At 46.6% G+C, this 72089-nt stretch overlaps 1 protein-coding gene across 1 annotated transcript; it reads right to left on the bottom strand.

Moving 5' to 3' along the window:
* Positions 1 to 1236: 1236 nt before the first annotated feature.
* Positions 1237 to 28483, bottom strand: NAT8L (N-acetyltransferase 8 like; the record flags this gene model as incomplete). The annotated part of the gene is made up of 3 exons (XM_082051175.1): positions 1237 to 3014; positions 26604 to 26768; positions 28150 to 28483. The coding sequence occupies 3 exons, from the start codon at positions 28481 to 28483 to the stop codon at positions 2647 to 2649; spliced, it is 867 nt and encodes a 288-aa protein (XP_081907301.1). The 3' UTR covers positions 1237 to 2646.
* Between the last annotated feature and the right edge of the window lie 43606 nt (positions 28484 to 72089).

Genomic DNA, 72089 nt, shown 5'->3' on the forward strand with positions numbered 1-72089 from the left:
GGCAGAAGCATTAAGGGAAGAAATTTGCTCAGCAGCTACCGGCCAAGTGGCAACGACTCAATCCTTATCGGTGCATCTCCGGCAGCTGGCGTGCCTGGGGAAGAATGCAGACAGCACCCCGAAAGCTGCGCCTTCCCAAAGCACTCCCTTCCCAGGCAACTCAACAGGTATTACGATCAGATACTGCAATATCATTAGTTAAGGTTTACAAGTTTTTTTTTTTAAAGAAAATACTGGTAACCTGATGGTACTTCTGCATCTGTGGGATCTGGTGGGATTTATACCAGGTTTGGCTTTTCTGACAGGATGTGGAGTTTTATTACAAAGGCACAGGTATCAAATAAAACCAGCGACATTCTTTTAATTAAATATCCCAATAAAAAAATTAACACTCAATTTAGGCTTTATGTATTCCTCCCTTATTAAGAGACTAGTTTTGCTTTTTTTTCCCTTCTGGAAAGATTTTAGTGCAGTGATTATATAGCAACAGAAAAATAAACTAAAAAAAGGCACAAACTGTTCTGTGTTTTTTTTTCTTTCAACTTTTGCTAACACTTTATATTTGTCTATTTTACTTCGGTTAATAAATCACTGAATGCAGCAAGAAAATATTCTGCCAATTTCTGTACACTATACAAAAACCCCTACCAACAATACATTATTTCAGCTTCAGGAGAAATGTACAGCATAGAAAGAACTTTTAAAAATATAGTGCCCCATACAGAAGTTTTGTTAATTAAACTCACGGTCTCTTGCTACAGTGCCCTTCATTCACCATCCTAATTTTCCCCCCTTATTGCTGAGACACACACCAGGACTCTGCCCCTCCGGCTCCTCCATCCATGGCATCAGCCCCAGCAGGGCCGGATGGGGTGAGCCCCCTCCCCGCTGCCCTCACCCTCATTTGGGCTGCAAAGGGCAGCTCTGGGTGCGAGCGGGATGCAGGCAGCATCCCACGCGTGGGCCCGTGACACCTCACCCCACGGCTCCTCCCTGCTGGGGCTCTCCCGCTGATGCTGCCCTTGTGTTTGCAAGTGCCAGCGTGGTTAACACAGGCTCTACCCTTTCATCAAGTGCATCGTGACAGGTGTTCGTTTCCCCTCCCACCCCCCACACATAACACCTCGTAAAATAGTAACTGTTTCCCCCCAGGAACTAAATTAAAGGGGTTTTCCCTTTAAATGTATTAACAGAGCTGAACCCCTCCACCCACCCCAAATTAAGTGCAGCCAGAAATGTTTTCTGTATACTTCTGATACGACGTTTTAAAAATGAAAACCTACCGATCTTCTTTTTTCCCCAAGACATAATTCATGCAAAGTTGCTATTTGTTTAAATAAGTTATAAAAGTTGATATCTCAGGCTAGAAGAAGCTGTAGTCTTGGTTATTCTTTAGTTGGCAGGCACTGTACATACATACCGGGTACAGACACATGCCGAATCTGCTTTGCATTGCTTTTTGCATTGTACAATTCACAAATCTGACATCATTAAAGCAGTTAACTACCTTTGATGGAAGGCTGCAGTGAGGCCATCTACATTTATTGAACAAGCAGCTAGTTAAGATAATAAGTATGCTCCCCCCCACCATGGTGCTCCCCAAAATGCGATTATCTGTCACATGTTGCTTCGCTGAAGTGGTTAGATTTGGTGTGCACATTAATGTGCAAATGTGTTGCCATAGGAACTGCAGCCTCCATTACGCCTCAATGACACCATTCAGCAAAAGCCAAAACTAAAAATAATAACAACAACAACAAAAAACCCCTTAAAAAGAAAACAAACAAACAAACAAAACCCCAAAAGGCAGCGAAGAGAAAGTCCAACGCACATGCGGAGCCTGGCCCAGGACTGCAGGTTACGCGTGGCTACGGAACAGCGCGGGAGACATTTAGGTTTGATCTGAACTTCACACTATGGTACAATGGGGCTCAGAGTTCAGTCGGTCCGAGTTTGTGCTGGCTTAGGAAGGAGGGGGGGATGGAGCGGAGTCGTGGTTACCGGTTGCACCCGGGGTCTCTCAGACATTTGGCAGAATGAGGCACATCCAAAAAAAAAGTGCAACACCAGTGCCGTGGTGGCAGGGCGATGTGCTGGAGTGCGTGCACGCGCTTTCCTCTTCATGCATTGTAGCAAGCGGGTTGGGGTGGGGGGTTTTTTGCACCCCCCCACCTTTTTTTTTGAAAACTATTAACCAGTAAATAACGGTTAGACGAATGCATATTCTACTTACTGGTGCATGAAATACTGAAAACTGCATTCAAGTAATATTTCTGCACTATCATGAATGCATCACTATGTTATCTTACATTTGGAAAAGGAGAAGACTATGTACACCAGAGCAGTGGGACTACTTCGCAGTTAAGAGTTTTCTGTGCTTTACGGAGGTACCTGGGAAGGAGAGGCCGCCGCTCCGCTCCGCTCCGCCAGGTCGCAGGACGCCCGCCACCGCCTGCAGCATGCGAGGAAGGAGCGCTGCTCGGCACGACGGCCAGCTGCACAGAGCAAACCAAGAGATGACGTGAGGGGACAAACACTCAACCCAAAATCGGCAATTCAACGGTGACGAGAAAGAGAAGGGCAATTTATTATTTTTGAAGGGGTAGGAGGGAAAAAAAAAAATAATTTGGTTGGTTGGGTTATTTTTTATTCTTCCCGCAGCTGCAGGCGGTAGCGGTGATAGCGGAGCTGGAAAAACATTCTCTCCAGTAAGGAGCGCGTCATCCCTGGCAGGGCGTAATGTTCGACGACACCCACGTGCTTGAACCCCAAGGACTCGTAGAGCCTGTGGGCTGCCATCTTCACGGCCGTGGTTCCCAGCACGACGGACGAGTAGTTGTTGAGCATGGCAAACTCCAGCACTTTGCGGCCCAGGGCCTTGGCGATCCCTTTGCCGCGGTAGTTGGAGTCGACGGACATGCGGCGCAGCTCCACCGTGTTGTCCTCCTCGTTGCCCCGTGCCGCCACGATCCCCACCACGTTGCCATCCAGGACGGCGACCCAGAAGCAGGAGCCTGCGGGAGATAAAGCAGCCCCTGTAGCTACTGGCCACCTCGGATGGGAAAAAACAGGCAAGGCACTCGCTTGTGAACATGCTGATGAGAGCTGGGCTCGAGGTCAGAAATCTAAGGACCAAACTTTCCTTTGCTACTATGAAGGGAATGTTGTTTTCCAGAGGAAAACGCACAGGAAAGTCTCTACGAACCAAAATGTGAGATTGCTAGGGACCAAGCGCTACAAAGCACACGCGGGCTGCTGTGACAGACAGGGAACAATCCTCAGCTCACAGTGGCACATGATGGGCAACTCCTGACCCGCACAGTCGTGTTCTCCTGTCCTACCACTGGTTTCACAGCAGCGAGTCCCAGATCCCTCCCAGCACAGCACAACCCATCCTTCCCTGCTTGTTGCATCCCACCCCGGGACCCAGCAGTGGTGCAAACGGCCCCCTGTCCACTTTGCTGCCAAACTCCTCCTCCATCAGGAGCTGCACTTTGCAGAGGCTCTTGTCTCCAGGTGAGCGGCTCGCCTGTGGTGCGGGCAGGGCATGACTGGGCTTATCAGCTGAGAGCTATGGAGAAGCACATTGTGGTCCCCAAAGCATCTCTGGTGTGATTCGGGAGGGCAGGATCCAACCCAGATGCCAGTGAGGGGAGGGAAGGCTGAGCCCCTTTCCCTGGTGCTGTGGCAAGAGGCAGGGAGCCAGATGAGAGGACTGTAGTGGGACACCCCATGCCCGGGCACAGGGGGGTGGTGGAGCCTCCTCATATCCAGGAAACTTGTGTTTGCCAAGGGCCAGACACCCAGCCATGGTCCCAGCCTCTTGTTGGGACTCAAAAGAATGTTGCTTTCCTGGTGCGATGCAAGAGCAGCCCTGATGGCTCAGGTCTCCCAGCAGCTCCTCCTGCCACCCCCTTTTCCACCCATGAGGACCTGATGTGAAAAAGCTAAATAAACCACTGCCTGGCTTATTCCCGACCACCCACATTTGGATGTGTAAGTGCATCTTCCTCCTGCGGACTTCAGGGCCTCAGTGTGGGCTTTGCCTATGACAGTTTCAAATAGAAAATCCAAACTGGGCAGCAAGATGAGAAACTAGGACCACCAAAGCCAGCAAAACACAAACAGGGAAAAACATCATATGCATTTCCCCAGGAAAAGCATCTCCTCTGCACAGCCAAGACCAGGCTCACCCACCAGTTTGGGGTGCTCATGGCCAGGCTCCCCTGCTGCTCCTCCTTTGCTTGCGTGTACCTGGTGAGAGCACCTTGTGGGCTGCAGAGTGCTCAAGCAACTCGGACCAAAACCATGTAGAGCTTCAGAGAGCAAAACCAGTCCTATCCTTAACTGCACCCTGTCACCAGGCAGCTGCCAACGCTGCTCCAGGAATGAGGATGAGGCTCAATGAACAGGCTGCCCTTCTTGGGGACAGCACTGCCCCTCTGTGATGGGGTTAAAGGCTTGGTGGGGCAAGTGCTGCCTCCAAGGGGTGAAAGTAAAAGCCATCTAATCAAAGTCCAGCAGACTGACAGGCACACAGCCAGGCTTGGGATGAACCCCCAGGGTCCCTAGTGCACTGACCGCAGCCTCAGTGATGAAGTTCAAATAAAACTGGACCTTGCTGGAGAGAGGTACCGATACCATCCCATGGCTTGTACTGGCCAACAGACATTCAAGCCAACGCAATTAGAAACTGCTTTAACTCCCAAGTATTACAGCATCACTTGGCCTTGCTGGCAAGGGCACTTAAAACAACAAAACCCAAAACAACAAACCCAAACAAAAACACAACACAAAACCAACCAACCAAAAGACAAACACCCCCCCAACAAACAAACAAACAAACAAAAAAAACCCCACAACCAAAGAAACAAAAATGAAATTCAAGTAATGAATTACTCAGGTCTTAACCAAAGATCTTCACAGAAAATCCTGGTGAAGGAAAAGCATCTTTAACTGAGCTGAAAAGAATCGTGTTGTCAGCACAGGGCATCTGTGACCTTAGCTTGGGTATTTCTAAATTAACACCCAAGAAAGCCACTATTCAATTACAGCAGCTAACAAGGGGCACTGACAGGTCTCTCGCCAAGAAGGAACACGTAGACTTTCAGTGCTGAGGAGCAATGTGGCTTCAGCCGGAGGAAGAGGATCCCAGCACAGGACAAACCCCTGGCACAACAGAATCTGCTGCAGGCAATGGCCTTCTCCTTCTCCAGGGCTAAGCAGAGGAAACTTGACTTGAGTGGCAGCTCCATGTGTAGCATCAACCCCACCAACGGCCCTGACTCAAACACACGACACCCATCTGTAAGGACCAGTGTTAAACAGCCTGGGTGGGTGCTCAGGGGTGCACAGCACTGCTCCCCTTGCAAAATGCAGGGTGGGGGAGAGCACAAATGGATAAGGTGACTCTGAGGGTCCTTCACTACTGGAGGAGAGCAAAGCACAGGGTGGCAGGAAGGTACCTCCCCGGCTGCTGGCCGCAGGACTGCTCGGCGAAGCCATCAGAAAGAGATGGTCGAGGTCTTCCCCACAGTACAGCCCAGCTAGGGGGGAAAGTCAGCTGCAAACAAAGCATGAGGAGCCAGCCCAGGTTCAATCCAGCACATCGGGCTCGTCCCCACCTTCAGAGCGATGTGCAACTCCAGGAACACTCACTTTTGCTCTCCCTGCAAGCAAGTCATCACGCTGTCGCTATCTAGGTCAACAGCTAATTTTTGAAACACTGGGACCCATCTTGACCCATTTATCATGAGCAGTTAAAATGTCTTTCCTCCACTGCTGCGTTGACAGTGCGGCTTGTTCCCTTGCATTTGCCTGGATCTTAAAATGTAATTTATTCAGACACGACCCCAGACGAAGACCTACAAGTGCTGAAACTCAGCAGCTGCTTTCCATCTGAATACAAATCACAGGGCTGTGCGAGCTCACCGCTCTGTTCCACAGCCTTGATTTAAACCCCTCGTTATGTAGCGGTTCTGCCCAATGCACCCCCAGCCCATCCATCACACCTCCAGTCACAAGGTACGCACACTCCAAAATCAAGTGGTGGTCCTCACCCCTACATGCACAGCCACCAGTGTCACCTCCTATGGCATAGCCCAAGGAAGGGGTCCAGAACTCCCCATACTCAGGGAGCAGAGGCGAGATGCTCCCCTAGGGACGTGCAGTGTTGGCCCCATCACCCGCCTTGTCCTGACACAGCCCCACAAAGTGCCACAAAGCAGCCAGTGACCAGTGTCTGCCAAGCTGCAGCTGGTGGCACAGCCACCATGTCCCCGTCCTCCAACCTGGGGCACAGAAACTCCAGCTGAACCTATCAATCAGATATCATCAAGATTTCTCTCAGCCTGAGGTTGTGTGATTGCTTCCCTCATGGCTTCCCACTTTTATTCCCAATTTTCCCTTCTTAGCAAGCACCTCTATTCTGTCCCTGCCAAGCCAGAGAGGCTGCTGAAGCTCAACAAGCAATACTTCCCACCTTCGTAAAACAGCACATTTCCAGTATTTTTAAGTCTTCTGCCTATTTAAAACCCAAATCAGGACATGTCCACCACAGCAGAGCTCAGAAGGCCCTTCACACCCCCAACCACCCTCCAGGACAGGGGCTGTACCCTCACACACATCCATCCCAGTGGGGACCAGCCTGGTAGCAAGCAGCGTGACAGCAAACCCGCACTCCTTGTTAGTTTTTACTTACAACTTCAAAGCTTAATTGTAATGATTTTGAGTTCAATGTGAAAAGAAATAGTATCTGGCACATCTCCCAGGGTGTGTTGTGCACACAAAGCTTATAATTAGCAGCAGACTGGACACATCTGCTCAAGCAACACAAGTTGTATTCTGCTCTCGTTTACACCAGCACCATCAGTCCCCAAGACTTTTACCCGCTGCCCATCTCATGTCTGAGCCTGCTCTGAGGATCACCAGGGGCCAGATTCTTCAGCCTGCTAAAGACACCTCAAGTTTCCAAAGATGACACAAGCCCAGGAGCAGCTTCCACATGTGGGGTTGTCAAATCCCTCCTCTAGAGAGCTGCACCCCATTCGGATGGGCATTTGCTACCAAAAGCTCTTTTGGGTGCCACCACTTGCTGCTGGCCTCAGGCTCAGATATTTTCTCCTTGGGGTAAGTCTTCCAGTTTCAGAGCAGGAAACCTGAAGGTCTTTGGCTTGCTTTTACCTGAACTCCCCATGTTTTCAACAATCTCAGCCATCTGCTCCTCCTCAGTGAATCTGTGCTTCCAGCAGCACTTACTCTGGAGCAGGATGGAAGCACCCTGAGAAAATCACCCCACGCTGCCATCCCGCAGGGCTGGGGGAGTCTCTTACCCATCTTTTCTGGGCCAAAGGGACTGAGTCAGAGTCTGTCTTGTTTTTGTACTTTTTCACACCTAGGATGAAATAAAATTAGCTTCATCTCACCTGTCAGTAACGAACAACAGCCTCATTGCTCACAGTGCTATTAATAGCAAGAGCTGACGTTTTACTCTCACACACCACTATCTGAAAATAATCACTGCTGCAAAGATAAATAAACCCTGATGGCTACAACTCTCCCTGCCCTTCAGATACTCACCTCTGTCAGCATTTCTGCCTTCGCTCTCATCTGCCTCCATCTCCTGGGGTTCCCCTGTCACTCATCACTATGGACATCCAAAGCCTTTCCAGCTCACCCTGCCCTAAGCTCCACTCTTGGTTTTTGACCCTGCAAGAAAAGTCACTCCAAGGTCTGTTCTTCATGGACAACTTGCATTTAACTCCAGCTGCCCTGTGAGCATCACTCGGGAGTACTGGAGGTGCTTACTGGGGGCATCAGATGTTTGCAGCTAAACACCAGCCTCTTTGCAGCACTGCCCCTTGCCTCCCAGTCCACCCCCACCACTCCGGGCTGCCAATGGGCAAAGGCGTGGAGAAGCAGCCATGGAAAGCCCACCACCACCCTGCTGTGCTCCCTCTGCTCGCCAGCCTGCTGCCTCACCACACACAGTCCGGACTCCAGGAACTCACAGGCAAAAGCCATAACAAAGGAAGAAATTTTTTTGTGATGAGATGGTGAAACACGGGAACAGGCTGCCCAGAGAAGCTGTGGATGCCCCATCCCTGGAAGTGTTCAAGGCCAAGTTGAATGGCGCTCTGAGCAACCTGGGCTACTGAAAGGTGTCCCTTTGGCTCATGGCAGGGGAGTTGGACTAGATGATCTTTAAGGTCCCTTCCAACCCAAACCATTCTATCATTAAAAACAAAAACTTGGGATGCACACATCTGTGGAAAAAAGCACAAAATGGTTGTGATGTGTGTAGCAAGGAAGATTACTTTGGGTTGTTCATGCTTTACAGGTCTGGTGAATTTACAATGGTTCCTCCAGCATCTTGACAGCAGTCAGCCTGGGAGCCCAGGTCAGCAGGGGACAGGTTTCAAGACACGAAATTTGAGCTCCAGAGGGTAACGCCTTTCCCTGGAAAGACCCACCCAAGGTATCTCCATGCCTTATCAAGCCACAAGGATCCTGCTGCACTTAAGACCATGAGCCACAGGATAAAACTGGATTGGATGTGCATGTACTGGTGCAAGTTGTTCATGAGGAAGGTCACTTTGCTTGTGAGCAGGAACGTTGAGGAGAGATATGGTGGGATTAAAAAGATATACAGGATGCACTGTAAGATAAAGCAAAGCCAGGGGTCCATATCTCTTGCCTCATTGAAGTTATCTGAAATACATGACATGGCAAAAGGCCAGCGGTTATACATTATCTTTCTGTCCTCCTCTGTGTGTTTGTCTGTCTCTCAGCAACATCTTTCCATACTCTGGACAACCAACTAGACCAACTTATCAGCAACTAACTCAAACCACAGAGCTGTTTGTGAACCCAGACTTCACCACTGCCAAGCCTCCTGCTCCTATAGGACCATCACTTCAGATATATTTTGCTTACTGGACACAGAGAGCGCCATGGTAGTAATGAAATTACTAAAAGCAACAGCAACGAACTGGTGGGGAGAATAACCCAGCAGGGTTGGATGCGGTTCCTCAGCTGAAGGCACCCAGGGCCTGAAAGCACAGGCGATGGCACTGTCTGTCTGCTCAAAATTTAAGATGATTCTCAGCTTCTGAGGACCAAGAGAGAGCGTTTGAATCTGCCCACCCAAGCTCTACACACCCCAGGCCCCGAGGGCTTCCCCGGAGTGGTGGCATCACACTGCCTGCTCATCCTCCACCCAGAGCACCCCCTGCTCCTGCCCAAGGACGTGCCATGGGATCCCTGCAAGGCTCCTCTCCCGCTCTCCTCCGCCGCCGTGAGCTGCACAGCTCTCCCCCACGCAGCCGACGAGGATGGTGGGTGAAAATAAATTCTTTTATTTTTGCTGCAAAGTCTTCTACACTCTTCGCTGAATAAAAGGCCAGTGGGTGGATGGGTAGAAAGATTGGAGCCAAAAGTACTAGCAGAGCGTACTGCTAGAAGAGAGGGGGAAAATGAGACATCAGCCTTCTCCATCAGCACGAGTCTTATGTGATTGAATATAGCAGGTTCCCACCGCTTAAGTCCCTTAGCGCTTGAGGACTGCCACCCCAAAAAATAGAATTTAAGAGCACACATTGCTCTAACAAAGCAAAGCTCTGTCCACCACCTCTTAAAATCCATTGTTTTACGGTAAATTCTAGTATTTCTACAGGAGCAAGCAAAGCTCTGCTGCCCTAAAACATTCTGAGCTCACACTCAGGTTGCATCAGTCAGATGAGAGGACCAAGGGAGCTGCTCAACAGCCACCGCTGCTGGGAACCTGCCAGGCAAACGCCAGCTCCTCTGTGTGCTCGCAGCAGAGCCAGGAAAGCATCCAAGGACTGGCCACCGTGAGAAAAGGAAGCTGACATCATGGGAAACTCTGGACAGGCCCCCAAAAATTAAAAATTGGGACAATGCATCCCTGTCAGAGATGTGATGTGCAAGTGTGAGCTCTGGGAGGGGAGGGAGGCTGCCCACAGGCTCATGCGTGTCTTCAGGGCTTTGCTGGCAGAAGCAGCATCTTGCAAAAGGGCAAACCACCTTCTCTATCCTAGATTTTCCCCTCAGGCTACTAGGAAGGAGCAAAAGGAAAACAAGCAAAAAGAAGCAAACAAAAAAACCACAACATACACCAAAAAGCACAACAAACACACCTACCTAGAGAAAAAAAAAAATCATCCCTGTTCTTTCCATAGGACAGAACTCGCAATTGCCTGTGTCCCTCACTCTCAATACACGTACATAAAAGCTTGCCAAAAGTGACTGGCTCACTAATCTCAGAGGTCTGAATGCCCCCAAAACTCCTCCCTGCAACCACTGAGGTACCACGGCACAGCCCGGTGCAGCACCACTGCACGGAAATACCAGGACAGAGGAAATCCAACATGCTGTCACATCACGAAGCTTTAAATATTTGCCCTTGGAGTCACTTGTTCAGCCTCCCAGTGCCATCTTTCGGTGTGGTTTTGGCCAGAGCAGCAACCCTTTCAGCCAGGCAGAGATGGTCTGAGCAAGGTGGTACAGAGCAAACCGGGGGGTGTCCTGCACTGGCCACAATGCTGTGCGATTATTACTTATTTATAGACGACAAAGTAAAAAGCCCCCAAGTTCAGTGTCTCGCCTCTCCTGTCAGTGCTATTTATATACGTTGCTTTAAGCGAGTATGTGGCAGCAAGTGGACAGAGTCTCCAGCCCCAAGCTGGTTATGCCACGACCGTGTGTTGCTGATGCCATTTAAATCCCTGCCCTTTTATTCTGTCTGGGACATGCAGAGGAACACAGCACTTGAGGCGATCCTCCCTCCTCCTTCCCCTCCATCCCTGGTGAAACGCAGGGCACACCAGCCAAGTTACATCAACGTCAAGGGAGAAAGGAAGCTTTTCTGGGAGAGCACGGCTGCCGTGATGTGAATGCTGCTGGCGGAAGGAGTTTGGGGCACAGACATGGCACATCGGCTGCTGCCCGGTCACAGACACAGGCAGTTGGGGTGCGGGGACTGACCGAGGGCAGGCAAGCTGCTGGAGACTGCAGCTGCTCAGCTAGCTGGGTAAGGGAGGGATTTGTTTCTATATTTCTATGATTATGAGGCACATTATTGCCCCATATATCCACCTTCCCCGTGTCTTGAGTTTCTCTCCCTTCCACCTTTCTACTTGAAATCTTTAAAATTGAGTCCATCTTTCTGAAACACTCTGTAGTTCCCCCTGAGCTTCAAGCAGGGCTGCATAACAGTTTCAACAACTTCTGCTAATAACTCTACACTTGACTTCAGTTGAAAGGCATTCCTGGAGGGCTCTGACAAAATAATGGCATTTCAGAGTGGTTTATGGCCATGGAAACCACGTGAGATTTGAGAGGCCCTGACTCTGACACCTGTGAGCATCCCTCTACATCAGACGAGGCCCAGGCATAGGGGAGCAAAAAATGTCAGGGACACAGGAGAATTATTCATGCATGAAATTAGAAATGCTGTGGGGCCCCTTCCTTCCCATAAATTACTCCACATAACCTACCACCACAGGATTCATTGCCCCATTATAAATAATCCCCTGCTGGAAGAGCACAGGGCAGTGCATCTCTATGCCGAGGGTGTGTGACATCCCTTGATTCATGGGGCATCTGGGCAGCCGGCAATGAGATCACCTACACAGCATGAAAAGAGATGGACGATTTGGTCCCGAGCCACCAGCTCAGCCAGTTCTCCATCTACGTTTTTTTCCATCCTTGCTACCTTTCAGCTTTGTTGCTGTTGCTACTGAAGGCTGAAGCTACTTGGAGCCATCTCGGGCAAAGCCTCCAGAGCTGCAATCAGCAGGGGATCAGTGGGGTGACAGTGACATCCAGGACATCCAGCATCTGACCTGCAACACAGCCACAGCATGGTTGCTACCAGAAACACCACGATCACAGTCATCGACAGCAACAGGTCTCAAACCATCCCAGGAGATGGGAATTTGGAGGTGGCCTCTGCAGCTGATGAACCTGAACTTAAAATGAGACATGGGGGGTGCTGGGGTTTTGTACTGCAGGCAAGAGCTGGCCTAAACATCTGTGCAAACCCAAAAGCGTATTTGGATTCAGACTGGAATATGCCATAATGTGCTACCGCTGATAAACTTGGAGCAGAACAAGCTGCACAGGTGCTGGTCCCACTGGGAGGTTTTGCCACAGCACAGCTTTTACCTTCACCTGGTGATGGAAAGGGTGGGGGGGTTGCAGTTTAGAATAATAGGATGAGAACTGACTTTCATCAGTGTCTGCTCCGTGCTTCCTGATGGAGTTTGTACATACCCAAGAGCACTCAGCTACTTTATCAAAGGTATTCCATTTTGGGGTGTCAAAGCCCCTGGGAAACTACTAAGATGTTAACAGCTAGTTTACCTTAACTCGAATATTTTGACTGTAGAAGAGAAAAACACATTCTGCAGCAAACAGACTTCAGAAAGTAGCCAGGTTGGGTCCTAGCCAGCGTCTCCTGCTGTCACTGCTGGGGATGTAACCCAGCAGGCATTTCTGACCTTCTTAAGACCTTCGCTTTATACCTCACCCTGTTCCTCCAAAACACCTGTGTGACAGCTCCTGCCCATGCACCTTACTCCTCTAAAGCTTCAGGAGGACCCAGCCTGAAAGTCTGGGTCAATGCAAGGTATCATTGGCCATATGCCACATCAGCATTTCATGGGTTAATTTTTAAAATAGGCTGCAGACATAGAATAACAGTATGGTTTGGGTTGGAAGGGACCTTAAAGATCATCCAGTTCCAACTCCCCTGCCATGGGCAGGGACACTTTCCACTAGCCCAGGTTGGTCAAAGCCCCATCCAGCCTGGTCTTTAACACTTCCAGGGATGGGACATCCACAGCTTCTCTGGGCAGCCTGTTCCAGCGCCTCACCACCCTCATAGTCTTGTGGGGCCCAGAGTGTCACCACACACGACAGCACCAGGGGAACTCAGCAAAGCCCAGGGAAGTACTCGGCAAATCTCAGGAACAGGCATTTGATGAGAATGCCAGAAATCCAGACAGGGTAAAGACAGCCCTTCCAGCACATTTCAGAGGGTGCTATATTAAGAAGTGCAACAGCAGGACTTTAAAATCTTATATCTGGCTCTATTTGCTGGCTACAATGCACCTTCAAAATATAAAAGTAAAATGTAATAAAGCCAATGCATCACACTTTTTCAAGAAAAAGCTGCAGAAGCAGTTACAGAGGATTAGAAGTACCCTAGTTATCAGGGCATGTTTAGCCTGGTCCATCACTCTGCTCTCCACTGTTGAAAAGGACACACTACAGAGAAAGGAGAGACAAAACCACCGATGTAGTGATTGGGGTCTACCTGCTGGGTCATCAAAAGAAAGCACAGTTTGAGAAAACAGGCATTGTCTGTGGGTTTTTTTTGCACAGGGGCAATTGTTATCAATAAGCAAAGAATTAAATAGCTTAAAGGAGCGGATAAAGACTGGAATATGTGATTCTGGCCCAGCATTGTCCTCAGAGCAAACTGGATGGGAGTCCCAGCTCAGCAGAGCTGGCTCAGCAGAACAGACTCATCTGCACAAACGGACAAAGCCAGAAAAATGTACTTAACTGCTTTCAGAGTAGATGTTCCCTATGCAACCAAAATCCGCACTAAGCCCATCAACTGCGGAGTCAGACCTTAAGTAAATCAGCACTTCAGAATTTAGACTGGTTTTTAGTTAGAAGCTTAAAGAAAAAAGAAATCAAGCCCTTTTGCCAGTTTTGGCAGGCTGGATCTACAGATGAAATGCGCAAAATACTGACATGATGATTAGCTTCTTTTTAGTTAAATTAGTTTACAAGATAAAATGTCTTGCTGGTTGTGTTTTAAGCCAGCTCCTTAAAGGACATTGTTAAGGGCTGGTCTCCATCTTCCACATCAATCTTTCACTACACACAATTTTTCACTATATGGTTTTATTGCTTACAGAAAGGTACTGAACTTATATGACAGCACTTTCCACTTCCAAATACTGAAAAAAATGGGAAATCTACAGTTATTGGAGGTTCTAGAATTCACTATTTGCTGGCTGACTTTTACTTCATATGCATTACTGTAAAAAGGCACTGAGCAATAATCATCAAATGACTTTGTTTTAGCTTAGCAATTGGCCTAGCCATAAATCATACAGGGAAAATGGATAGAACCAATCTTATTTTCACCATCCACCATCACTCATCTGGTCTAAATTTAGCCAAGACTCCCTCTAGTTCAGTAGAAGTGCCTATATCTACACTGGTATTGCACAAAATGCTTTACAGCAAAGAGAGAAACTAATGTTACATTTACTTAAGGTTAAATAATAATTGCAATTCTGAGCTCTACAAGGACTTGCAATGAGTTTTACGCTGCTCCAACCGAGGTCAATCACCTTTCAGGTGAGTCATGCTCCGGGAGAGCCCCTCTTCTGCAAATGACCACAGCAAAAGCCTGCACAGCTCACTGCAAACAACTGCTTTTAGCCAGAAATAAAGTGGGCAAGACAATTCCAATGCACTGCGGCTCCCCAAGTGCTGCGGCAGATGCTGACTGGTTCTGCAAACATACCCAAATGTACGTCTGTAGGGCAGAGAAGTGATAGAAAAGGGCAACAGCACAACATTAAATTGTAAGTCAAGTAAAGGATGAATACATGTGGCCAAAAAGTGCTGTACAGCATGTTGCAGTGATTCTGAACATGGTTTTTCTTCTCCCCCTTAGCACACTCCTGCTGCCCTCAGAAGCCTCTGAATTAGGAGCTCGCTACCACAGCAGCCGATGAGCAATAGCGACGAGCAGCAGTTCACTATATTCACGTGCAGAAACACTGACCAGAGAGGTCTCGGACTCCAGGGCAGCTCCCCCGCTTTCCTGCCAGGGCCGTACCAGGAACTGATGGGCAGGGACTGCGTTTCACCAAGTGCTGCACAACAAAGAGAAACTCCCACTATACTCTCCTAAAACTAACGATAAATACCACTCTGCGGCACTCAACACCTTTCTTTCTGCAGATGACTTGAGTTTGACAAGAATCCTACCTTGTTGCTAACACAATGAATCAAACCTCCCCGACCTCTAACTTATCATTGTATTAATAATCCACAGGAGTGAAACAGCAAGTCATAAGGAGTTATGTTTTATCTGACACCACAGCGAAGAATTCATTACTCAATGCAGAGGAAAATACTGGAAAAAAAAGAAATGGTTCAGGACACAGATCTGGCACAAGCTACAGGCTGAAGTCAGTCAGTAGATGGCTTGATATCCTTGAGCCTATTGCAAGCAATAAACATTTCTTATTTCTAGCACAGCAGCTTGAAATTGTGCCGCACACTCACCCTTCCCAGAGCTCAGGAATCCAACAAGGACACCAGTTATACTCAGCTGGGGCCAATTCACCCCATCATATCAGAGAACATGAATTGTCACCATCTGCCATGCTGCAGTGAGCCTCCCAAATCCATTGCAATGGACTGGAAGAGCTCAAGAAGAGAGGACCAATGCTTCTGTTTGTAGCAAACGCAACTCCTGACACATACTAAAAAAAAAAAGAATAAATAACTAGCAACCACTCTGGAAGCAAACCTTCCAAGTGTGCCCTATGTATCTTTGACACTATCATGCTTCAAACACTGGAGGTCTTCCTCCAGCAATGACTCTTGATGACTCAATGACCCAACCAGCCCATCTTCTGCTAGTAGAGCAGGGAAAGAGGCACTCATCCCACCACCCTGAGGCACTTCACCATGCTGCCATGGGGCTGAACCTGACCCACCGACAGCAGCAGGCTGGTGTTTGCACCTTTCCACACTCCCAACCCAACCCCCAGCCGACTGACATGGTGGGTGGTGACTCCATTTGTCAGGTAGAAATGGCAGACGGGGTTACCGCTGCATTCCCACCCTGCTGTGCTTGTAAAGTCTGGCTGCAGGAGATGCTGAGCCTCCCTGATAAAGCCCTTTACAAAGCCTCAGTATTGTCTCCTTCCACCCACCATGCTGTAGATGCCACCAAGACCTCCCAAGCAGTACAAGCCTCCATCACCACACATCACTCCAGTTTTTAACCCTCAGCAAACCAGTGGCAATGCTCCATGTAAAGACACAGCACTGACACAGTACAGAAGCACATCTCAGTGTTGCTACAAACGATGTGTTTCTATATCTCTCTCTTCTCATACATTGAGGCTAATGTGTCTTGAGCGTAACTCTACCGAACTCCACTGCTCCAGACTGAAACCAGCACATTTACTTAATATGGCAGTGTAAGAAAATTTTACAGCCATAAATACATGAACATCTGTCAGGCTGGGCACAGACGATGGACATGTTGTGGATGGTGCATTAATAGAAAATGAAAATTACATGTGTAAATCTCTAAAATTAAAAAAGAAAAACAAAACGCAAAACCCAACAAACCTTTGCCACGTGTTCAGACTACTACGCCAGACCAGTCAGGCCACAAAGCCCCTACAAAAGCCTAATCCAGTTTTTCCCACACCTCCTGCGATGCCCACGTACCAACATCTTGCATCCTACACCCACATGAGTGGGGCTCCTTCTGGCCACAGCCTCGATAACAGTTACAAGAGTCAGGGATTTGCAAGAGATTTGCAAAATAAATCAATGGAGTGAGCAGGTAACAGGCCACGTCTCCCACCGTCCAGGAGCGAGTTACACGGCGTACCATCAGGCAGGGGCACACTCATTCACCGAGTACCCACAGAAAGAGGATTGATTTATAAACGTGAACAGCACCTACAGCAGCCAGGAGGCATGCAAACCCACACAAACCTGTGTGGAAATGCAGTACTTTGAGGATCAAGTGGATTTTCCCAAGTACACAGGCAACACTAAATAACACTGAACCCTCCACCTGATGCTAAGAAACAGCAGAACTAATATAACTAAGAACAGGTTCACAGCTGCACCAACTCCTCCTTCCAATGCACCAGTTTTCCCTAGAACATCATAAATTCATCCTGCAGGCAGCTGATACACACGCAGCCAACTCAAGGTTTACTCCATCACCACATTTCCCATTTATGTCACAGGTCTCCTGTAAAGATCAAAAGAGGACCTGGACCACTATTGAAGGACGTCCCCAAGTATACTCCAAACTCCCAACCAGAGACAAGGGGTTTAAGCCCACGATTAAGTTAAAGCAAATGCACCACTGAATCTTTAAGCCAAACTCCCAGAGTTCAGACCCAGTGAAAGTGTTTTGTTTTTTTTTTTTCTTTAGAATTTCACCGAAATCCTCTTTAGCTGTTTGAGTTACCCGTGAAAAGCGTTCCCACTTCAAGAATCCTTGCAGATGCTTTGATGCTTTTCAGACTACTCAAGGCTCAAAAAAAGCCCCATAAAACCTGATGACGGCTTATTCCCAAATGAAAATTGCTGCCCGAGAGGCACGGCTTGATGTTATCCTCTGAACATTTGCAGGGTCTGAAATCACACTGGACTTATATTAGCCATTAAGTGAATCTAATTGACTTTACAGGCAGCAAGAGCTTGAAAAGGTGTTTTACAAATAGCCCTTTTAAACAGTTTGGATTTTAAAATTAAAAAAAAAAATCTCTCATTAGTACCCCTTTTGTACAGTAACTTCCCCCCAGCTCGCTTTCTCCCTTTTTTAACGAATTCCAGCACTAACGATGTAATTCGAATAACAAGGACTTAACCAAGACACTCACTGCTGTTAAACAGGCAGCAGCATGTATCTCCCATGCATTTATCCCTGTCTCTAACTAACCGTCATCTAAAACTGCTTACAAAGGGCAGGTGCTCCAAAACAGGCTATTTTCAAAAGCTTCTCTTTGCATTTCTACTATTTAACATTATTTTAAATTGAAAGACTACAGATTTAGGTCTTCCCTGGATTCTCACTAGAAGTGTTACATAGTGTTTCTGACTGTTCCAAGGAGGATGAACAGATTTGGCACCTCCAAAAAAAGAACAAAAATCCCTGATCTCAGCAAATTAAATGGGGATTTGTTGTTTTTTTTTTTTTTTTTTTTGCTGTACTCTGACTGCAACAATGATTTTATACATCCTATTAAAATGGGAAGAATGGGTTTTATAGGAAAAATCATAGTGGAAAAGACGATCAGTAGGCCACAACCAGATATATCTGGGAATGATGTGGGTCAGATGCTCAGAAGAAGGTGTAAGAAATTCTGTTGTTGGCAGCTTATTTGCCTTTAGGCAAAATGTTCTCTCCTCAGCACCACCGACACGTGGGTTTGTGCGCTGACGCACTCTGTTTGCAGCTTAGCAGACACAATATTCTTGTGCTGCTGACTTCTATTTATTTTCCATCTTTGTTATTCTGAGTATTCTACCAACAGAAATAAATACTTGCGCTCACCATGCAAAATATCTGAACAACAGATGAAGAAAGAGAAGCACTTGCAGAATGAAACTAAGCAAAGGGACATAAATTGAAAAGCATAATGGGCGGAGGGGGGAAAGATCAGAGAGGTGCAAAGTGGGATGCTGGGTGTGGGACCACTGTTCTTGGGAGACACCACACAATGAATGGAGCAAGAACCACACCAGGCAAAGCCACCAGAGAATTCGACACAGGGATGGACAAGAGGGTCAAGCAGAATTCAAAGGAGAGAAAAAAGCAAATATTGCAATTTGACACACGACTGGAAAAGCGCGGTACAGAACTGCTGTGTCAGTGGAAGGAAGAGGGGAAAAATGGAAAAAAATATAAAGTCAAGGAATCACTGTTGGTTCCCAAATGTGGATATTATCTGAAAGCTGTTGAAATGGGTGTTGCACGTGAGATGCGCTGAGGAGCCCCTTAGGGCTGGACAGCTGGTCCATCACCCCCCATTTCAATTAACAGCATTAGCGCAGAGACCAGGAGCCGCAACTGTAAAAGGCAAATAAACTTCTATCTCTGATGCCAGTTTCCGAGTCTGGATTCAAGCACACTGGCAAGAAAGAGTGGGAGCAGCCTGTATAGCAATTACCAGTGATGGAGGATAAATCTAGGCAAGTGGCTTACTTAAAAATGCAGTTTTGTCAGTTCAAAACAATTTACACATTTGTCCCAATTCCTCAGCTTCCTACAGGAGGAAAAAAAACATAAAACGAAAAAAAATACACTTTGAAGCTCCCCGTTTCACTGATGCAGAAAGCAACAACAAAGACCCGTACATCCCTCGGCTCCTCGCACAACCAGATGCCGGCAAAACACTCTGCAAAATCTCTTTGCTTTAGTCTGGGAGGGAGTAGCATCAAACACACCATTATTTGTAACTGATCCGCAGCGCTGCATTACCAAAATAAAAGCGCTTTTACATTAAAAACTGCTTTTTCAACATATTTACAGGACTTAAGATAGAAAGCAATACTGAGCAGTAATTTCTATAGTATTGGCGCCCCTGGTCACGCACACTGGGAGGAACCAACCTGATCACAGAGAATCCTCAATAATCATAAGAGGTTAAATATAATATAATAAGGTACTTGGGAATAAGATTTTTTTCAGTTCATGTTCCTGCATCCAAAATTCAGCGTCAAGAGGGGCTCAAAGCTTTGTACTTTTAGAACTCTTGCCATGATTTAGATACCCAACAGGGAACCTCAATTTTAGCTATTACAAAGATCTTAACCTGAAACAGACTTTTGGGTAGTTGATTTACATCTTCATCATTCCTAAAAAAGCAAGAGAAGGAAGAGGTGCCACTGAAAACCCTTTATAAGAGTGTTTACTTTGCATTTAAGTTTGTGGAGAAAATTCTGCAGTCCTTTTTAGGTATATTCACTAAGACAGTTGTCAGAAATCACACACAACCACACCAGAAAACATCCAAAATGACAGAAAACACAAAAAAAAAAACTCAGAAAAAAACCGAGAATGCCTGATGTTCCTGCACTCTTCGTGTTCATAAGTCCAGCATGGCTTGTATTTGATGGTCTTGAGAAGTAAACTGAGCCTAAAAAACAACTGATGTTCAATTTACACCACTTATTACTTCTTGTGTTGGAGATTAACAAACAGCACTTGTATGTACTGGGGTTTTTAAATACCTGCAGGCAGAGCTCGTGTTTGGAAGCAGGATATCCACCCAGTCATGGCTACAACAAATACCAGCGCATTAACTGACAGTCATGTCCATTAGGGATTACCTTTAGAGACAGTTTTTGGACACATAGAAGGAAAAAAAAACCAGGTTATATAGCACTGCAAAATTTACTAGAAAATCTATTTTAATCTAAAATTGACATGGGACCACACCAAAGCTCATGGATGTGAAGGGAAAACTATTTTTGTCCTACAGATGTGCACGCTGAGGAATGGGTTTGTGCATGTGTTCCTGCTCTAGGAATAAATAGGTGGGGGGAAGGCTGCAGTGGTTTGCCCATGAATGTGTTTGTCCCATTTGTGTGTGTGACACAGCCCTGAACACCCAAATCTACAGGCTCACCAGGCACCTGCAGCTCTCCCCACGAGCCAGCCCTTGGCTGTCAGCACCGCTTTGGACTCTGCACTACCCGATCCCCCTAAATGTGGGGAAAAAACCCTGAATAATACAGATTTTGTGAGGCAGTGCTAAGCACTTGCAGGATGGGAATGTCTCCAGATAAAAAAGTCAAAGGTCCTCTGCAGCAAAACGAGGCAGCCACGAGTGATGAAGTGCAAGATGCATCAGGAGAGGTGGGTTTTGGCAACCTAACTTTAAACACATTTTGCATGATTCAAATAATAAATGAATAAATATGAATGAATAAATATTCCAGTCCATTACTAATGCTGGACAAAGCATATGTACAACACTCGGGAACTTGAGTTATTTTTCCCATTGCTTCCCAACAAACTGGAGATAAGAAATGCCAAATCAGGCAGCAGTTGTACAAACCCAAAAGTGATGCTGGGAATTGCAAAGCAGCATCATCCCCAACCATCCCCCTTGCAGGAGGCCAGCCTTGAAATTATAGGGTGTTTCAAAAAGATGGATCCAAGTGAGAAGCATTTGGGATTAATTCAACCATTGTCTTGGTATTGTCTGTACAGCAGGTGGAAGGAACATAGAGCATTTACAAAAAGGTTACTAAAACTCTGTAACTCATTAAACCGCTCGTAAATTTTTGTGTAATTGTAACATGATGCCATCGTGAAACTGGGTCCATCTTTTTGAAACACCCTGTGCTTTCAGACATAATACTTCCCACTACTAAATATATTTAAGGTCTCTAATCCTAATCTTGCAGGATCTCTCTGATATGGAGATCAGCAGCACCCTCATTGAATTGCAGAGATGCCTGCACATGAAATGCTCCCGGGAGTACCAGACCTGACCTCAGTTCCCAGCAGCGGTGGGGAGAGGAGATGGGAAATGCCGAAATGGAGATAAGGACACAGTCTCTCCCCAGGGCGTTCCAGCTTCCAGCCCCACACCGGGCTCCCCAAGGCCCTGTGGGGTGCATGAGGAGAGTCATACGTGGAAATCCCGACACACCACAGCTACCTCGGGGGTTTGGCAGATACGTGAGGTCAGGGCGCTGCATCAGCCAGCGAGAAATGCAGAAGATAGGGATGCTTTAGATTCCAGCTGCCTCCCGGGCAGCACCCTCCAAAAACACATTCCTCCACTGGGAAGCTGCAGCCCTGAGCCCTCTCCCGGCGCCAGGTAACTAAGCCCTTTCTTTGCAAAGCAAGAGCAGCTCTATTCTTTCCAAACAATGTTATCAGCTGGCAGTGGAGCTTCTGCTTATCTGGCAGCTTGAGTATTACCCAGAATGTGGATGAACTGGGCTTCGTGGCCATCTCTGCCAGGGGGCTCTGTGATAGGGCTTGTAAAAGCAGAGCAACCACAGCTCCCAGGTTGAGGATCTCCTCCCAAGGCAGCCCCTGTGTTTTCCCTGCAGTCCCCACACCAGCCCAGCACCCCAAAACTCACTGCTGTTGACCACATCAGCACCCCGGGGCTCAGCAGGGTTAGCAGGAACCACACATGTCCCATCCAGCTGCTCATCTCCTTGCAAACACCTGGGTTCAACTCTTCTGGTGTCAGCACTGTCCCTCTGGCATCAAACCCACCACAAAAGGGCCTGATTCAAGAACACAACTAAAATACTTGCTTGTTACCCAGACAAACATCCCACCAAAGGTGAGAAACACCTCAAAAGGAACAAGCAGCAAACAGTATCTTACCTCCTCACAACCCAACTCTGGTCCTACCCCAAGTGGCAAAAGGATGTTATCCCAAAACCTCTGCCAAGAAGGGCAGGGCAACCCACCTTTGGGCTCAGCTGAGGAATGTGCCACCCAAGAGTGTCAGGAATTGAACCCCAATAAGCCAACCCCTGCAGCCCCTCTTCCTTGGGACACAGTCCCTGTCCCCCACCAGGGAGGTCAGGATATTAGCGCAGGCCTTTTGTGTGCACCCTCACAGATCAGGAGACAAAGGGGAGGTTCTGCTCACCCCTGGACGGAGCCAGGAGAGCAGAGGTGCACGTGCCCTCCCGCCTGCCCAAAGCTCAAGAGCCACAGACATGCAGCCACTGCTGAAAACCGCAGCTCTCAGCGCAGCGTGTTTAATGTGACCTGACACCTCCTGCAGCAACCACTTCGGCTTCATCTGCTGCAGTACGCAAGGCAGATGCTCTCAAGACTCCACCAGGTCCTGCAGCCACAGCTCTCCAGGTTGCTCATCCAAGCTGTCTGTCCGTCCTGCCCTGCGGCACTGGGCGTTGCAATGCAGCCACCCAACTCGCCACCAGTGCCCAAAGCCACCAGCAAAGGCCAGCTCCCAACCACCACCAGGTCTTTTCACCACCACAACACACACAACCCCCTCAGCAGAGCCTGCCAGGTCACCAGCAGCAGGAGACAACGCTTTAAGCCACCACAGAAAGACATGCCAGCTCATCAGCCAAAGCCCCAGCTTTGCTCCCCTTGGAGAGCAGTGGTTTTTGCACTGGAGTCCTGGTTTCCATCAGCTCTCCAGCTGAGACCTCAACCTCACCAAGAATCTCTCTAACACCATCAACCACTGCAACACAACCAACTGGGACAGAAGCTTGAAGAGACACTGTAAAATTGATTAGTCGTCAAAATCAGAGTATAAAAGAAGCTCCAGCTGTGCTTCTCTTATTTCTGTACAGAAATGCAAGAGGCAAGGCTCTATTTAAAACTAATTCCTCTCTTTTTTTTTTTTGTTTACTAGAGCCTAAGTTACTCTGGTTGGCAATTAAGCCCATTATCCAGCTTCTTTCTTTTCTACCATCCCAGTGACTTTTTTCATAGCCTATTAAAAAAAAAAAGAAAACTTCCAGTAAGTGCTATTTTAAAATGTAAAACGCAAGTTTACAAGGAGCTCAGGAAGGTGTTTGAACCATTCAACCTTCTCTTTTAAGACCCCAGCACAGCACTCAACACAAACAATTCCCTTCCAGTCAACAGCAATTTCATGCCACCCCGCTGTGTACAAGCTCAAAGTTAAGCGCTGGCCCAAGTGTTCTGCCAGATGCATAAGTGTAGAAGGGCAAGAGAAAACAATTAAACTTTGGCTAATTTATCTCTGCAGAATCACTGTCAGGACATACTTTTCAGTTTGTACAGAACTCAGCAGAGGATATTTAAAACAGTAACTTGGAGGCAAGCGGTTCAGAAAAACTGCAGAAGGAAAACTGTAATATGATGTAACTCACAGGATTGTTCAACACTCATCATTAAGCTGGGTGCTTATGACAAGCCGGGTCCTTTTGGTTTGGTTTTAAATCCAATCCACAGTCTTTGCAGATGCTTTGGCAAAGCCACCATGAATGACCCATTTTAATAGTTAAAATACTCCCTCACTGTAGATGCCTGCCTTACCAGGTGCTACTTGCTGTAGATGCTCCGTACAGTGGTGCCCCAGCCCTGGGTACCACAAGGAGCCCCCTGCAAACAGCAGGTTTTCACGCCTGGGTCTCACACAGGCCAAGAGCAAAACCTCAGCAAAGCCATGACCAACATCATGATCTGAGACTTTAAGATCACATCCCAGTTCTACCAGTCACCCTAAGAAACAAGAATGCATGAACCCACCACAAAAATGCTCCCTTGCCCTATTTTCTGTGCTAGAAAAAGAAAATATATATATATTCAAGCAGGTTAACACAGATTCTCCAAAGAAGGAACACGAAGCTGCCTAGTTGTACTGCCAGCTAAAGCCAGGCCCATATCCAGTTAGATCAGGTTGGTGGTTCTAACTTGTCCCGTTGAGCTCTGACCACCTCCAGCCTCTCTGGTTCCTGTCCCTGTGACCATTTCTTCCCTACCACATCACTCAGAAAGCTCTCACTAAGAACTCAGCTGGAGCAACGCACAGGAGAACAAGCCCTTCTCATTCCCTCTGCGATTGTCTCTGCCTCTGTGCTAATTTGTAAACTAGCTGAACAAAAGACAAACTTGGGGCTGGAGGTTGTTTTACTGTCACTTTTCTGTCCTCTGGGTGGGATGGGCAGCACCAACGCAGCCTTTCTCCTCGTGTTCCAACAGACAGCTTCTGAAGCGTACAAAGCTCTGTTTTTTCCAAGGCAACTGTATATATACCATTGTCTTACAGGGAAGAAACCCAGCAACTGTATTTTTGGGGAAAACAGGAGCAAAACACTGGATTCATGACTTGTGCACAGCTACACCAAATAGCACTGTGCAGCTTCAAGGCACACGGACAGACATCCCTGGTCGTGTCAGTCCCACCCCACGGACGCCCTTCTCCTCCCCAGTCCCCAAAGCTTCTTTGGTTTTTACCCAATTACAACTTCAACTTGTGTAGCACCACTACCATCAAGAACCTTTAACAAGCACCAACAATCCCATAAATCTACTTTTTATGGCACTGCAGAAGCCTAATTACACATGATTAAATTCTGTCAAAAATTAAAGCCCACACACTTACTCTACAATTGAAATCAGCCCTTTTAGGTACCAAATAAAAGCAACGCTAAGGTTTCAAAGACATGTTGGCAACACAGCTGAACTGGATAACATTACTGACCTTAAACAAACCAAAGGCATTCCTTAGTCTTCATTTGAGTCCCTTTCCTTTATTTTCTATATATTCTAATGTTATAAATACAGGCACTTTAATCCATGCCCTGAATTGTGACCATACAAGTCCCAAGTATTAATGAGCGACGCAGTTTAAAACACCTATTAACACCATATTACTTGTTCTTATTCTACTGGAGTGCCCAGCTACCTTCTCCAGCATAATACATTGTTGAACCTTCCTGCAGAGGTCCCAAAATGTTTTGCTGAAACCTCTTTTTTATTTTTGTGACGCCACCTTTAATGAAGATTGAGCTTTTAAAATACAAGTCACACAGGACTTGTAATTTTTACAAAAACAAGCACTGTAAATGAAACACGACCTGTGTGTATAATAAAATGGGACAAGATCTGTACAAGATATGCACCATGATGGGAAATGAAATCTAAAGTAAGCACATTCAAGGTATTTGGGGATGATGATTACAGGAGGAGCATCATTTTAGCAAAATGTAATATGGCACAGTAGAAGTGAAGGAAAGTTTGTGGCTATGGTGCTTCCTATGAGTCCTCTAAAAGTGCCCAGGAGTAGATCTGTCATACCCGGGGAACAGCAATGATACAGCGAAAATATGGTCACATGGAAAAACAACAGAACAGGTACCCTGGCAAGATGGAAATAACTAAGACAGGTTACTGGCATCACTTTTGCTCTCCCAGCTCATCACTAGTGCTACACAACCACCAAAAGCAAAGCTCAAACCCCAAGGGACTGCCCAGACATCCCTGTGCTCCAGTCCTCAACATGGAGGTACGCTTACAGAAAGGGAAAGAGCACCTGACAAGTGCTAAAGAGGCTCTTTTTTTAAAAAAAAAAAATCCCATAAGAGATCTTTTACATCTTAACAAGCACCTATTATCATTAGATACTATGTTTTTTATTACATCTATATATGTAACAAATGGATGAATGCATACTACATCAAATCCAGGCAGCATCCCTTTACATACCTGATCTGTGCCTCTTCCAAAACACTGGCATTAAGGAATGTTCTTCTTAAGTAATATGGGGAAATGGGTGCAATAAGTAAAACAGGTTCCTCTAAGTATTTGGGATAAAATGCCTTTCATCTGCCCCTCTTCCTGCCCTCAAAACTAATACCAAGGGTGAGCAGCACAGAAATACAGAGCTCAAGCAGTAAGGGCTGGGGTGGATCTAATAAGCAGTAAATAACCCGCATCCTTCAGCCTCAGTGTCCCCAAGCACCTGCGTCCCGGTCCCCAGCCTGCTGTGGGACCCAGGAATGCCGTGCTCAGGGGGAGGATGGGAGCTGCCTTGGATGACCAGACATCTTATGAAAAAGAAAAATAAATAAAAACAAAACAAAAAAGCCCAACACACACACACACACACACACCAAAACCAAAGCCCAAACAAAAACCAAAGATGGCTTTGAACCTGGTGTGACCAAAGAGCTGCATTCTGGCAACTTTTGAGCTTGCTCAGTGCTGCTGACAGGAGAAAAAGGCGCCAGCAGCACAGAGCAGCCATGTTCCCCGAGCAGGGCTGGGGAAAGGCTCCCTCCGGGGAATTCATACTCACCTGGCGGTTTCATGTAATATTGCTCAATGTCGGACATGTCCGTATGCAGCGCGCAATCGAGATAGTGGAGGATAACTTTTCTACTGAAGTAGTACCTCATGCCCATCAGAAAGATGGGCAAACAGCAGGTCAGCAGGAAGGACTTGGTCACAACAAAGCATATTACTATGGAGATAAGGAAGAGAAATAAACGATACCTGTCAGAAAAGAGAATTTAGTGTTGATTTCGGAATACAAACTCATTATTAAAAACAAAACAAAAAAAACAACAAAAAATACCAAACAGGCACAGAGAAAATACACATTTGCAGCACACACAGAATTGACTCTCTTGGGATTATCATGTTAAGTGATTGCGTATCACATTCAGAGAACCCCCGAGAAGTTATGGGGTGCCTGGAGAGAGCTGGTGGGGACAATGCTGCCATGCAGGCAGGTCCCACCAAACCCCCGCTCTGCTCAGGAGAGAGGCTGGTGGGGACACTGGGGACACCCCAGACCCCGCTTTGCTTTCCCCGGTGAACCCAAAACCCATGCGGGGCGGAACAGGCAGGCTGCGGGCACGCCGCTCCGCAGCCATGTGTTCTCCACTGCGGCATCACCATTGCCATCGTGGGAAGCACCGACTCCCGGAGAAGACACCCTGCCCGCCTCGATGCCAGGGTGCTGCTGAAGACCTGGGGGGCTTCTGTGGATACCCCCGAGATGGCAGCTCCCGACAGCATGTTCCCAGCCCCCTAGAGCTGCCGGCTGAGCCCCCCAGCTGCCTGATGGGGGGGGTCCCTCTCCAGCACAGGGCGCTTTTCTCCCCCATGGCTGGCACATGGGGGTGCAACCTGCCTGCAACCACCAAGGGCAAGAGAAACCAGCCCAAAGCTTGCTTGGGGTGGGGGGACACACACTAGTAACAACGTGACTCCCACTTCCGTGCAATTATTTGCACGGGGGAGGCACATTCTCATTTGCACGGGAGGGGGGGGGGAGCACCTTGCAGGCGCTATTGTGGCCATGCAGCTCTGGGAGATGAGCGGCCCCCCGGCTCGGCCCTGCTGCAGAGGTTGCCCCCTCCCCACGCCGGGAGAAAGGGGGGGCTCCGGTGGCGGGCCCGACCGTCTCCAAGCAACGCCGGCACGCGGCGGCCCCCCCGCACCGGGCTGCGCGGGGGCGGTGCAGTGCGCGGTGCAGTGCGCGCACCGCTCCTCTTCACCGCTGCCCCCCCCGCACCGCTCAGGCCCGAAATAACTACAAGGACGACACTGTCCTCACCCCCTGCAACCTACGCGGCGATTCCCCCTCGCCTCTCCCCCACCTCTACAACCCGCGCAGGGTCGCGCATCCCCCAGGGGTTCCAGGCTGCCCCCTCCAGCCCCCGCCGCAGCGCTGCGGCTCCGCGGCCGCCCCGCACGATGCTGCGGCGCTCCCACCGCAGCGGGTCCGCGGCTCCTCCCGCCTCTCCGACCATCTTGTGGAGACCCAGGGTTGGGGGGGAAGGAGGGAGGAAGAAAAAACCCGCGACCCCCACCCCCAAAAGGGAGCAGATACTCACCCGCCAGCAGCCCGTAGAGCAGCTGAGTGAGGGGCTGCTGCTTCAGCCCCCTGAACGCCGTGTTGGGGATCCGCTCCATGATACCCTCGTAAAATATGCGGCGCACCACCTCCTGCTCGGAGGGGTGGAATTCACGGATATAGACATTGTCGCGGCGGGGGTCCTCTTTTGGGGGGCTGAGGGGAGGTGGGGGGGAGGAAGGGGAGCCCGCCAAAGAGGGCCACATTTGGGAGGAAGAAACAATGATCGTGTCTTTTTTGGATCCCGGGATTGATTCATGATCTTCCGCCACAATCTTGGTCTCACAAACCATCTTGGGAGACAGACAATGCATGCAAACCGGCCGCGGGGAGGGGGCGGAGGAGAAAAACGGGAGAGGGGGGTGGGAAATTAAAAACTAAAATCTTAAAAAAAAAAAAAAAAAAAGAGGAAAAGGGGAGGGGGAAGGAGCGGGGCGCGGAGCAGGGACGGAGACCCGCCGAGCAGCGGCGGCGGCTGCGCGGGGCGCGGAGCTGCGCAGCCGGTCGGGACGGGAGAAAGGAGCTCCGCTGCATTTTGGAGAGGCTTTTATAGGGCGGAGGGTGGGGGCGAGGAGGGGCGCGGGTCCCCGGGGTCCTAGCGCCCCCCGCATTGGCTGCGCGGGGTCGCCATGTGATCGGGGGGGGGGGGCGGGACACCTTCCTTCCCCCCCCCCGCTTTCTGTGCACCGCCCCTTGCAAATTACTACGGCGCGTCTGTGCGCGGGGCGGCGGCGCCCCGGTTTCTTGCTGGGGGTTCGCACCTCCCTGCCCGCATACACCGGTGTAGAGTGGGCGTATTGTTATTTATTTATTTACAGTGAAAGTACCATACGCCCGGCGGCTTTCTGGAACAGTCGCTGCGGGTGCGCGGAATCATCCCTGCGCGGAATCATCCCTGCGCGGAAGGCTGCGGGGCCGCGGTGGGGGACGGGGACACTCTGCGTGGCGCGTACCGCACCGCGTCCCGGCGGGCTGCGGCGTGGGCCGCTCCGCGGTGAGTCATTCACCGCGGCGGCGCAGCCCTGCGCACCCCAGCGCGGCGCTCCGCGGAACGCCGGCCCGGCCGCAGCCACCCTGCGCGGGAACACTTTGCAGTGGTTGGGGGTGTGTGCCGGGGGTGTGTGCCGCCGCGATGTCCCCAGCGCCGCCCGAGCCCTAAATAAATCCCTTTGCCCGTACATCAGCACCCCCGGCCGGTAACTTTTCCTCCCGGTCCTACGCCGGCCCCGCCGCCTCCGCGCCCCTCCGCAGGGCGGAGAGAAGAGGCGGCGGGGGGGAATGGCGGGGGTGCGCATGGAGGAGGAGGGGCTCCTCCTCCTCGCAGGACCCGAAAAGCTTCGGCCTCTCCCGGTTGGAACCGGCCGGCATCTGCCCGAGGCATGCGCCGTGCACGGCCGGTGCAGGGACGGGGCGGAGGCGGGGGGGTGCTGGGCTGGGAGCCGGGGTGTCCCGACCCCTCTCCTGCGAGGTGCATCCCCTGAGAGCTTTCTCTGTGTGCCCTCCACCAGGTGACAGCCGTGCAGCCACTCCTGCGGGGTGCAGCTGTGCATCCCCCCGGGAGGTGCACCCCGATGCAAGCTTCAGCTATGCCTCTCCAGCAAAGCGCACCCATGCATCCCCCGAAAGTTTCACCTGTGTCTCCTACTGCAAGGTGCCCCTTTGCATCCCAAGCCAGGAGGCACCCTTGCACCCAGCCCTCTTTGAGTTACACCCCTGCATCCCCCTGAAAGGAGCACAAGCCCCTGCGAGATGCACCCATGTACCCCCCAGAAGCTTCATCCCTGCGTTCCCCCGTGAGGTGCACCCCTCAGCATGCGCAGCTGTGTTGCTGGCACTTGGCAGCACTTGCTGTCGCGGGAGCTCATTGGGTACGTCCTCAGGAAGATGCACAGTAACTGGATCTTTTCGTCAAGCTAAAGCTTGATTTCACTGTGGTTATTTCATTGTGGTTACATTGCTTCACTTTTCTATCAAAAATTGTTCAAAAGTAATAGAGATGAGAGAGGGGGAAGGATTAGGTAAGGGCTTGGAAACCTTCCCACCCAGAGAAGTGGTGCCAGCACCCCACAGGCTTGCAGTGCATGTGGCATCCCTGGTGAGAAGCTCCTGCTCCGGGAGCCGCGGGACCTGCCCGTGGTCAGAGGCTGCAGCACTGCCAGTCTGCTCACCAGCAGCAGACTCCAGTGCCTGCAGAGTTCCCATTTCTAACGAGCATCTTCTGCAACTGCAGCCAGAGCAACTCCCAGCTACCAAAGTCTGTGACTGTCTGAACTGGAGATCAAAATGTACGATTATAAAAAGATGGCACAGTGCAGGTATGACAGCAGCCTTGCTGCTTGATGGATGGGTTAGGCAAAGGAGCAACATCTGCTGGAGAATGGAGCCTCCCATGGGAAGGAGATTCCCCCATGGGGAGAGGCAAGACATACCGCATCCCCCCATTACGTCTCACCTCAGCAGTGATTACTTGGGCTCCTGTGCTCGGGAGATACCTGGCAGCCCCAAGCTTACCAACGCAAAGGCAAAGAGTATATGGATGGGGGAAAAAGAAATAAAAAGTCAGGGTAGTGTTTGCCTTTGAATTCTGAAAGCTTCAGGCCAAAGATAGGAGGTTGCTGTTTCAAAAATATAATTAAAATAACGCTTAGTTTCCATATGCCTGGGTTAAGCAGGCATTTATTTTTGTTTGATCCTTTCTAGTCAGATGTGTTGCTTATTTATGAAGTAACTACAGTAATAAAAACAACCCATTCCTTAAAAAAACCCCAAACAAACAACAAAAACCAACCCACTGCAGTTATATAACAGCCAGGGAAGCTCCCAATTCCAGTCCCAGGCTATGGACTTGAGTGTTTGCAGATGAGTTATCTTTAGAAAGGCACTAAACACTTGTTTACTATTTATGCTGCCACATTTGAGCATCTTATGAACAGTAATTAATATCCCCTGTTCCCCCGAGATAAAGGGGCATCGTCATCCCTGGCCACAGGGAGGGAACTGAGGCACAGAGGGATGCAGTGATTTATGCACCATCATGCAGTAACTCGAAGAAGACACGGGCACCAGACCAGTTTCCTGAGTCCTTCTTTGCTGTCTGAATGCCAAACTTTGCCTTTCTTATTGCAAATTCTAGATTTCAGCTTTCTCTGTAAATGGGGGGAGTGGGACAGGGAGACTCTGGGGCTGCCGCTGCATGGTGGGGAGGAGGGACGGGGAAGAAGCAGGCGACTGTGACTGACCGAAGCAAATGTCAGTGAAAATCAAGGGCCTTGCTGAAATCAATTGCAAAAGCCAGTCAGGTTCTCAGACGGCAAATTTGGGCCCCTGGAATAAAAAGGATATTGTTAACAGCAGCTTGCTGGCAAGGCGACTGCTCTGCCAGGAGCTTTCAGTCTTTAAGAACGCAGTTGTCATCCCAAGTCACTGAGGATTTTGCTCTTGGGTTTACTCCCGTTCCTCCGGGACCTGAGGGTAAATCTCCCACATGCCGTGACCGACTGCTGAACCTCATGGATAGAACTAATTTAATTAAGATGGACAGTTTAGAGTTTGAGTTTTGTGTCAGTGCTCTCAACAGCTTTCACTGCTCAGTGTAAAGAAGGAGCTTGTATACATGTTTGATCCATTGGTACGGCCAGGAAAAAACAACAAAAAAACAGATTGTGTGGCTCTGGGGACTGGGGACGTTTGAGTATTTCAGTAAGAAACATGCTTTGCCTTCAGCAGGTCTGCTTTAGGCTGACTTTGCTTTGGATTAGTACACCAAACCAGTAAGCCTTGGAAACGTCATTATTCGTCCTTCCCAAAACTGCAGCTCTCGTCTTGGGCTGGGGGGAGTCACTCCCCTTTACAGGCTGTAGGAAGCACCCAGCAGATGTACAACAGAATTACTGCTTCCCCTGCTGGGAAGCTCACACCCCATTCTTGATCCAAAAATATAGGTTTTGTGTCTAACCCTGGGCTTTGAATGACTTGAAACATCTTCCAACTGGATTTTGCTGTAACTCTTGAAGCAATGAGATGTGTGATTGCAAACAAAGCAAACAATTTGGGATGAGCCGTTACTCTTGCAGAGCATCTATACTTAAGGGGTTGGGGATGCCAAGGCAGGTTCCCTGCAAACCTCCTTGACTCACTGCTCAGTAACTGTTGGGCAAGGAGAGAGATGCTGCTGGCTCTACCTTTCTTCCGTGAAAGCTACAAGCAGCCACAATCCTTTGCTCATCAGGGGCTGTATCAATCGACCTCAGCAATTAACTGGCTGACAGCAAAATCTGCCCCAGGTTATATTAATGCAGTGATTCCCAACAGGATGAGGCTGTCTGGCAGGGCTGGCTCCCACCCTGTCCTTTGCACCATCTCTGTCTGCAAGCGAGGAAGGAAAATACCCAGGCTTGAAGCTCTTCTCAACTATTGTTTGGACTCAATTATCTTAAAGGTCTTTTTCAACCAAAACAGTTCTATGATTCAACCTCTGGGTTCTCCTCTAACCTGGACCTTGGTCATTTCAATTCCACACTTGACCCGAAACGCCCGGAGCAGGCTGAGCCCCCCCAGCACCGCCAGCTGTTCGGCTGCAGCAGCCTCCCACCCTGCAGCTTTGCTGGGCTGGAAAAAAAGTAAGAGTCTCTCTGTTGACTGCAGATGTGCATATGAATGTGAGGCATTTGCCTAATAAATATCTTCCTAAAGCGGGATTAATTAGCATCCCAAGATTTCCTCTCACTGCACTCACTCTGACTGCAGCAGCTTCTCTTCAGGGCACTGATTTCCCACTGACAGTGTGTTGCCAGCCCCTTCCCCAACGCACAGATCCCCCCAAGGCTGAGGACTTGTAAATCTTTTGCTCAGCAGCCGTCAGCAGCAGCGGCACCTGTGCCGTGCGAGTGGTTGACAGGAATCACACACGCATCCCAGTTTCCCCAGTCCTGCCGTATGCTGTGACAGGGCTCTCACAGGGCGACACAGGCTCCCTCCTTCTGCAGTGGTCTGGGTGCCATGAATAATAAATCACTACCAAACCCAACGTGCCGAATTATTTCCAACTTGTAAAACTCTGTGAATTGGTAACCAGGGGCCAGAGGCGGGATCTGCTGAGCAACACAGACCTCTGCCAGGTGGACCTCGGTGTCAGAGCTGGCTGCCCTCCGCTGTGGGTACAGCAAAGGGGGAAAACCAACCTCTTTGGAGGAACAGAGCCTCCCATCCCAACGTGGACCCTTAAAATAGATTGGATGAATCATATGCTAAAAGTGGTTGGGTTTGTCTTTAAAGGGAGAGCAGGGTGACTAGCTCGATTGTGGAGTCTCCCTGGGGAATATCTGAAGATTGATCTCTTCCTACAACTTTTTGGGGTTGAAAGAATTTCATGGGTTGTGAATGAAATCCAGGTGTTTCCCAGTGTACACATGCACAACTGGCTTTATCCTCTTCTGAACAGTGGTTTTGAAATTGCGTATACATTTAATGTATAGTAACATCTATGGTAGATGTTACATCAGAATCTCCATTCTAATGACAGGAACATTAAGCTCTGAGCTGGGTTTCAGACCGATCCAGCGATTAGTCGGAGATTTGTCTAGAGCATCACAGTGCAACAGTGAGGAGTACTTTCAAACAGGAGAGGGTCTGTAGAGATTTAAAACATCTTTAGTCAAGGACCAGCATTTCCTGACACTCAGTGTGATGGTCTGGGGAGACAACACGTCTTTATTCCCGTTAATATTATTGCAGCAAGCTTGGATTAAAATAAAATTTTGAATTGTTTGCCAGCTTTTGCCAGAGACCTTCATTGTAATTAGCTGTGGGAGATGGAGCTGTGCATGCAGAGCAAGGCTCCTCGACACATGGGACAGGCTGCATGGGGCTGAGTTGGGCACACGGTGCCACGGAGGAGGGACCAGGACTATGTGTGGCCTGAGAAAAGCTGAGACCACGAGAGCTTTTGTGCACGTGGGGATGACACAGGTGGTGTGAGCTGGGAAATGCTCATTTTTCAGGATTTTCAGAGTAGGACTTTGCACCTTCTTTGTAAATTAGCAACACCACTTTGGAAAAATACCTGCCTCCACAATCAGCTCCTTCTCTTGCTGTAAGTAACCTCCAGCCACCCAAATTTTGGCTATCTGCTTGGGTCAGGGGAGTCATGCTGCTACAAAATTTGCTGTATCATGAACAACTCTGTCAATGTGTATCCATCTTTGCTAAGGGGGAACAGCAGAACACAAAGTTAATGACTGTACTTTCAACCAACAGCTATTTCGCTGGCATTTTTAACTGCAGTTGGTTTAACCAATGATCGCCAAAGCACATCTGTAGCTTTATGATCTTGTAAGGAGGCTGAAGGGACTTGGATGAGCAGCATCTTATTTACCCCTCTTCACGCGGCACTGCAGACTGACAGCAGGCAGAGGGGAAGGAGCTTGAAAGGGACTCAGGAGAGGTAAAAGGAGGAAAACAGGCAGAAAATTGCAACAGAGAAGAGATTAGGATATTCTGTAGCAAGGAGAGGGAAATTAGATGTCAAACCAACCACAGGTGGAAAAACCTCAAAATACAACTGACGAATGCCTTGGCCCAAGATGGCTCTGCAATGACAGGGCAGGAAAAGATGTGCAAAGGTTATCTGTGTGTTTTTGGCTACAACTGGAAGTCAGTTTGGCTGCTGAGCAAAGGAAATTTGCGTTTTCATCTTGTCCTGCAAAGCTGTGCTGTAACCGCTTGCAACGGCCAGTGAGTGCCCCGAACTCCTGGAGCAATGTGCGTGTTGCCTCGGGGGATGTAATATACATCATCCCCTATATGGGTTGGGCTCATGTCAGAGCTGATTTTACACTGTTTTTTCCAGCACTGATCCAGGCTTGGATTTTCCTTTCCTGGCATAATGCCTTTCAGCAAGGAGCTGAGGCAAATTTTCAGGTATTTCCAGTTTTCCTGCTCAGTGATGCCTCCAGGCCCCAATGCTGCAGGGCCCCAGGTCCCCTTCCTTCTGCGCGTGGGGTAGAGGGACACTCTCTCCAGGCACCACAGAAACCTGGGCTCCTCCTGGAGAAGCAAAACATATCGCATGTACCTGATCCGCCCTTGGCTGCCTGGGGAGCCTCGAGCTCTTCAAATCACTCTTCCCACAGCTGCCTAGTGCTTGCCTCTCTTCTCCAGAGAGACCCAGGCACCACGGAGCCCAGCATCCTCCTCAGAACCAGCATGGGAATGGGGAAAGGTGTTGGGCATCATCAGCTAGGGGCTGCGAAGGGATTTTTGGGGAGCTGAGGGCAAGTTCCAAGCTGGTCACAGGCAAAGGGCATGCTGGACACCTGCTCATGGAAGGTTTCACTCCCAAAGCTCAGAGCTGGAGCAGGAGGACAGGCCCGCTGGAGCAGGACACGGTCCCACATCATTGGTTTTCTGCGTCAGATGAAGAGCTGCCCAGAGAAGGAGGAGTCCCCATTTTTCTAGGGCAGACAAAGCTAGAGCAGCTTCAGCCTGGAGTCTGCTGTGAGGCCCACTTTGGTTTCCTCTGCGTGTGCTGCTCCGATTTTGCTGGAAACATGACAAGTGCAGGGTATTTATTCTTCATATACCAGGAACAGTGGGGTTCACATTTTCAGGAAAGCAATCTGAATTTTCTATCACTGCCACTTGAAAAAGAGTGTAATTTAATATCTCCTTCCTCTTCCGAGCTGCAATCCTTGTGAAAAACAGCAATGCTCCTGCTTTCATGGGCCTGGTGATCCTTTTCCCTATGCCATCCTTGTGTCTCCTTCCTCCCCAGCCCAGCGCTGCATCCTCCTACTTACACAAAAACATCGCATACCTCTGGTCCCTCTCAGCTCCTGTGCTGCCTTTGCTGCCACTTTTCCTCCACTCCAGAGCACGCTGCCCACCATGGCCGGGCTGAATTCTGCTTACCTTTTGCCCAACCTGAACTGAAAGCTGTTTGGGGGATGTTTTGTGGATATGTAACATGGCAGTACGTTTCTGAAGCTCAGTTCATAAGAAGCCATATTAAGGTTTTGTTTGACCTCTTGCAAAGCAGACAGGGAGGCTCTGATGGCTGTCACTTACTTTAGTTTTGCTTTCTGTTTTCCTTTCATAGTAAGATCCATCGTTGTCATCTGGAGCTCCCAGACAGAGCAAGGTGGTGTCTATGATGCGGTTATAGGTAAGGAGGGTCACAGGGGCATGGGACAAGTGAAACCTTCAGCCCTAAATCATCTGAGTGGAAAAGCTTGGGACCTGAGTGTGATTCAGACATTGAAAGGGTGGTGGCAGCACCCAGAACCAACAACCCTGGCCTCAGAATGGCCAGGCTCTGAAAAATGAGTGAACAATCAGTCCTTTTAGTTTTCTTTCTGCTCTCAAACTGGAAGGAAAGGTTTAGCTTTGCCTTCTGACCAGGGCCACCACATGGTAATGGGGGATGCTGTGATCCTGGGGTGCTGTACTTCCTTCAAAACTTAAGTCCCAACAACTTGTGAAGTTTAAAAGATTCAGTGGCATTTTCATGATGGTGACATACTATATTCATTGCACGGGGCAAATTCATAAAGCACATGGTGATATCCCAGAGCATCGCAGCCCAGAGCAACGAGCACAACCTGGCATCCTGCAGAGACCAGCACAGGGAAGAAGCCTTCATGCAGTTGTGGCTGGATGAAATTGGGCTGAAACACAGCTGGTGTGAGTCACCCTTGAGCCACCACTGTGATCCTGCATCCTCGGTGCCGGCGCTGAACCGCCACCTCCACGTCAGACAGCTGCTGTCTTGTGCCCATCTGTTTGTTGAGCCGGGAAAGTGGGTGAGCACCCTCCCGGAATGAAAACCGCTGTGCAAACACACACTCACGCCATTATCCTGCGGCTCACAAGTGTGTTTGAAATTGATTACAAATGAAGTCAGGACAACAGATGTGGCAGGGGCCAGAGAAGCAACAATGTGGATACAGTCAAGAGGTGCAGGGCTAGAGCTGCAGAAGCTGGAGGACAGCGAGGAACCTGCCATCCTGGAGAAAATGAGCCTTATTGTGAGACCCCCAACATCGCTTTGTCCATGATTCCAGCTGGCCAGGAAAAGGAAGGAGGTTTGCATATCCTGAAGGCTGACAGCTTCATGCTGATCTGGACTGAGGATGAATTTACTCCAAACTTGTGAGAGCCGCAAGCAGCTTCTTGGGAAATGCAGAGCAGGGATCTCCTGCTGGCACGGTTCCAGCTGCCGGAGGTGCATCCCGGGTGAAGAGGAGCCAGAGGAACTATCCTCCCATTTTTCCTGTTTTGCAGGTGGATTTTCACCCCACCATGAAGCCAAAGGTGAGTCCACCCTGGAGCTGCCCTGGGATGCTCAGAGAGGAGCCGAGTCTCCCCGTGGCGTGTGGGGCTGGCCTGGCGAGGTGTGTGCTCTGTCCTGCCCAGACTAGGGGAGGGCGAGCGGGGTTTATCCTGCACTGTGCAGCGCTGTACAGTGAACAGGAGAACGCGAATGCACACAGACCTCCAGTGGCCCTCCCCAGTACTGCACAGCATCATCACTGCTGCCCCAGGGACAGGGACCATGGCCGGAGCTCCTCTTCTGTCCCCCCACTGGAAAAGAGCTCATGTACAAAGTGAGGGGTCCTGCAGAAAAGCAAAGAGATACAGAAGACATTCTCTTATTGATGCTTCAGCAGCCAGTGCCTCAAGCGTAAGGCTGGCTGAGGCTGCGGGCTGTGCTGCGGGTCTTGGAGAGGAGGACACATTGCCCATGCAGTGAGGCCATCCTGTGTCAGTGCAGAGGTGCCTTTCCCAGGCTTGGTCTAACTTTTGGGGCCCAGAGTCTGCAGCTTGTGTAGAAGGGTGCTCATAGCTACAGGTCCTTGGAAATACAGATAAACCTGCAGAGTGCTAACGTGGGTCTAAGATCTGCTGTGGGCTCAGCTCGGGTGCTCACAGCCCCCACTGGGTGTTGCAACATGGAGCTCAAGTGCAGGTGAGACACTCAGAGCTTTCATTTCCCAAACCTGACCATATGGTTTCTTACAACAAGGGACCAGCACTCAGAAATGCTTGATGGAAAACATATTGAAGGGCCAGAAAAGGTCTGGCTTCAGGATTACTACAGTGCATTGCCAGGACAAGCACCACACATAAGCTACTGCCCGCAGGAAATAGCATGGCATGGAAAAACCTCTGCACCCCCCTCCTTCCCTCCCTCCCTCTTTGAGACACACAGAGGCTTTCCTACACCATCGTCCCTCCTGGTGTTCTCATCCAGACAGGCACAAGGCTTGAACTCATCAGCTTCACGTGATCACACCAAAACCCTTCTAACAACCAGCACTTCTTCACGTGCCTCTATTGTAAATACCTCCATAAGGAATGGTTACTCATTGACAAGGCAGTGCTCTACATGCCAGTCTGCTGCTCCTGGGGGAAAAAAATGTGGCAAAATAAATTGATGGTTTTTGGTGATGATTTCCCAGGTTTAACACTGACCAGGATATTAGGTTTGATGTTTTTTTCATTTGTGACCTGTTTCCACCACATGGGAAAGCTGGTTTTCCTTCACACAGCTCCTTAGCCCCAGTTTCCTGCATTATATGGCTTCTCTGAATGCCCCATTACCTTCCTGTCATGCCCTCTGCAAGAGGCAGAGACATCTCAAAACTCAGGACAAGTGTTTTACAGCCTGCCTCCCAAGGAGGTATCATGTTTGGCTTCGACAAACAGATTTTATAAGGGAAAAATCAAGAGCAGTGCTGAATGCAAAAGGGAAGAGAAGAGGATTTGACTTCAAGGCTTAGCATCTAATTTCAGCATGTCCAAGTGAGAACTGAAACCTGGTAAGAAAAACCTTCTTCCTGCTGTCCCACATCCACCCGCCAGTGCTCCCCAAGGAATTTCTGCTGACAGCTTCAACATTCAATTTCTGTACTAGCAGCGGCACGTTGGGCCTGGCAGTAATTGCTTTGCCAGATGACTGGCTGCTGGTCACTGCCAGGGCGCTGGGGGCTGGAGTGGCTGCCATGCGTCGTGGGGCTCCAAGAAGCCCCATGCTTTTGGGCCAGCACCCCACTGCACCCCGCTGTGCCTCCGTGGCACACCAGGCTTGGGGCTCAGTGCCTTGCCCAGAAACAGGGAGATTTTGCTGAGAGTTTGGGCTGGGAGTCTTGAATCAGCAGCACTGAACCCACCACCTTTTCCATCCCATCCCATCCCATCCCATCCCATCCCATCCCATCCCATCCCATCCCATCCCATCCCATCCCATCCCATCCCACGTCCACCTGGTTCTTGCTGTATCCCCACAGCGTGCACTGGAGTGCCCAGCCTAGTGGGAAAGCTTTTTGGGGACCACAGGCTCCCTTGCTGCTACTCACCTACTGCTGCTCCCTGAATACCCCATGCTATTTCCAGCACATCTCCAGCTATTTGCTCACTCCCCACAAGATGACTGGCTCTCCGCAGCAGGGACCAAGCTCAGCAATTTACCAGAGGGATTCTGATTCTTATTTAGACTCCTATTTTAGCCTTATTTTTCTTTTTAAATTTGTTAAGTTAATCCCTTTTACAGCTCTGGGAGCGAGGTGCTGCCAGTGCAGCATCACAGGGCCCACAGGAAGACTTAGGGGCTTCACAGCTCCCTGTAAGCTGCTTTACTCACCTTGCTCCATGTGCCTTCTTTAAGTTGGACAATAAAAGATCCTCTGAGCTAAGCAGCTGCTTGCCTTTTTTTTTTCTTATGTGTGTGTGTGTGTGTATTTCACCTGCAAACATCACCGTCTTTTCAACAACAGGTGAAATGGCAAATCTGGATTTTTGGCATGCATGGCGATGTAGCCAGTCCTGGGACTGAAGACTGCAGATTCCTAACACAAACGGGAACTATGGGTTATATCCATTACCTTGCAATCTGTTCCGTCTCCATATCCCTCATTGCAAATGACCCTCCCCAGGATCCCATTTTGCTGTGAGATCTGCTTTGTATCTGCCATGTGCCGAAACCTGGTCACCAGAAAATCCGTATAACATGCACGGGTCATCTCAGTTTCAGCAGACGGGAAGAGAGTGATACCCTGTGGTCATGTAAGTCTCTTTTCAGTTGCTTCAGTACATCAACATGCTGCTACAACCAACCCAGGCTACATCTGTTATTCCTGCAATGCCAACTATGTACCATCTTAACTCATGTTCTACTAGATCCAGCTGTTCTGGCTGATAAGCTATTGACCTTTTCAGCTGGTTCAGCACTTGGTTATCAGGAGGTCACTGGATGCAACTTTGACACATGCTCAATGCTCACATTTATTTTGCTGGGGTGAGGAGGGATTCCATCCACCTGTTTCAAGAAGGAGCACCTTGGAAGATCAGCTGGCCCTTGCTCACCAACACGAGGTCACCACCTTGTCTGCAGGCTTCCAGCAGCATCAATAAATCAGTTTGGACCTGAAGTTTCAGTAGACTGTGTAATCTGAAAAGTGCAGCTCAGCAACTCATGCGTGGGCTCCTGGAAGCCACAGGTTCATATCACAGCAGGACTGGGTCCTGACTTCAGCTTTTTTAGGCAGGAGGAGATGCCATAGTGATGCACGTGCTAAAAATACCTACTATATATCATGTAGCAGCTCTGCTTCCAGGGAATGCATGGCCAGGGCTTGGGAAAGGGGAGAGGACAGAAAGGCAGGGTGAGGGACTGACCAACACACGTAACTGCAGTACAGCAGATGGGAAGTAAGCGGAGTATAGAATGTTGGAATGCTGTATTTCATAGAGTGGCTTGTTCTTGTGAGCAGTGATTTCTCAAAGTAGCTTTATCTTTTAGTTTTACCCATCTATTTGCCCACGTTCAGCACATAAACCAGAATCTGTGGTTGAGATGGGGCCAGAATTCTTTCACCAAGTAAGGAACAAGTATTCACAAATTATTCCTGGTCAAAGTTAGTCTCTTCTGTCCAGATTTGTGTCTTTCTTTAGTAACTTAATCTCCAATTTCATTGCTTGGTGTTTAAATTTCCATTTACTTACTCCTCATGTCTAACCTGAGTCACTTCTGCTAGATATTACTCCACTTACCTCTTGTCTTCTTCCCAGGAGACAGGGGACAACAACAGACTCCCTCCTGCTTTACAGCAACCTTTTACATGTTGGAAGACTATTATGGCTTTTTAGCCTCCTTTTGTAGACAAAACAAGGCTAATTCCTTCAACTTTAGCCACAAACTTTTTTTTTTCCCCCAGCCATTTGTACTTAATTTAGAGCATAAGCCTTGGCTGCTGTGCTTAGGTTGAGACTGTGAGCAAAAAACTCTCTCTTCTCATCACTTCAGTTTCACCAGCAAACTCATGAAAGCAGATAAAGCAGATGTGGCTACGTACATCATATGGCCTTTATTGGTGTTGTTTGTGGTTGCAGAACCATGGGGAAGACAAGCCAGCCCTTCTGCGGGAGTTTGCTAGCTGAGTCAGCTGAAACTCAGAGGTTCAGCTCTTTGCTGCTGGTGGTTTGCAGCACGTTTCTGCCTTGGTTTCCAGTGGCATTGCCATCGCTCGACTTCTTCAAGAGGCTTCCTGGGGCAGGGGGGGGACACAACCTGTGCCTCTGGCTCTGAGCATCCTTGTGCTTTTGGCTGCTTCTGGTGCTGTGGACAGGGTAGGAAGTGAAGAAGAATCTGTTCTGCAAGGCTCCTGCTTTGTCTTTTCTCAGTGAGAAAGCCCGTGCAGTGCTCCTGGAGCAAGGCGTCCGGGGCTGGTTGTCCATCTTGCTGCAGGGACACCCAGCCCATGCCTTGTGCACCCTGACCTGGAGCTCTCTGTACTACAGCAGGTCTCTGAGAGATGCCATGGGCTTTTAATAGCCTTCCCTGGATACCCTTCTCTTGTGTGAAAAAAGTTATGCATGTGCAGGGAGAAGATGGAAATCTTCTCTCCTTGGGTTTTCCCTACAGGTTTCCTTTCTCCTCTCTAGGTGGGAGCTTACATGACTGATGTGCCATCACAGGAGGCCACTTGGGCCAGATGTCCTGCACCTTCTGGGAAAGAGAGGGCTGGAGAAGGAGGAAAGGCAAGACAGCACCCAGAGAGCACATCGCTACCGTGGTGAGGTTTGGTTTCCTTATGGCTGGGTCTGTGCTGAAGTGTCCTTGGGTCCCCAGTGCTGAGGATAAGTTTTGCGAACTACTCTTCTGCTCTCTGCAATTCTCTGCTTGTCTCAGAGGCCCCACGGGGGGGTCCATGTCCTGCACAGGGACCTCCCTTGGTGGCTTGTAGAAAGTGTAAGGTTTGTAGGCTGGAGGGACACATTGGGAACAGCACGTTTAGCTGGTTTTGCTATCTCAGCAGGACTGATTGTGGGGAACAGCTGGTCCAGCCAGGAGAGAAATGCGATAGCAAGATGCCAGATGAGTAAGACTAAACAGAGCAGCCCCGACTTGCCTCTCCCTTCCAGCAGATCAAACCAAAAATGACCCCAAGCAAGACACCAAGTGAGAGGCAAGCAAGAGCCAGTACCTTCATTTTAAAAAGGGACCTGACCCCGTGAGGAAGGTCCTGTTCAAAGGACCCACCGCTCTTTTCTGACCAGTCTTGATGCTCAGTGACTCCCAGGATTTTTGACTGTACTGCTAACAATGCTCATTTTTTTTATACCAGAGGCAATCCCTGTTGTAAAGTCTGTTAAAACTTGTGCTGTGTACAGGTTCTACAGCTTCTTGCAGGGACCTCTGCTTTCTCACCCTGGGGGAAGGATGGCCATTGCAGGGGATTGTCCCGGGGCTGCTGGTGCTTCTCACCCCAAGGCGCTTTACAAACATCCTCCTCTCCTCCTGAGCCAGCCTTGGCGTGCTGCGTGGCAGAGGGTGAGCCATCAGCCACAAAAACCTCGTGACAGAGCTTCAGGGCTAGGGTGAAATGTGCTGGGGCAATAAGTGCTGGGGCCCTGCAAGAACTTTGGGCTGGATTTGGAGGCCTTATATTAAGTGTCTGGGTTAATTGTGGCATTTAAGGTCAGGAGACCAATGAGATCCACTCACTAGATCCGACTGCCTTGGCAATGGGGAGAAGCTCTGTAGGAAGGTTTATGTAGACAGTTATAATCTCACTCCCACAGTAATATTCAGGTAGAGAAGAGTCTTCTCTTTGAGCAGATGCAGACAGTGTTGTGTAGTTACATACACATAGGCAGGTGATGCCATTTCACAGCCTGCTTAGCATCCAGCTGCTCTGCACACAGAGGAATCTACCCCAGGCCCACTGTCACAGCCACCAGTCCTACATGGATGGTCCAATGCCCCAAGGACCCCAAATGGTGCTGCATGCCTCTGCATGGGCAGTTGAATGGGACCCCAGACCCTGGTGCAGGTAGGCAATGCCCAGTGGGGACAGCCACATCCAGACTGGAATAGCCTGTCACTGCTGGGGACCCCAGCAGCTCCAGTTGCTTTGACTTGTTGACTGTTAATACCACTGTTTGTGTTAAACACCCAGTTGCATAACTGGGCTTGGGGTAACCCTTGTTTTCAGCATACACACGACAGCCTTTCCTGCAAAACAATGTCTGACTCCAAAGTGCTCTCAGCCAGAGCTGGGCAGAGTGTGGTTTTCTTTCCCTGTGAAACTTGTTAGGGTATCAAAGCAAAAAGAATAATAAATCTGTCATGAGTTGCAATGAAAAGCCACAATCACAGAAGCATTTTTCAAGCTGTAAACCTGAAAGAAAGATTCCAGCAAGCACAACTGAGTTGTTTCACTTCCATTTCCATCACCCCGCTCCAGCTGCAAAACAATACATGTTCAGCAATGTCAAACGATATTCAAAAAATACTTTTCTGAGTTGCAAAATTACTTGAAGCCAACTTTTTTCCAGCAGAACACATTGTTTTTAGCTCATCTGATCAATTTTTAATTTTCCCATGAATCTCATTAGCCCAGGAGCAATCCAATAAACTCCAAGCTGTAGCTGGGCTCTGCCATTTCTACAAGCACTGGAGGAATAAATGTGGCATGTGGAGTGATTTATGCAAGTTCACTTGTGTTTCCCAGTTGTGGTTGCAGTTCCCCTGCAGCTTTGACACTCTCCAGGAATCTCTTTGCTTCTCGCCCTGCTGCTGTGCTCCAGAACGGGCTGTCTGGGTCCCTGTCTGTGCTCCTGTCTCCCAGGCCACCCATGCCGTATCAACCTGTCACTGCCATGAGTGTGGAAAACGGGGACCCAGGAGCAGAGCTAAGAGGTGTGTGTGTGTGAGCCAGCATCCCCACCAGCCTGCTCTGCCCACGGCAGCGAAGGGGGAGAAATCAGAGGACAGCGAGGCTGAGGGAAGCAGTGGCACAGAGGATTTTGGGGCTAGTGGCACTTGCAAGTCTATTTCTGAAAAATAAAGAATTGTAGAATAGTTTGGGTTGGAAGGGACCTTCAAAGCTCATCTAGTCCAAACCCTGCAATGAGCAGGGACATCTCCAGGGATGGGACATCTACCACCGCTCTGGGCAACCTGGGCCAGTGTTTCACCACCCTCATTGTAAAAAAGTTCTTCCTCATGTCCAGCCTGAATCTCCCCTCTTCTAGCTTAAAACCATCATCCCTTGATCTGTTATAACGCACCCTCCAAAAAATCTTTCCCCATCTTTCCTATAGGCTCCTTTTAAATATTTGGAGGGAGGATATCAACTCTGTGCATGAGAAAATATCAGGTTAGGGAATGAGATGGAGGTGCTCATTTTGTTATTAGGCATCCAAAAGGATCATGGGTTTCTGATGAGCTCTGAGACATGCAGGGCTTCTCCTGGATCTGAGATGTGAATTCAAGCACAAGATGTTCCTGGGACAAGATAATATTTAGCATTATCTAACAGGGAACGGGGGAGAAGGAGGGAGAGGGGCTGCACATGTCAGTCAGGCTTTGTGTCATGCTGAGCCCCACAGTCCCAGAGAGTCCCAGATGAGGAGTCCCTCGGGGTGGACAGGCATGGCAATCAAGCTGAGGCAGCCAGAGATCAGCAATCACAACAAGGGGAGAAACAAAGGTATTCTGGCTGCTCCTTCAATCTCTAGTCACCATCAAGGGCATATTCAACATCTCAAGTTATGCTGTTTGCAGGCAGTCATCACCCTTAAGAAGAAAGCCAAGTGGAGCTGAGATCCCAGCAGTACTTTTAAGTTCCTCCTGGATATTAAACTCTTTGGAGATGACAAATTCCCCAGACTGCATGTGCTGCATCTGTAAAACGCGTAACACAGCAGAGGCATGTTCTCCCCTGGGGTGTCTCTGACCACGGCAGGAACATGTAGCTCTGGTGCGGTCTTGTGGGACCCAGCATTTCTGTGGGCTCCTCTCCGACACATCAGTAGATGTTGGTTCTTCCAGATGGCTTTCAGTCTGTGTGTGTTTCTCCCCAAGGCTTGGCCAAGGATGTCTGCAAGGCTCCCCATCATTTTCTGTGCTGGCTGGGGGACGGGGCGATGGCCTCAAGGGTTAACAGCCACCACCAGCTGTGGCTTCTGAGCAGGGACAGAGAGGCCCCAGGCACCCTGCCAGGAGGTAATGCTGTTTGAGCACTGCTGGCAAATACTTCAAACCCCTCGGCTAATTTCGGATGTTCTGCTTGTGACACAGAGAGCTGCTTTCCCATCTAGGAGAGAGCTCTTCCCTGGGACTGGGAAGGGAAGAGACTATTTATTAATATAACATTGTCAAGAGTGGTCTTTAATTTCAGCACATCTCTCTTTCTGAAAGCCCCAGTTGAAGTGGTTTCCTTCATACAACACTTTTCCTCTAAGGAACCCTGACTGCTGCAGAAGAGGCTGGTGCAAAACCCTGGCGACACAATGCAGGATGACCACTCACTCTCCAGGAGTTTGAGAGAATGAAAAATGCAGAATATTAAAATCTGAGAGAAAATTTTGGGTAAAGTCATGCTTACTTTTTATGCTCTGCACAAGACAAAAGGTTCCTCCATGTTGGCAAAGTCTGATATGACTTTTTATCTACAACAAAAATAGCTACATCTATATCTATAATAGACACAACCTTCTCCTTAAGCTGGTTAAGAGAGTTTTAGCTGGGTCAGACTTTGGACCCAGTGTGTCAGGAGCAAAGCGTCCTGCTGAGCTGTAAGGTCCAGGTAATGAAAGAGGAGCATGCTCGTCCCAACCGGACATGCCATTTGTTTTACTGCTCCCTGATTTAGAAACTGCCAGATTGCTCCTCAACATGAGGAGACCCACCCAAGCCCACTTTGGTGCTCCCACTGTTTCTTCTACAGGCATAGAAGACCAAACATGGAAACCAGTCTATCCAGGGAGGCTGGATTTCCCCAGGTCTGGCCAGGGCACTGTTGCCTTGGTGGGAGGGGAGACCTTTTATCAGCGAGGGGTTTCCCTGGAGGATGGTGCTGACAGATGTAGCAATGAGATCATGGAAGATGGAGCAGCATCGGATGACCAGCTCACAGTCTCTCTCTGTCCTGGACATGTGTCTATACAAGCCTGTATTTTGTATCACACTGGCTCTGCAGCCTGTTGAGAACATGAGATACGTGTGGCCTGGTGATAACACTTGGCGAGGCTGAAACACTGTCCTCTAGCCCTGCCACGGTCTATCACCCACCTTCTCCAGTGACAGTCATTGCAATGATCAAGGCTACTGGGTGCTATTTATGAAGTTTGGAGCAGTGATTGCTCCCTCTCCATTTTCAGCTATACGTCGAAGTGTTATTCCTGGCTGCCTGGTTCCCTGGGGAAAGCGATATATGCTGGTGAGGATATCACCATCAAGGCCATGCCTCTTCTGGGAAAACTATGGGGAGATGCCTCCATTCCCTTGCTCAGACCAACTCTGCAGGATGGGGCTGAGGACTCCTTGCTGGCCAAAGCCTCTCCAGATCTAGTTCTGTTGGCTTTAGAGATGGAGAAAGCTTTGTGCAGGGATGGAGAGGGCAGGGAGGATTCTGCCATATGGAGGCTACCACTGCTGGGACAGGGGTGAAGGAGGAGTGAGTGCCACCAGTTGACAGCAACCCCCAGGGTTTGGCATCATGTCCTCCCTATTCCAGCGTCACCTACATGGGACTTCATAGAACTTGGGCTTGGGACATGTCTCTTCCTCCACAATAGTTAAAAAGGCCTCAGGTCTATATGAATAAAGCTGCTTATTTTCAGCGCCCCAAAAATGAGAAATGCCACATGCTTCCAGGCTGTGCTGCAGGTTGGCCTCATGGCTCAGGGGATGTGCCATCAAAGATCAGGTCTCTACTGGGCTTAAGAGGCACCAAGAAACTCTCACTGCTGATGATCTGAGTGGAAAAGCAGAAACGAAACACAATCCCCATGTTGAAGCTAGCAAATCCAGGCACCAAAAATACAGTGACATCCACATCAACACAGCAAGCCTCTGGCACAGATAAAAATCTCCTCAGTCCCCTATTTTGCCCTGACACTGTCTGCTTATTATGGCTGCAAAAGCCTTCAGAAGTGTAGGGATATGCCCTCCAGGCCTTCCATGCCGGGGGTCACGCAGCAGCTGATATTACTGCCACAACCGAGGATCCCCCGTGGCTTCCTAGAGTCTCCATCAAACTGCTCTGATGCTACAACACAGATGTTCTGGTGCGCGGTGGATATGTCAGGCTTTCTGGACATCTGCTGACCCAGTAAGAGCGGCTGCCCCAGTTGGGCTGCCTGACATCCGTAAATTATGGTCAAATCTACAAATATCACTGTGGCAGAGACAGAGAGCATGTCCCCAGAAACGCAGAGATCTGGCTGCTCTTCCCTTGCTGGTGACGTTTTGTGAACATGTAGCAAGTACTTTCAGACATTTGCTCTAATATATCTCCCTTACAAATCCACCTCAGCTTAACAGACCCACTGCAGAAAAAATGGGAGTTTTCCTTTAGTTTATAAATGCAGTTGGGTTCATAAGTTTGGCTCAAATGTTGGCATCAAGGCTTCCACATGGTCGTAAAGGGCAGGGGCAGAAAGGATGCGGAAAGAAACCAAGGATGGGGAAGAAGAGAGATATTTGTTTTTAAAAGAGGGGTAAAAGGACAGGGGAAAAAAACAAAAAAACAAAAACAAAACAAACAAACAAACAAAAAACAACAAAAAACCCAAACCCCAAAAAACTAAAAAATGGGGAGAAATGAGTGAGAGAAGAGGGAATGAAAGAGGTACATTTGGAAAAGCTGTTTATTGTGCAGTGATTGCTTGCCTGCTCCAGCCTAACATTCAGCCAGTTCCCTTAGTCCCCATAGACAGGGAACTGACATCCCTCTAACTTCTAACCACATATGTGCAAATAAAACCCACAGCAAACTGAATCACCCTGAGAAGAAAGACAGGAGATTAAATTGCAAGCTAATTGGCTTGAGATGCTTTCAGAGGAATGAAAGTTTCAGCAGGAGGCAATTTCTCCAGAGATTATGGCCCTGTCAAACCCTCCCCTTCCCCTTGTCCATGAACCAACCTCATCCCTGCTCTGCCGAAAAGGCTGTGCTCTTTATTTCAGCTAGTTGGAGGTTTCCATCACTGTGCAGGTCTCCAAAGGACTGAGAGACCTGCTTCTAACCATGCATTAAAACCAGCATTTCTCTGCTGCGTTCAGCATGGGAACACCACGCCTGGGCTTCTTTGGAGCCCCAATTGTATAGCACATTTCTACAACCATTGTCTGGCACCTCCTGCACTTCTAGAAGGGGAGGCTGAGGAAGCTGGGCTTGATTAGTCTGGCAAAAGGGAGATAAAAGAGAAATGGAGAAGTTGCCTACAACTCCTTGATGGGCAATCATAAGCATGACAGAGCCAAACTGTCCTCAGGAGCACAGAGCAGTGCAAGAGAGGGCAATGGCCACAGTCTGCAGCTTGGGAGGGATAGGGGGGAAAACATAATTTCAGGAGGAATATGGCAGAGCAGTGGAACAGGTTGTAGAGAGGCTGCTTCAGCCTTTGTCTTCGGAGGTTTTCAAAATTTGGCCAGCAAAGCCGCATCTGACCTTATCTAGAGTTGGCAGTAGTTTGGCTTCAAGCAGGAGGTTGAGCAAGAGGCCTCCAGAGATCCCTTCCAGCCATTGGGACTATGATTCTGGGGCTATTTCCACTCAATTTCAGCATTTATGCTTGAAAGTTTGATTAGTTCAGTCTTGCTGTGCAAAGTGCCCAAAATGATGCTTGTGCTCTTAGCAAACTGCAGCCTTTTATTATTTCAGCTCCAGAAACTTTCTTGCTATGATAATTTTCCTTTTAAAAAGACATCCTTAGATTGTAGCAGGTGGGACTCTGGCAGGTTATTGAATCTCGTCCACCCTTAGCATCTTACTAGAAAACATTTTTAATTGTCAAAACTGTCCAATTAGTATATTCTGGAGACAGCTAAGAGCACAAATTGGATCTGAGGTTGAGCATTATGCATTTGGGCTATTGGGTGAAGTATTTTATTTTAATTTCAGGATTGTTTTCCTTTTGCTAATAAAATATTCAACCTTTAATGCCACATCGTCAAACAACAGTTAGAGAGCTGAGTGAGTGGTGGTTCCGATTCTGCAAGAGCATTAGGAAACCCGTAACATTTATAAGGTGTGGAAAGCTAACACATGATTTTTTAAACCTGTGATTTAAATTGAGCTTGATATATAAGCTCTGAGACACCGGAGTATCAAGGTTGGATAAAGTTTCCCTTTAATGTACTTAGGCAAGCAAAATTAAAATAGTTGAGGTCAGTGAGTTTAATAAAAATTATTTCATACTAAAGCAATTTACTTCTGACTCATAACAACCTTCTCCTTTTGTTAGTCCCAAAACTAAATAGCGGAAAAGCTGTGTTTTTATGGAACAGAAGATCAGCTCTTTTTTGCTTTGGATGCTCTCAAGCTGAGCTGAGCAAAATCTGATTTAATCAGATTTAAGTTTAAGTCATACACTTCCTGCAGGAATCCCACAGCAGTATTCTATTTTTTCAGGTGCAGAAAAGATTTTTTTAACTTTTATTTCATGTGATTATTCACTCCGCTGACATTTGAGGAAATGATGTTCAGTTTCCCCATTGTGTATAAAACCTTTCTCTTTCCAGCAAATGTTACCTACTTTTTTCCAAATGCTCCACCACGCAGGTTGTAGGACTCATACCTTGTTGGTCAATACTTTTTTGGCTGCAAGGAGATGGGGAATGCAATTCAATTTCCAATCTTTGAAATTTTGTCCTTCAGATTAACAATTTTGGTCCTGTAATAGAAGTTCAAACAGAAAATAAGCAGAACATCTTTTTTTTTTAATGACCATCAGAAAACTTCCCAGAAAAAGTCCTACCAAAAATACAGGTATTTTGCAAAATCAGTAAACTGAGAATATCTCCCGGTCAGCAGCAGTGTTTCACAAAGGCAAGGCAGCTGGAAAAGTAATATAACTAAATGCCAGAATTTAATGAAAAGCTGTCAAACCTCAGTAAAGGGTGGAGAAAGGAGGAGGTCACATTGCACAGGGCACTTCCCTGAACTCTGGTGATAACAAATTGCTCTTTTCCAGGGTTTCTACCTGGCATGAACAGTGACATTGTTGATTTGAATGTCTCTCCTTTTTTCAAATAAACTGTTATATTATATTACCTTTTGTTGTCAGGTTTGTTGTTTTGGCAACTTTTAATAGTATTTACACAACATCACTGTTGCTTTGACTCCGGAAGAAGAACTTTGGGATAAAAACCATTGACCTCAGCGAGCCCTTGGCTTTCACCCAGTAAACACATTTGTGGTGTTTTCTTCTTAAGAAGGCAAAATGGTTAAACAAGGGCTCTCCAAGAACTGGCTGGTTTCCTGATCACTGCCTGAAGGGTTAAAGCTTTCCCAATGCAGCTGCCTCTGGAGAGGTACCTCTATTTGTACGACTGTCATATATCCTGTCATATATCCCGGTTGAAGGTGTTTCTCTGTAAACTGCCAGCCGCTTGTTTACAAGCTGGGAATTGATTTCTTGGCAGTGGTATTTCTTCAGAGTCTTCGCTGTGTATAACAGATCCCTCCAGAGTCTTTTGATGCCCTTAAGGATTACAGGTAGTGACTGAAATACGCTATTATCTTTCTCCTTAAATTTTTTACTACTTCTGGGAATTCTGTGATTTCCTTCTGAGAGCCAGAGATTTCAGTCCACGCTCTGCAACTCCTGCTCGATTCATTGTATGGTGACTTTGTTACAGAAAACAAAACTGTATATTTATTTCTGCCTGAAGTACTTTGTATATAATTAATATGTGCATATATTTCAGCCAGGGGTAGATAAATAAGAAAAAAAAAAGTCTATGGTGAAATTCCCATTGCCTGTCTGAAGGACCCAGAGTACTCCTGTCCAGATGTACTTGCAATTGCTGTATTTTCTTTATATAGTAAGTAGTGCTGGATCATGTATGACTGAGTGCCCAGGAGCATGGATGAAGGATGCAAGTGCAGTAAAGAATCAGGGCTGTAGGGAGAAAAGGACATGGTTGTGGTTCTTACAAGGAAAGGGAGACATAGAGGGTTCATTTACTGCCTGTACTCTCTTCTGTCTGCCAGTTTTATGGTGATAATAAAATGAAGTGAAAATAGAAGTCCAGCCATGATTATGTTAGTACAGGCAAAATGGCAGATAAAAAGGAGAGTGAAAGCCAGAGACAGTAGTCAGACATGCCCTGAGAGACACTGAATCCATCCAGCTGACTTTGAAGTAAAGGCATTGAGAGTCTTTAGCTCTTTTTAAGAGACATCTTGCAAAGTGAAGCTTCAAAAGGCTCAAACACAGTTGGCAGAACAAACGCGGCTCATGGCTTGCTGAGGACAGGGCACTGACTTGATCAGGTTTTGCTCCTCTGAGGTTTGGGACATTTCACCAGGGACCTGCTTCTGTGGAAGCAATGACATTTCAGCCACAGTAAATGGGACGTTATCAGTGGAGAACTGACATGGTGACAATAAAGGAGACACATTAAAGTGGTGGAATAAGGCTCAGGAGGGGGCTTGGGATGATTATGCAAAATTGCAGATGCCAGTCACTGCAAACAGAAGATTCCAAGCAGAGGGAAGGGCCTGGTTTTTGCCAGGCCTGCTTGGTCACCCACTGGTGCTGCACAATGACCCTTTGCAACGGGATCAGAGCACGTACAAGGAAATGGGAGTTGGAAGGGACCTCTGGAGGTCTCTTGCCCAACTTCATGCTGGAAGACTTCTACTGCCAATTCTAGATGCTGGAGACAACCCACATGCCCACCTCCAGTTGCCTATCCAGCATGGCACAGATCTCCTGTAGTGCCTGTGTGGTACCTACCAACATAGCCATACCATAACGCACATAACCACATACCTGTGGCCATCTCCAGTGGCACCAGGCCCACATTCAAGTAACTGAATTGTGCCTGTCAGGTGGGATGCATATTTGGTATGACAGGATACCTAAGGGCTGCCTCCAAGGCCAGGGGTCTGGAGCAGTCACTTCAGAGTTTGACATGAAGACCTACAGACTAAAATAAGTCTGTGCTTTAAAATACAGACCTGAGTGGCCCTCCCCTGCTCCCTCCCAAGATGCAGTGAAGCAGCAGCCAGACCACCCCTAAGAAAAGCAGGTTAATATAAACCACACATCACTCCTGCAACTGGAAACCATTTGGCCAAGAAAACACAAAAATGATGACAGATGTGCCAAACAGCAAACTTCCTGTGAGCAATAATCTTTCTCCTTCTCCCAGGCTCTCCCTTTTCAGCTTGGATCCCTTGAAAGGGTTAATGAAACCGCAGAGCAGGGAGGACTCCACCGGCTCTCAAAAGGCTTTTGATAAAGTCCTGCACAAGAGGCTATTGAGAAACTTGGCAATCCAGGGGTGAAAGGTAAAGTCCTGTCATGGATTAAAAACTGGAGAAGAGATAAGGAGCAAAGAGTAGGAACAAATGCCCAATTCTTAGTGTGGAAAGAGATTAATCATGGGTAGCTGCAAGGACAAGATTACAGAGTGGTGCCGTGTTTACTTACTGCTGGCCAGCCAGGAGGTAAAATGCACTGTTGGCTCAAAATGTTCGGGACAGCCAAGACTAAGGAAGTTTAACACAAACCCAAGGAAAATGTAACTTAAGAGTCCAGTTCTGCCAGGGATTAGTATTGCTCATCATGTCTTGAGAGGCTTGAAGAGAGTAAAAAGGCAAGTTGGCATGAGAGGCAAAGACTTGACAGATGCAGGCAAATACAGGCTGATGCTGAGAAGCCAGAACAAACACTAATTAGCCCATTGTCATGGGCAGTATAATTAATGCACCAGAATTAAAATGCTAAAAAAGTGAAAACAGGAAAAGGAAAGTCCTGAGGCACCACATGGCACTGCACTTTCATGAACTACAAAACCACTCATGTAACCTGGTGCACACCAATGGATAGGAGCAAGGCAAGACTGACACCTTTAAGTGAATATGGTGAATACGAACAGCCTACACAGTTGTACATAAACTACAAGAGCTCTCCATCCTCCTGCTCCCTGCTACAAGAAGAATAATCACTGTCTGGACTCAGAAGAGGTACTAATGCAGTTACAGTTTTCTTCTGGAAATCTCTCTCACTGGAGAAAAGTTCTGTAGAGATCCTTTCTTTTTCTGATGTTGGATAAAAATGAGAGCAAATTCAATTCTACTGCCTACAGAGAGATTTAAGGACACTTGGCATATATTAGCAGCTAAAATTCCATGGCTGCCCTCATATCATACCTAGTAAACCTTATTGTCTCTCTTCGACATGGAACATTACTACAGTCAGTATTAGCCTTGGAGGTGATTTACTTTACTTAAACATCTTTATTTGGTGTGAAATGACACATCCATAAGTGTCTCTCTCTTCCATCTCTCAGCAGAGGAGATCTTGGTGAATATCAGAGTCTAACTTTATCTTTTAAAAGGTCAAAGCCTCTGTGTTGAGTCCCTCCTCTTGTGATTAGTGCCAGAGACAGAAATAGTCCCCAAAACTCCCGAGTCACACAGTTATATTCAAGCACAAGAGTCCATAAGGGTCCTTGAAGATGCCAAGTGGAGCTTGTTCTTTGGACGTTCTTGAAATGTCTTGGCCAGGTAAGAAAATATAATCTCAAATACAGAGCCATCCTTGGCAGGATGTGGAAAACAACATGCCCCAGCTAAATCCATCAGATGTAAAGGGAAACTAAATAGTCAGGACCTGTTTGTTGTGATGAAAGGTGAAGGGAATTTCAACCTATATTTAATCTACACATGATCTCTCTAGGATTCATTGTTACACAATGCTTTCCCAGGAGTGCATGATATTTCTTCTGCCCTTCCTTCAATTTTGTTTCTCCTCACTTGTGATTCTTTTGAAAGGGTATACAGAAAGGGAATAGAGCAAAATGAACACAGCAATCAAAAAACAGATAATAAAAAAAAAAAAAAAAGCTCATCTCTGGCTGCCACAAAATTGTTTGGAAAGATCATGGATTCCCTTGGTGATGGCATTGCAAGTTAATTAGGTGCACAAAGTCAAGTAATTAGGTGAATGCAAAGAGGCAAAAATTGAGAGTTTCCCTGCTGTAAGAAATCTCAGACAAATTGTTTGCCTCTTGGGTTAGCTGGATTTCCTCCTGTATTAAAGTCTTCCAGCAGTTTGTATTATGCAAGTTGCAGAAATTTGATAAATAGCAATGATACTTATTCATGTAGCATCAATACATTGTTCTGAAGATCAACCTGGAGTTGTCAGAGGACCTGGGCTTGTTTTCTGACACATACCTCAGGAACCTTCCTGTCATTCCTGTGTGACAAAAGGATGGTGAAATTGTCCTCTGCAAATGGCTGAGACTTACCCTAAAATGGAGAGATTAATTCAGTAGGTTGGGTACAATAACCACCAGAGGTTCCACTCTATCATCAATATCAGCAAGCAGAGATTTTCTTTAACACAGTCTCTCTCCGCTCTCTCCAAGGTCAATTGAATTAAAGGAGAATGAAGTTAAGTCACAACCTAAGGCGCCATCTCATGTCGTCTTCCTCCCTCGCCTTCGCCCACTCTCCAACATGTTCATATAATAGAGCTGAATAATTACAGCCTGAGGTCCACGTGGGCATCCTGATGAGCAGGATGCATGCATAAAGGTGGCTGGTGAACCGGATCAACCAAAGGTGCAGCCAGAAAAGTTCAAACATGAGCTGAATATGAATGGGCATCACCAGACACCAGCTGTCTCATTCTTATCAGAAATAATTCAAGTGACAGATTTAGTAACTCACTAACTAATAAGTTCAAGATGAGCAGCTAAAGTCTGAGCTCATCCTGTCTAACTCGAGGCACCGAACTGTGGTTCTAAGTGAAGAGTCTCACTCTTTGGCTCCCTTCCTAGTCAAAGAAGAGGATGGCACTGCCTCGTGGTAACAGAACAATCAAAAGAAAACATGCCAGAAGGGTCCACCCCCTTGTCCAAAGCCAGGATGAAAATGACCTAATGCATTTCTGACAGCTGGCTCTCAAACTCAATCCTAAAATTCTCCAGTGATGGAGGTTTCATCCTCAGATGGTCTGCTCCCATTTTTTAGAAAAATAGTTGTTTTCATACATCCGATCTAAATCTCCTTAAGACCCACCCGTGATATCCTGCCCAACAGTTGGGGGACAGATTCTTCAATCCAGGAACAAAAGCAGTGTTTGTGGTATCACCACCCACTCCATGCTACCACCATGGCTTTCAGAGCCATGCTAGATACGCATGATTGCATCTTGTTGGAGCACTTGCTCTCTTCCCACCGTCTCCTCCTAAAACAAGCACACCAGGTCTGGGGGGGTGGAGTGTGTGCCTCCACAACTGCAGGTCGTGGGCTGGCATGATTTAAATGACCGTCCTTGTAGCTGGAGACAGAGCACCCTGCTCTGGCTGGTGCATGGGCCAGGGCAAGCAGCTGCTGAAGGCAACACCTTTGGCCATCCCGAGAATTCCCAGCGCTCACTTGCTGTGTGGGGACTCTAGGAATTCTCAGTGTGATGTGGAATCACCTGGAGCTGGACACCGATGGTGATGGTGGGGTCTGGCCTGTGTGGCTGAAGTAGCACAGCATGAGCATCCTTGGAAACGCTGCCAAACGCATGGTCCTACCCCAGCCTGTGCAGGGCTACCTGCCTGGACTCTGTCCAAGCTTGCCATATCATTTGATCAGCATGGGACCGATCAGGTGGGGCTCACCAGATGCAAGCAGTTGATTTTTAAAAAATATGGTGTTTGCACATAGAAATCCAACTTCGCCATCTCAGGGAGCAGCAAGAGCAGGGCTGCCACATGAGGGGCACAGGGCAACCACAAACTATGGAAGGACTTAATTCACCAGGCCGAGGTTGGCGAGAGAGAGAGGTCCTATTGACAGCTCAGTGACCACTGATGTCCAATGGCAAGGTAATGAGCGGGGTCTGAGGTCCTCCCAGGAATAATTATTGTTATAGTTACTATGCTTCATTCAAGTAGGAAAAAAATTATATGCTTAGGAAAAGTACTTACATTTGCATTCAAGCAATACTCATAATGGTTTCTAAAATGTCAGTTTCACTTCTGCATATTTCTGTATTTGGCAAATAGTTTCAGATTTCTTGAACATGCCTGTTGTGCTCAGTGTTTGCACCTCGGCCTAGTATGAGTCTCTGGCAGAGAGCACTTTATCATTCCTCAGCCAACAAAACAACTACTAGTAACGCATAAACAGTGATAGAAATACTGAATATCTGAATATCTTCTTTAGGCATAACATTTACTTGTTCTCCTTATGCTCTGCATACATTTCAAAGCCAGCTTTCAGCTAGACAACCACATCCATGTTTTTTGCCATGCATGTGAGGAGGATGAGAAACAGCAGGCACAATTTGAAATAAGAGAGGTTCAGACCAGACAAAAGGGAAAATTATTTAATCATGAGGACAGCACAGGAACAGATTGACCTCAAAGCTGGCCCTGCTTGGACTAGAGACCTTCAGATGTCCCTTTCAGCCCAAATTATCCTCAATCCTGAATGCATTCAGCTCATCTCACAGAGACAATTCCTGCTCCACCAGCTTTGTGAGATGATTCAGCCTGTGGAGCTGAGCCAGGCTTTGGTCTTCTCCAAACTCTCCACAACCTCCTCAGCAAATGATAGCCAGAAGACCCTGACCCCTGCATCAAAAAGTCTTTCCCAAACATTACCGGGAATCTGCAGCTCTGATCCACCTTGGTACCTCCATGGGAGAGCACTTTCAGAGCTCAGAGTTCACAACACTGCTGCTCTAAAAAGATGTGTATGTCTAACATATATGGACTGGATTATGTTCTGGAGGTGCCTAATTTCCTGTTGAATAAATATAACAAGGGAAAAGACTATTTTAGGGAGAAGTGGCCTCCCCTCATAGGTCTTCTGAAGTACCAAACTCAACCGATTGCAAAGAGAAATTTAGTGTTAGATGGATTGGATTTGCTCTCCAAGGCCAAGTGTCTAAAACCTCGTTGAGGCAGTGACTACATTGTGCATTGATCAATTATTGTCATTCTACTAGAGCAAAAGATAACGTGAGAGACAGTGAAGCAGACAAAATAGAGTTGATGACCCTAGCACTATGCTGCACAGATCCACTTTGTTGCATGAAACATCCACGGACATAGTTCCAACAAGAATAATGCAAAAACCATTCTGAATCTTTCCACCAACAAAAATAGCATTTACAGAAATATGTCACTGCAGAAACGGGGACAAAATGAGCCTCCTATTCTTTCTCAGTCAACACAATAAAGTTAGATCTCGGTAGGGCCATTTTGCATAGTGAACCAAATGATCAGTCCAGGCACAAGATCAGACAAATGATTTCACTCCTGTGAGGAGCTGTCAGCACACTACAGTGATGAAACCAGCTAAGTATGTATGGAACTAACTGGGAAAGAAAGTGGTACCTGACCAGAGTATATTTTCCGCTCAATAACGCCTGCCTGAATTTAGCCTCTCCAGCCATGCCAGACCTCAAGAAGCCTGGAAAATACATTAGGAGGAAGAATAAGTCTGCCTGGTGCACACTGCAGTAGTCAACACTCTGTAGTGAGTGGCATCAAAACACAGAGTAACTCACCCAGTCATGGTTCATGCCACCAGTCCCTCAGGATTCAAAAATGGTTTCTGAAAACCTCCCCAGTTATCGTGCCATCTTGATTTCTTGTTCTTGGGCAGAATAACAGAGAGCGACACAATCACCAGACTTGCGATACAAACCATCAGCCAACACTTGTGCAATTCTCAATAAAGGTGTAGACCATGGCACAGCAGGACTCATGCTTGTACTGAAGGACAGTCTCAGTATGAATATATGGATGATGATTATCCATAATTTAAACACCCAAATGCCTTGGATAGTCTGTGACTTTGTGTAGCTAGTCACTCAAACCTACTCTTTCTAAGGGGGAATTGCTCCTCTAGAATATTTTTAGAGAAAGACATTTCAAGGTACTCATTTAACATCTCTAAAGCTTGTCTCAACATGACATTTGAAGAATTTGTAGGCATGAAAGCACCCATAATTGTAATTTTACAAAGTGAAGTTGCTTCTTTGATTTCCTAACACATTCAGTTCTTTTTCACAGGCCCTATAGTGTGACCCTGCCATTACATTTTTGTTCTTTGATTTAGTGATTCCAATTCTTAGGAGCTTATCAGAAGTTTCATAGAATTTGGTGTTTATCTTAAAGATCTTGCTCTCAGGGCAACTGATTACATAAGAATGTCACATTTTATTTAAAAGAATAAGTTTCTAGTCCTCTGGGTTACAAAGCAAATTTAAAACACATCTGAAATAACCTAGTGACTTGCAAACCAGTAGATAAATTGAAGGAGCGTTTCTTTCTGTATCTCATTATTTTCAATTCAGTCTTAAAATGGTATACTCTTGTAAATCTTGTAAAATGGTAATTATGAGTGATTTCCTCCATAGAAATTGTTTGGTGTCACACTGAGACAAGCTTTAGAGGAGCTTGATTCATGATTTCTGGATATTTGAAATTGGCACTGCTGTATCTTGAAATCTGCAGCCACGAATATTTCAGTGCTTGGGCCTCCCTATTCAGATATTGTACATTTTTATGTCACAGTATAAAATCTTTAGTCTGCATTTATCTTTATGCTCATCCCAGACACCTTCCTAAATATTACTCACAGATATTGCATAGACAATGTAATTACACCAGATTAAAAAAAAAAACCATCATATTGATTCCCTCTTTCACTCAAAGGCATTACTGGGCATCTTGATTTGCCCTGGGTGTCCTGCACTGGTTCACAGACATTTCTAGTATTTTATGTTTTGTAGATTTGTCAGTTTTCTCTCTGCAGAGTCCAAATCCATTGTCATATCCATATCTGTCATGACTGTTCTGTAAATTTGTGGCTTTGGTTGAAGGTATCACGCCATATTTAGAATGCAATATATTTTTATCCAGCAAATACAGAACAGATACTAATAGAAAACAGAGGTAACTTCTGTGAAGTGCATGGACCATAAGACTTCAGTTCCTGTTTTCCTTTGCAGACCAAAACCACTGTCTCTCTGAAGACATTTGTCTAAATGTGTTCTTTGTTGCCTGTGTGGAACTATGCTGCAAGTCCCAAAGCTTTCCCAGGGAAGTGCCAGTGCTGGAAAGCACAAGGTTCTGGCAGAATGAAGCCATTTTTCAGGTCTGTGCTGGTGCTGATTCCCGGGGCATGCTCAGGGCCAGACAAAGCTCCAATGCAAGAGGGTTCAGGGCTGGGGGCTGCGTTTCAGCCAGACTTCATGCCTTACAGGAGGGGAATGGAGACAGCAGTGCGTCAGCCAAGGAAGGGGAAGGACAGGAGGGGAATGGCTGGGCTAGGCAAGATGTGTACCTGTAAAACAGAAATAAAAACATATGAGAGCTGCATCCTCAGCATCTTAATAGGGTGGTGTTCAGTCCTCTACAGAGTGCAGAAGTGAGTGGCTGTCCTGCCAAGGCTCCTTGGGTGACTCCATCGAACAGCACAGGGCTAGGTATTCACATCCTAAAGAAGCAGAGCGATGCTGGTGGAGAATACCCTGTTAATTCCACCTCAGGTGTCCCCTGAATATGACCCCAAAAACTAAACTTAGCTGTAGAAGGTGCAAAAAATACCTTGTCCCATGTTGGGTGTCCCTGACACTAACAGAGACCCTGAGCTGCTCCTGGAATAATAGACCAGATGAGAAAGCAAAATTTCTGGCACGTGGGAAATGTTCTTGCTGTTCTTGTTTGAAATTTGATTGTGGTTTGAAGCGCACTGAACCCATAACTGTCTGAAGCTTCTCATGAGCGGAAAATCCAAAGAAAATGGCACTTCAGAAACAATGTGATGGGATGCTTGAAAATAAAATGTACTCCTCGGACCCCGAGGCTGCCTGGCGGATCTGACAGGCTTATGCTTCCAAATGCTGATGAAGATTCTTTTTTAACATAAACACTAGGCCCTTTTCCAGCAATACAGGTATGCAATCACAATTCCCTTTTTAGTAAAGATCATATAAAGAAGATGCAATAGAGTGCATTTTTGATGTATACAGTAACTTAAATTGAGACTTAAATAATGCTATGACAAGCACTGTAGAGTGAAAAAGTGTTATGTATATTTTAAAATGAAAGTCCCAATTAATCAGGAACACTCATCAGTAGGATTATTTCTATGCATGATGTTTGGCATTTTTTTAAGTACATTTTTGGACCTGGGCCAGGGAACTGTATTGATTTTGATGAGTTTTCCATTAATCACAATGAAAGATTAAACACTTGGTTTTGGGGAGAATCACATCAGTAGACAAATTATTTTGATTTTCTATAAAATAACACATCGGCCCCAAAGGCCAGTTGGTTCAGATTGACTCTTGGGGTAAATGCTTAATTGCCATTAGAAGTCTGTGAGACAGGAGATGGCATTCTATAAATACTGCCTGACCCTGACCATGGCCATGGCAGGGTGATGCTCATTCCTAAATTGGATCAAGTGAACGCTGATATGTGAAATATGCTTCTGCTCTCCTTGCCTGCCCCTTCTCCCACTACCCCTGCTCTGTTCTCTGTGATTGCATCTTACCATGCCTTATACCCCTTAATGCCTGGATATTTTTAGAACCATCATCATGTTGAAGGCATGGTGATAATCATATGTGTATAGACAAAATATGTGAAACCATGTAGGTTGATAGCATGCCATCTTCTATGGACATTTATAACCTGCTTGGAAAGGCTCACTAAGGAAGTGGCATATCTTACTAATTATTCTTGTTGCTAATAATAGTAATCTTCTGGTTTATAATGCTTTTTCTTTTTTAATCTGGAGCAGGTGAGAACCACCCAGGGTCCATGACCTGCATGGAGTTCATGAAGCAGTTTGAAGTGCACACCAAAAATATAAGTTGAAACGTGAGGCACATAACTATCCAGATGAAAGCACACTTTGTATATGGGTTAGTTCTCTGTGAGAGCAATACGCATGCATCCGGTCATTTCTGCACCTTCACCTGAAACCTGGGAGCTGTGTGTGCCTGGGAGGAGCTGGGCAGCATTGTCTGGAAGGCTTCCAACACACTTTATATATTCCTCATGGGAATTATTCTCTGTGACACTAGAGTAATTTGGGTTGAAAACCAGCAACTGTCTAAGAACAACAACTGGAACAATGTAGGACAAGAGGCAAAGAATAGTCATCCAGATGAAATTACAAGTAATATTTAAAAGTATATTCTTCCTTTAGTGTGACACCATTGACATAAGAAGTTACCTTATACTGGGTTCCTATCTGCTGCTTTTAATGGGGTAACCTACACCTGCTTTGACATAATCTTGTTAAGGCACATGAACATACAAAATACCCTGGACATGAGGTACCACCTGCCAATATCCCAAGCTGTGATTCTGATTCTTCCATTAGCATCTCTTAGATTCCCTCCTTAAGCCTCTTTGGGCTATTTTTTTCCTTATTCACTCACATACCAAACCAATGCCAAATTCTCTGCATTTACCTTCAGTTTGGAGTCAAAGTCCCGTGACCATACAACTCAGCATAATTCAATGAGAGATGACTTTAGTTTTAGGGGGTGACTGCCAAAAGGCTGTATTTCTTTGCTCATCACAAAAAAAAGCTTAACCACTTATTCCACCTGTCTTGAACAAATATTAGATCTCTCACCTACAATAATGCTTCACTATCAAGCATCAACAAAATAATAGAGTATTGTAGACTTAACCAACCAAGTGATTTCACCTTGCTAATTGTAAGGTTCTTCTGTTAGTTTCTATATTAAGTATGAAGAAGAAAAAAAAAATAGGACAAATACAAGTTTCTAATGAGCTAAAGAAAAATCAGAATGTTCTTGGGAGAGACTGCTGTAAGTTACATCCCTATGAAAGAACAGAGAGACTGCATTAGGAAAAGTGAGGTCATGGTAGTTATTAAGTTAAGTCAAGGTAGTTATTAAGGTAGGACATGGCAGCAGACAAGTCTTAGATAAGCGAAGTAAGCATGGACCATGGCTGTGTGGAAGCAGGCTGGAAAATTCAGAGAAATCAGAATTATATCTTCAGGGCTACATCTGGTTTTGGTGAAGGCATTTGAACTCACTCATTTGATGTCCATAAATCACAAGAAATCTGCCTCTTGGGACTTTTCCATAGTAGTAAAACTGTAATTTAAATTCTGTGAATGAGAAGACCAAAAAGACAAAGAACAAAGCCCTTGTTGGGCACAGCAAGCAATGTGCATTCTCCAGAGGAAATGTCCATGGATGTTGAATGAGGGCACACCTGATGATAGAAAAATGTAGGTATCTCACATGGTAATCCAAGAAAAAGTGAAGCTGAACTTTGTTTCTCCGTGCTGTGTTCACAGGAACAGGTATCTAACCTTGTTGTGGATGACTCATTTCCTGCTTGTGTTTTGGAATCCCTCCAGGAAGCCCTGGGGCATTGGGTGATGAGCCTGGAGGAACCCAACATGGTGGTCCCACCATTGCCACCCTCTGTAGACCCTCAGCTCTTCACCCCACCAGAAGAATAAACTGTCGTAAGTTCAATAACATGGAAATGAAGACAACAATCCCTATGTAGCTACAGTCGCAACTAGCTTGTATTTTAAAGCCTTAATTTCACATTGTCTGTAAGTCTGGGCACTTAGGACAATGAAGGGTCTTTATGGACAGTTTGAAGAAAACAGATTTAGCTACCTTTTCATTTACATGACAGGCAAACAGAACCAGTATTCATGGAGTTTCAGGAGCTGCTTAGAGAATTTTAAGTACATGGTTTGTAAGTACTGCAAAGAAGCAGCACTGTGACCTGCAAGGACAGGTTGTGGTTTCTGCTCTGATGGACTCCAGGAAAAGGGCATCCAGTACATATGGTGCACACAGAAGAGACAGCTCTGGGGCAGGGGCTCTGGGGCTGGAGCTCCTGAGTAACCCCATTTGAGAAGCATCACTGGTCAGACTCCACAAAGAATGGATGGAGCAATGTAGGGACCAGAGCAAAAGGCAGTGTCGCAGTTTCCAGCGAGCATGAGCAAAAGGATCAGATTATTCGCTACACAATGAGAGGCAGAGAGCGGCCTGCCAAAGAATACTGCAGAAAGCTCACAGCAGTGGGATTCGAAAACTGCCCCAAATTCCCGGATCCTCAAAATTTTCCCAAGATTATATGTAACTTGAAAGAGTCTTAACTGAGAAGAACACCTGAAAGTCTCATAAAACATCTTTCCTGCAAGCAAGGCAAAATGGAAAAGAATTCGCAGTGAGTGCGTGTCCAGGTCAATGGTACAAAGGTGAGGGCCACGGCTGTAGCAGCGAGTCCCTTGTCCATGGAGCAGACTGTGCCCAACAGGAGCATGAAGTCAAGATGTTTTCCAAGAACTGATCTGACTACACTAATTGCTAAACTCATATCCAAAAGCAGAGGGTGAAGTGAGGAAACAGTCAGCAGTCGTTCAGTACAAAATTAAAATATGGAGAGTGGAATTAATCTAATTATCAAAGATACAAAGCAAATAATTATGTAGAAAAAGTATCAAGTGACCAAAGGAGAGACAATCACATTGTCAGAACAACTGGGATCTGTTTGACAGCTCTGAAACAAGTCCTTTGACAGTCAGTGATTAGTGTCCTAACCAATAAAGCAAACACCAGTTGGTATCTTCTACACACTATCCATTCATGCTATAGTTATCTGTTCATAGATACACAGAATTCACAAGTAAAAAAGGCAGGTGGATGCAAGGGAGAGGGTATTCTCATTCTAATATCAGCTGGAGGCATTACGCTGCTAAAACTGAATAGCCTTAGAATGTCTAAAAATTATAGAACTAATTTCCTTACTCAAAAATGTTCCTCCTAATCCAGGAAATTTAGTATTAAACATAATATTGAAAGTCAAAGAATAATTGACCACAGAATTAATTTTATGGATGGCTTTGAAACAAACGATCTTATTTAATGGGATTTCTTGTGTACAGGCAAAATGAAGTCTGGGTAATTATAATAATGAATGGATACATGTATTCATTCTCTTAGAAAGGTGTTTTACAAATGAAAACAAATATGATAGAAAAAATCTTGGAAAGAAGCATGTGTAAATATGATTATTAGCTTAGATTTTTAAAATATTTGTCTCAAAAAAGCCAAAATAATCCATAATCCTGCCGTCAAGGAAGAACCAAAACTTCTGAAAACCATGCTTAGAAGCAAAATGAATCCATTCATGTTTGAATATACATACAGTTTCTACTGAGAATAGAAATGAAAGATCATATTAGAAGTTTTGAGCAAAAGATTAAAAAACTCAGCATACACTAATGGGGAGAAAAACTGGCTAAAGTAGCCAATCTCTGAATTGCAAGGATCATAATTAATGAACTAAACTTCTACCAAGGCTGCACAGGGATTGTTCCCATTGTGTTACGCATTTCTATCATGCATTGGGTGAGACACTGGAACAGGCTGCTCAGAGAAGCTGTGCATGCTCCATCCCTGGAAGTGTTCAGGGCCAGGCTGGATGGGGCTTAGCGCAACCTGGTCTGTTGAAAGATGTCCCTGCCCACTGCAGTGGGATTGGAAATAGATAATATTTAAGGTTCCCTTCCAACCCAAATCATTCTATGATTCTGTCAATGGAAAAAAATAAACCAATTCCTCACAAAGTTATGTGATACAAAGACTGAAGGGCAGGTTATCAGAAGGAAGATAGAGTGCTGATATTGAGCAAACGTGATTGTATCACTAAATGAACTGTGATGGATAAGATGACTTTTATCATGAATGAATACAAATGCTATATTGAAAGTAAAAGGCTGTAAGATGGTCTCACAGGCCAGGGCAGAATTCTCTGGAAAACTGCCTTGGAAAAGCACTAGCAAGCAGTGGATATTTAGCTGGCTATGGCCTGCCATGATGATGAAAAGGTTAGAAAGGCTAAATGGGACTGAATATCCATGGTGGATGTCAGTTGCTTGGGGTCTTCCTCTTTAGGGTCCCGAATTCAAGAAATTTAGGGTCCCGAATTCAAGAAAGTGCCAATAAATTATGACTCTGCACATACCTGAAGGATTGGTCAAAATGCCTTGTTAAAACAGCCATAAGAAAAAACACCTATGTGGCATATGAAAATAAAATGGAAGGCGACTGAGTTGTTTGATCAGTGTCTAGCAGAAGTCTCACTCTGAAAGAGCTCAGTGTGGTGGACAAAGGTACAAGAGTCCAACCACAGGGAGATGAGGTCAGACAGCTTCAGACTAGGAGCTGGGTGATATCTACCAGCGATAGAAACCAGCAGCTGGGACAGTGTACCAAAGATGACACTGGATTTTTCTTTGCTTCTTATTTTTAGAATCTTTAAATCAAGACTAAGGTGTTTTCCAAGAAGACAGTCTTACTGGAACAGGATTCTGGGAAGGCTCACGTCCCACCCTTGGGAAGGTGTTCGACTAGAAGAATAGGATCATTAAGTTCTGGTCCTATCAGTCACAAATTTGGAGTCTGGATTGTAATCTGACACATTTTTGTATGCCTCTGACATGGAAACACCTTGTTATTATGCCCTCAAACGTTCCATGTAACAAAATGTCTAAGATGGAAAATTAATTGCAAATAAGCAGATATTAATTATTTTTGTTGTGATTAATCTGAATCCTGGTTCCATTCTCACTGACATCCCTGGAGTTTGAGACATAGCAAGTGACCTTGCTCCATTGAGTCAGTTGCTCAGATTTAAACCAGGAGGGCAAAATTAGTGATCAGCCTGCTCTGAGAGTGTCTGGTTGCAGTTCGTGCCATATGTGCATTCCATTTCCAGAGGGCCTGCGAGAACAGTTTTGAGGACATCTGTTAGCAGTGCAGTCCCACAGGAATGCCCACAAGTCACTTGTGAAACAGCCCATTTTGATTTTGAAAATCCTCTGCTTTGTCTACGAGGCAGGAGATTTTCTTTACGATTTGTCAGGGTTGACTCTGCTAAATCCAACTGCACCAGCTTTGGCAATCCATCCGCAACCCAGTCTTTAGAAGGAAATAGTCCATCTTTAGTAGTCAAGATGTCCAATTTGCATTTCATTCATTCATTTCTCATTTGTGCTGCCAGGTGTTGTAAGGTCTGCTGATACCTCTAGTCTCTCACACAAAATATTTTTTTTTTAAACAGGAAGTGTTTGAAATGAATCATTATAAGGGCTTTTCCATCTTTCACAAACCAAATATACTACAAACCCAGTTTTTAGAAGCGGGTATTGAAAGGCTCTTGGAAAACCTCAGCTTCCTCATAGTTTGAAGACATTTTGAAATCAGACTATCTCAGCCGAAATGTTTGGTGATCTAAAAAAAGGTAATTACCTCTCCCCACAAACCTTGCCTCAAAATAGCTTTGCTATTGACAGCTCTTTAGTGCCCCCTCATGATGATTTGTGTTTGACAGCATCAGCATGAACATGAGCTTTCGGTTAACTCAGGAGTCATGTTTGATGTGCAAACTTTTGCACTTCTGTGCTGCCGGTGACCCTTTGTAATGTGATAAACACATTTAAAAACTATAATCCTACTGTTCATGTCCACACCTGCTACAGGAACAGAGTGCAACGCTTTTGTACAATACTGCTATTGCAAAAGAGGACAAAAACCAAACTGTGTAGAGTTTTGCCATGTTGAATTTTATCAAATTCAGATTAAAGGAGATGCTTTCTTCTAATTCTCTGTCCTTGGTATTATTTCCATTACCCAAAACTGTCTAGTTTTTTGCAGGAGGCTTAGAAAAATAGTAGTGACATCCTAAGCCTACAGATGCCGATAACAATTATTCTCTTGACTTCAACAAGTTTAGGCTATTGCCAGTGATTCAGCCTTAAAAAAAAAGAAGAAAGGTACCTTGCAAATTGTAGACAAAGAGTGGGGAACGAATGGAGGACAACAACAGGAACTGACCTGGCTTTACTCTTTTTAAACATATATAATATATACCTAAGACTTGTAGATGTGCTAGTGTGTATATATGTGTGTTTGTGCATTAGGCAAATTCACAGAATCACAGAATAGTTTGGGTTGGAAGGGACCTTTAAAGATCATCTAGTCCAACCCCAATCTACTCTATTTATACATTTGTGAGAAGTCAGCTTTTGAGTGGTGGTTAGCAGAGCTCACTGAAGATTTCCAGGAAAAATAAAAGTATTTTACAAATATTAGGCTTGCTTTCTGGCAGGTCTCAGTGCTGGTGTTGATGAGGTGCAGAGAATGCTCCCCACAAGTCCATTAAAATACTTATCAGAAGCATTTTGTAATGAACAATCCCCTCTTTGCCTCATATCTTTATTCCTCCACGCTTCTGATATTGTATTATATCAACCTATTGAGCTAATATGATGTTCCCAGCACAAGGCCACACATCGACCGAAAAACTGTTTGAACATTTCAAGTGCTGTTATTGTTCTATAAAGAATTCAGTAATTCTGGCCATCACTGCTACATCCTCACCAAAGGTTATTTTAGTTCCAGTGCTGATATTACAGGGAACTAATCAAACAAGCAGCATCTCTCTGAATATACTGTTTATCAGTAAAGCTGTATTTTAGACATGAAACTGGTCTTTTGGCCTAAAGAACTTGGGTGGCTCTAGTTTTGTTGTTGTTGTTGTTGTTGTTGTGTTTTGTTTTGTTTTGTTTTGTCTTGTCTTGTTTTTAGTGAAAATACAAATGGACCTGTCAAAGCTCACAAATAAATAACTTCTTGGAAACTGGCCACTTTTTCACAAAGACACAATTTTCTCTTATGGTTGCTTAGTGGACCAGGAAGTTGGGATTGCCTTCTCAGGAAGAGTTTCCAGAGCAGTTTACCTGCTAAAATAATGCATCTACAACCATGGTAAAAGTAGTAATCTGTTTCACTACTGACACTTCCCCCTCATTTTTAAATTTGCCAATATCTCTGGATGAGGAGCAGGTAACACAGAGGGAATAATGAAGTATGTCTGAACAGTAGGAGACTGTAAGCAGTACCTGAAAAACATTTAGTGTAGCTGTTTCTGTACTATAAGCAATACACTGTCTGGAAAAAGGCCTTTAAGGACATAATGTAGTGCAGAGGAAAGTCTCTGGAAACAGGAAATAAGAATTCTGCAAAATCCACATCAAAAAATTCAACCTGATACACAACTCATGATCACTTTATGGAAAAACAAGAAATCTTTAACAGGAAGATACACATCTTGGAGATTTTGCAGTTCTTTTAATTTGTGAATCATCTGAGGGACTCATTTTCTTAAACAACAGTTCCATTTATACTTGCTTCTCAAGATCTTTCAGACGGAAGAAATGTAAGAAACTTTAGATGAAGGACCACTGTGCTGAGTTGCTGATGGGGAATCATGTCAGGTCTAGCAGGATACAGTGAGCTTGAGAAAACGTAGTGTCAGCTGTGCTGCAAACTAGTTCAGAAGAGGTAAGAGCTGAATCACAGCTTGATCCTGCCATCCCACTGGGCTGCAATCCTTTACGGAATTATTGTACGTATGCCAATGGGATTGCAAGAAAGGTGAAGTCAGCGTGGAGATTTGAACAGTGCAGTGGTTCTGAGAAAGGGCTGCAAGATGTATCTATTCCTAGAAAAATGATGAAACTAATTTAAACCAGCTTCGGTTACAAAGCGAGTAAAAACAAGGATTCAAAAATTGCTGTGCTGGCATCTTGTCTCTGCAACACACAGGTCACCTAAAACACATTATGAGTACTCGTCTACGTGGAGTGTTTCAAAACCCCATGAAGTGGAGCACACTCCAGCCTTTGGAGCTCCCTCACAGCCTTCAGCACTTCCAATGCATCTCACAGTTCTGTCAATTCTTTAATTCCTTATTAAAACATTTAGCATTAGTTCCAGTAGGAAAATTTTATTCGGTAGGATATGGTAGGGAAGGGTCATGTTCATTCTTTGCCCTGTCACGACCGATCCTTTATTTTGTTTTCTCTTAGCCAATTTCTCGTCCGTGACAATATTCGGTCTCATATATTGGGGTATTTGTTTCCCAGATTGCCTCCTGTGAAGGAGTTTGTCCCGTGCCTCTTGAAAGTCCAAGAAAGTCACATCCACTCTTCTGGCAATGTATTAAAAAAAGCTCTAGTAGATTAGAGAGACAATTTCCCACCAGTGAGTCCAGACTGAGTCGTCCCCATTCTGTCATGCTCATCCAACTAAACTTCTGGTTTTGATTAGTTTCAACCAGTGCAGCTGGCACTGGAGAAGGGCTCTCTGGTCCACCATCCTCGCATCAGTCCTTTCTAAAACACAGATATGACATAATGAGAGCCAGTACATTTTTGTTAGCAACTCAGCTGCTTTTTTCTTAAATTCCTTCAGTTCTCTTGGGATATATACCTTTCACTCTACCGGCTTGTGGCTCTTTAGCTTGTTCAACACCTCATGTTTTAACATCTCGCTGTCTACAATTTGAGCCTGAAAAAATACATCTGGGGCCAATACTTTCCAGCATTCTCTGTGGCCCAGACTGATATTAATAAATCCTTTAGCTCTCCTGTAAAGGTCTTTATGCTCCTCAACACTTCGTTGTCACCTTGGCGCTCTATGGGGTCTCTCAGGGGCTTCCTATTCCTGATGTGGTGAAACCTGATGTTGTTGGCTATCTGCTGCTCTGAAAGCACCATTCCACATTGTATGTGCCTTTGTATGTGTGCCTCTATAGGACTGCATTTCCATTTTCTGACCTTTGGCATTGAGGCACACCGCTCTCCTCATTCACAGTGTGTGCCTGAAATAGATACTCCTAAAATGCAGAGTGCCCATGCAAAACTGGGACTCCTTGAAAGCCTGGACGTGGCCAGGTTCTGCACTAAAATGAATAAAGAAATAATTCAGATCTCCAGTCATGGCTTCTTTTGAGTGTTTAGTTACTACAAAATGAAACATCAGTCTCTCGATGTTCACTTGCCAAGATGCCCGGCTTGAGGAAGTACGTTCTCTGGAGAAGATATTTCTCTCAAGCTGATAACACTGAGCCAACAATTCCTTTCAGAATTGATCTCAAAATAAACAGCACATTCTTCCACACGCTCGTATCAGTTACAGCTGAGAGTGAAACACACCCAAAGAAAACAGAGCACCACCGGGCTGAGCAAGCTTGATGGTACGGCTGAGCTCTGGAGGAGAGACGGAGCCCCTGCAACCTTTTATTTCTCCAGAATGAGAAGGGGTATTTGCCCACCAAGAGCTCAGGATATTTACTTTGCTAAATGAAATTGGATGCACACCCTCCTTGCCTAGTTGCAAATAGTTTCTGTGCTAGCTCCCTTCTTTATGGGTGCACATATCCCTGCCTGAACCAGCAAACACCGATTTCAGCAGATGTTATGCAAAATGGAGAGGATGCAAAGTGTGGGTGTTTATTCAGAAGAGCCAGGGTTTTTCCCCCTAGGATGCTGGAGGTTTTATGCAGAGCAGCTGACCTGGCTTTCCTTGGTGGGTGAGACAATAGGTGTCTTCCGCTCCTTGGTCTGTCTCTCAGAGAGGAATTGATCTGCCCTACAAATGTTTTCAGAGCTGCTTTCCATGGTGTGGCTCTCCCTGAGCTATCACAATTTCAGAAGAAGCTCAGACTCATGAACCGCGCACTCAGGAGAGATTAGATAACATTTAATGACACTATTTACAAGGCAAAAATTGCAGAGTTGGAAACAGAAGACGACGAGAGATGTGGAGAAAATGCCTCTGGGTGCAGTTCAGACCAAAGGTACTGTCCTGACCCAGCTTTTCTTTTCTAATTATTAAAATGATTTGTGTTTGTAATGTTGGACCAACATGTCATCAATATTAATCCTTCCTTAAGGATGTTGTTAACCACTGGACAGGGATTGCTAATGAAGAGTGGCATCCTTGTTTGGATGGGCCAGGAACTCATCACAGGGGACAGTAACTTCAGGCTGATGTCAAAAGTTGTTTATGTTCAGATATTGTTTGTGCTGGGCTGATGGGCACTGGCTCGGTGTTGGCTCAGGCATTTGGCTGCCCCAATACCAAGGCAGTGGTTGCCATATCTTTGCTGAAATTCCCGCCCCCACCCCGCCCCACAAACATCCCAGGGGGTTAAATCGGCAGTTCCTGTCATTTTCTGACCAAGGTTTTTCTCACAGTCTAGTTATCCACAATACTGGAATCCCCTGGCCTGGCCCTTAGCACCCAGGGCCCTACACTGCTCCATAATCTCTGGATTTTTCTCAGGAAAAAAAAGCCCTGCTCTTGGTTTACACTTTTCAGTCACTTTCTGTCCCCATCCAGTCTCTGACAGCCAGGGGACATGAGATGGCTGCAATTGCCATGCTGGTCATGAAGAGGACTGACCTATTGGGCCAGCCCCATGTCAGCTTTATATTGCTGCACTTCATTTTCTGTGCCTTCAAATCCCTCGTCTTCATACCTGTCACTTAAGATAGCAGGTAGGAA

Source organism: Streptopelia decaocto (genome assembly GCF_964273445.1).
Source record: "Streptopelia decaocto genome assembly, chromosome: 4".
Classification (NCBI taxonomy): Eukaryota; Metazoa; Chordata; class Aves; order Columbiformes; family Columbidae; genus Streptopelia; species Streptopelia decaocto.